Raw genomic sequence first — 63,379 nt, forward strand, 5'->3', positions numbered from 1 at the left:
CTCCCATTTTCCTCGCTCACGCCGTGGACGATGAAGTCATTGATATCAGCCTTGGTCGGCAGATGCGGATGACCCTTGATTCGTTTGCCAGTTCATGTACGGTGGAATGGCGTGAATACCAATCTGGGGGTCACTGGGTCAACGAGCCGCAGGGTGTGGATGACATGGTCAGCTTTCTGAGACTCCATATGCATTGAAACGGGCTTCACATCCCACACCATCATAACCAAACTGAGACTTTGTACCGGGTGCGAGCTGCTGTTCTGTTGCTTGTTAGATGCCGTGGCATGTATGAGCAAGTCTCGGTTCTCAGATGGACGTTACCTCTCAACGCAATGCTCACCCGCGTTCACAGCCCGAGAAAGCATTGGAGTACACGTATCATTACATGTATATTCCATCATGCCTCAGCACGAGATATGATGCCTATGCTAGACGCCATGCCATGCTATGCCATGCGCTCTATGCAATATTCTCCGTTCCCCCAGAACCTGATGAGCTTCTATCCCAAAGCTCGGAGCCATCCAAGGCAACGCCATATACCTCTAAGCGGAAACGTATGATACTACGCTCAAATCAACCACTATCCCCTTTCCACGAGGTGACCATATCGGGTTCCCTTAAGACTCAACCTCCATCTCCAAATCCGGATCCACCTCCGTCCCCAAATCCCTCTCCTCCAAAAACCGCCTCCCAACAAGCTCATCAGGCAGATACTCCTGCCTCACCCTGCCCTCCCGATAATTCGGCGGGTACTTATACTCAGCCCCGTAGCCCATCTCCCTCATCAACCTCGTCGGCGCGTTCCTCAAATGCAGCGGTACAGGCAACGCCGCCGCGCCAGGCTCCTTGAGCGCCGCGTAGGCATTATTCAGACCCCTATACGCCCGTGTGCTTTTCGGCGCGAGACTCAGCGCCACGGCGCAGTGTGCAAGAGGGATCCTAGCCTCGGGCATACCGATCTGCTGTGCGGCGGTGTACGCTGCCGTCGCGAGCGGAAGGAGAGTATTATCCGCCAGGCCGACGTCTTCAGAGGCGATGACGACCATCCGTCGTGCTACGAACAGGGGATCCTCGCCGGACTGGAGCATGCGTGCGAGGTAATACAGGGCCGCGTCGGCGTCTGATCCGCGAACGGCTTTGTGGAAGGCGGAGATAGTATCGTAGTGCTGGTCGCCTGCGCGGTCATACACGAGCGTCTTGGTTAGAGAAGCCTTGATGCTCTCCTTCGTCGTCCCGGCGCGCGTCGAGAGCGAGAGTGCCAGCTCGAGGAGGTTCAGCGCTGTGCGGGCGTCGCCGTCCGAGAAGGCAGCCAGATACGTCACGAGCTCCGCGTCGACGAGCGGGCTACCGGGGAAGTTATTCGTTCGCGCCTCTTCGTCGATAGCGCGGAGGAGGATCCTTACCACGTCTTCGCTGGAGAGCTTGGAGAGTGTAAACGTCCTGCACCGCGAGAGCAGCGCGCCCTGGACTCGAAAGGAAGGGTTCTCCGTCGTGGCTCCAATGAGTGTAATCGTGCCAGCCTCAACGGGTTTCAGGAAAACATCCTGCTGAGACTTGGAGAAGCGATGTATCTCGTCGCAGAAAATAATAGTCTTGCGGCCCGTAAGAGCACCCTCGTTGGCCGCCTCCGCAAAGAGCTTCTTGCACTCGGCCACGCCAGACGATGTAGCATTCATCTCGATGAAGCGCGAGCCGACGCTGTGCGCAATACACCGCGCAATCGTCGTCTTGCCCGTTCCCGAGCCACCCCAAAGAATCATGGAGGGAACCCGGTCTGACTCGATGAGGCTGCGCAGCACGCCGTGCGGGCCAACGAGGTCCTGGCCGCAAACTTCGTCTAGGGTTCTTGGACGCATGCGCTCTGCCAGTGGCGCCGCGCGGGCTGTCTTTGTGCGCTTTGCCGAGGGACCGGCTTCTGGTGGTGGTTGTGTTTGTTGGGTTGCCTCGCTGTCTGTTTCGGTGGCCGTCGCCATGGGAGAGGGGAGCTCGCCTGGCCCGTCGTCGAATCTTCGTTTCATGCCCGCCATGGGCCGAGTAGTCGTCGCCGCTGCTGTCGTCGTCGTCGTGCCGTTGGACGGGGTCGTGGAGACTTTGGCGGGAGGGGCATGGCGCTTCGGTGCGGGAGTCGAGAAGAAGGAGGAGGCGGGCCGTTTGGCTTGTGATGAGGTAAGTGTAGAGCCGGGGGTACCGTTGGCTTGTGTCGCTGTCGGCGGGGAGGATGTTCGTTCGGGGTTGAAGATGTGGTTTTGGCAGCCCGAGTCGATGTGGGAGTTGATCAGCGTCTCCTTGACGGGTTTGTTGCAGATGGGGCAGTCGACTGCTGCCATTTTAAATGGGTGATGGTGCTGTGACGCATGCAATGGGGTCTTCTTTGGCTCAGAACTGATTGCTATGTATGTGAGTTAGTCCGGATTCGTCAATTCGTGTCAAGTCGACGATATTGGGGCGACTATCGCGATTCCGTGTGAACTTGGAGGTTGAACTCTGACTGGAGGAGACGCGCCTCTGGGGGAATTTTTGAGTGCAATGACGCGCCTGGCAATGGAGCTCGAAATTCTAGTGGGGCACGGGACGCCTCGCTCCGCACTTCAGGTACCTGCCCCAAGTAAATAGGTGCCTCCACTGCCGTCTGGAGGCGACTGCCTGTGCCGGGGGTGTCGATTCACAGCCGTCGGGTAAGAAGCCGCGCTCTCTTCCACAAGTGGGGGTGCCCGGCACTCGGATTCGGTCGGAGATACACTGTGGTTTCCGTCCGCACGCCATGCTCGGCATACGGACAGGCGAATGATCTCATTGAAGGCGGAACAAGACAGCAAATTGATTCACTTCTGAGGTCCAATTGAGAATAAAACTAATAATCTCAGTGATTCGCGCCCGGTTGATGAGCCGGGTCTTCTCGTAGGTATCATTACATCTGTATAAAACGCCTCCCAATGCCTAGTCCTCCAGCCCGAAATTTCAGAAGTGCTCGGAATGGAGCCGTGATGTACAAAGACGCCGTAGCATGAGTTAATGCCGGTGCCGGTGCCGTTCACCGTCTCCCCTTCTCTATGATGCAGACGACGGCCATGTATGAAGTGTATCTCGAAGCCATTGACCCGCTTTCGAAAGCAGCGCATGCTCATGCTGTCTCTTCTCTCGCTGGCGACTCATTCAGTCTTTGCTGTATTAAAGAAGTCCACTCAAACCATGAAAGACTCGCCGCAACCACACTGCTCCTCTGTTCATATCGTTAGCATACCACATCTCAAGGCGGCAAAAAGCAACGTAGACTCACTGATGTTCGGGTTCTTAAACACAAACCGCTGGCTCAGCTTGTCCTCAACCCAATCCATCTCGCTGCCAATAATGCTGAACAGCGCCTTGCTGTCAATCAACACCTTGACACCATCCTGCACCACCTCCTCGTCGAAGCTCCCCGGCTTCTCGACGTACTCGAGGTGATACGCCAGGCCCGAGCACCCCCTGTTCCGCACGCCGACCTTGATCAGCTTCGGCTCCGGCTGGTCAAGCATCGCGCGCAGCTGCTCTACCGCCGCGGGGCTAAGCTTCATCGCCGCCTTTCGGGCGCGGAGCGTGCGCTTCGGACGGGCGGCTGGCTTGGGGGTTTGAGCCGCTTGTTCGGAAATCTTTGGCGCGGGGGCTGCGGCGGCGGCGGTTGCTGCTGATGACGTCGTCGTGACCTTGGCTGCTGCGGATGTGGTCGCTGCTGTTGTTGTCTTGGTCGTCGAGGACTGTGTGGCGGAGGAAGAAGAGGAAGGTGTGCTCGGTGTCGAGGATTGTTGGTGGGCTGTCGTCATTTGCGAGGGGATCTTGGGGGGTCTCGTCTCGTTGACCTTCGGTAGAGCATCCGGCGATGCGATGGAGCTCTCGGGGATGCCGTCGCCTCTCGCCGGAGGGAGTGTGTTGTTTGAGTAGAGAGGGTATGACTGGAAAGACGGGCTGCCGTAGGCGCGACGAGCAGAGGCGCACTGCAATGCCATGCAGGAGCGGCGGAACGCCACTCTGCTGAGTATCCTCGGTGCATTCATCTTTGTGCTGGAGGTTGTGTGTTTGTATTTGTGACGGACTCGAGTTTGCTAGAGAGAATCACAGCAAGGTGAGGTTGCTTCCGTTTGGTTTTGTTATATTTGTCGTCGCACGATCAGGTGTTGAGGTTGAGAGGGTTGGAAATCATTCGACGGTGACGAGAGAAACAGGCGGGAATTGTAGGTCGGAGGTTTTTGCGGTCGGGATGGATTGGCAATGGGAATGTGGCTGGCACTCAGAGCAAAGCAACAGAAGCTGGGGCCAAGGGGGGTCATTTGACAGGTTCTCTCCGTGGCGCGGCTATGACATGGTGAGCGGTCCCCAGTATACCGGGTTCTCTACAGCCAATCAGAGACCTACAATTTGTCAACGGCTGGGACAGATGACAAAGCAGCCACCTTTTCTTCAGTGCCTTTTAGGCCTTGGCTCTTGCTTTATTTCTCATGACCAACAAATACCTTGAGGGCCTCAAAGGTATTATTCATTCTTTACTTATCCAAGGTAGTCAGGTACTTTGTTTGTACAGCGTTACGAGTTTCCTGGACTCTCGGGGAATCGACGTGGTTCGAGATTAGGTTCGCCCGGGCTGACAAGGAAGAGCTCTACATCCAACCCCCAGCAGCCTGTGGAACCTTTCTTGATATGCCAAAGGACAACCTTGAAGGTTAAGAGCCCGAGGTTGGCAGCAACCAGTAACAGTCTACCTCGTGAGGCTGGCATCGTGGTCGACCAGTCTCAATTTAGCATGCCAACCACCGATCAATACCACTCCAACACCATAATTCATGAGAATCATCTCGGGTGTCATTGATATCATACAGTCTATCACCCATCCTTCCATGCCTCACAGCTCACCGCTCACAGCTCACCAACTCTCACCTTTCCACCAACCCTCTCACATCAGCAACAGCCGCCCTCGCCATCTTCTTCAACAACGTCCTCTCGTCCGCCTCCCGGTACCGATCCCACGTATCAAGCCCCTCTTTCGCCTGTATACTCAGCGTCTCATATCCTTGCTTGATCACCTCCGTCACCTGCATGCTCGTCAGGTTCCCCTTCTTCTTGCCGCCCTCCGCAAGCAGCTCCTTGTAGTGCGTGCTCACGCTAATAAGCGTGTCAATCGAGTTGCTCGGCCGCTTGCCGAGCTGATAGCTCTCCTTGAACTTGGTCAGCGTGTCGCCCGCCTCGACGACCTTGTAGAATAGATCATCGTATGCCGCCGGTGACGGCAAGAATCCTTCGCCAGCCGAGAGCGAAAGCGCGACCAGGTTGACGACATTGTCTAGCAGGAGGTCGATTTGCGAGAGGTCCTTCAGGTCCGCGACGTATTGTGTCAGGAACCGAATTAGGTTCAGCAACGCGCGGAACAGATCCGCCCAGTGATACGTCAGTCGCGTCCGTGACCTTGAGAGATAGGAAATCACCCGCAGCAGGATGCCGACGCAGAGCGTGTAGAGCCCGACGTCCAGCCTCCTCCGAAGATTGTGTGTGATACCGTCCACCATGGTATCCAGCACGGCTGTCGCCAGGATCCGGTCCCCTCTGACCAGCGGGAGGAACGGTTGCCTCTGGCGACACAGACGGACCTGCCCCTTGGACTCTTCGCTGCATATCCGCTTGCATAGCACGGGGTCCTCGATTAGGAGGCGGAAGACCATTAGGTTGAGATGCGAGTAGTGTGTCGTGCGTTCGGAGAGATGGGCATGCTGGAGTAGGTAGGACGTGAGTGATGTGAAGGCTGCCAATGGCTGTTCTTCGCCCTTTTCGGCAGGCAGGGTGGCGAGGTTGAAGCAGAACAGCTTGTTGGCGTGGGTAAAGTCATAGGTTGCTAGCAACACGGCTGCTTCCTCGCCGGGTCTGCTTCTTGTCAGTTGCTACATTTCCTCACACCAAGGTCAGCTAGAGGATACTCACAGCTTTGTAAACATCTGCTTCATGGTCTCGGCATCGTAGACGGGCTTCTTTTCCGGCTTAGGACCCCTCGCAACCGCGCCAAGGCCCATCATGCGTAGTGTACCGTTGAATGTCCACCCCTCGGGCAAGTCATCTTGCACATCCACGAATTGTGTAGTCAAGCTCTCGCACGTCTGACCTATGCACCGGATGATCTTCTTGATTGTCGCCTCGTTGACAAAGTCGTTTAATCGCATCTGGTAGGGGTTCTGGAACTCGAATTTGTTGTAGTTTGCCAAGAGGCCAAGGAGGGAAAAGGGGCTGAGGATGCGCTCCGTCGTGTCGGTGTCTTGTATGAACTGCGGGATCGTTAGTTGAGGCTCACACAAATTGCAAGGGTAGAATGATCCGACCTTCATTACTGAGGGGAAGAGGTCTCTCTGGATAAAGTATGTCAAGAGACTTGTCTGGTATGCGCCCGCCGTCACAGCCAGGACAACCTCGACCGCCTTTTGTCGCAATTCCACTGGAACGCGTTAGTCCGTCTCATAATTGACCGTAGTTGCTTTCCCTTGTGCCAAACTCACAGCTCTTCCCACTCCTAATGATCTGGTCCACAGCGCCCACAAAGTCCGTAAAGATCGTATCGACATAATCGATCCCAGCCAAGACGATGATGATATCCGAGCTAGGGTGCGCATACTTTTTCGAAAGAGCCGAGCACAGGAACACACTGAGTGTCTATCATCCCATTGAATCCAAGTCAGCAACTCTATCAGCAACTTCTAAACCTCGCCCCGGCGCAAAAGCCAAGGAACGAGGTTGTTCCGCTGGTTTACTCACGTCAAGCGCATGCAGATCTGCGACACCCTGTCCACTCTTCATGGCAGTAACAGCGCGGGCGAAAAGCTCCCTAGTATGCTCCTCCAACGCAAGCATGTCCGCCGGCCCCAGGCCATCGAGGATTCGTTTCAAGGCGGCGCGGTCGGGCCGCAGGAGAAAGAACTCGCGCCAGAAGCCCTCGGAGCGTTCTGCGTCATCTTCGGCATCCTACTCAATCATGGAGTTCGTATCAGCGGGTTGCCAGTGTACAGGGTCGTGCTTCTTTGCTTAGCAGTGATGTTTGGGAAGGTACGGCCATGCGGTCCGGAAGTTGAAGATCGTCAAGGGGGAATGCTCGGTCAGGCGCAATGGGGGGAGCTCGGGATTCGTGGGTATAAAGATCGAGGAGAACACACACCTAGGGAGAAAAGGTTAGCTACAAGGCCTACATGAAATCGGCGACAGAGTACCTTGGACACACAAAGACATGGTCGAGGGGTCACAAAGGCAGGGAGAAGCGGAGCTGTCGAACCTTGAACAGCGACTCGTACAGCTGTACGATCTTGGGTTTGAAGACCTCGGGCGGGGCCTGACGGGTCAGCGGTGACGCTTCCATTCCCGAGCTATGGCGATCTGTGGCGAGGAGGACGAGGAATTGACAGCCCAAGGTTTCGAGCCGGAGGCAGCGGGAGGAGGGTAGGATAATCTGTAAATGTTTGGTTTTGGGGGCTGACGACGTCGGTCCGGCAGCACGCGAGCTTACCGTTGCGATACGCGTTCCGATAAAAAAAAAAGATGGAGAGGTCCCCGTTACAGCTCAGGGTTTCTGCACCGTTTGCTACCTGTAATAGCACGGTTTTAAACGGGCATCTGCTAACAGATGATACAGTGCTTCTAGAAATGATGACTGTACTTGCACATGTGCATTCTCCCCCTGAACTCGGGCTGCCTCCAAAAAAAGATCGGGACACTTGTCCAGCGCCAGAAACATCCATGGCATGTTTCATGCACGGGCGCATCATAATCCAGGCTTTCTCCGTAGGGCTGATATTGAAATTTTAACTACAGGGCCCCTGATCCAACCATCTTCCCAATCCCCAAGGCCGACGCCTCTGTTCCATCACCTCCGCATCCTGCTCTTTACCTCTCCCAAGAAGCGACCGGGTCACCAAGGCAATAAAAGTTACAACCCAAGGTCTTTCCTATCTTGGCCGCATCGAGAGTCGAGTCAGCGAGAGAAGAACCGCAGCCTGCGCTCTTCGTGGTTGTTCGAAGCCTCGTCTTTCATTTCTTGCGCCGAGTAATTCTCAAACTTCCTGGGTTGCTGAGGCACCTGCTTGGGCAGAATTGATTTCTCTCTTGCCTTGAAGACTCGGCGCATCTCTTGTTCCTTTGCGGTAGCAGCATCTCTGTCGGGGCCCGGCGACATTTGAGAAATGTGTCGCCGAGCAGCAAACTGCCGCTTACGCTCCGCCAATCTTCTTGACCACCATGAGTATTCAGTCTCTTTTCCATCCGGGAGTTGAGAGGTATTCGAAACTCCTGGGCCTTGAAGGCTTTCCGAATTCTGACTCTGGGGCGGAATCTCCGAATGCTCTTTCGATGTCTGTTGGTCCAGCTGAGGGTTGGCGCCAGCATCCGTGGCTTGGTCCGTCTTTGGGTGCTTAACAGGTACCCATATGACCAAGTTGAAATCCGCCGGCTCTGGACCTTGGTCGGACTCCACGAACGATGCAATGTGGTCAGCGAAGGCTTCAATCTCTTCGAGCGCATCCTGACCCAAGATGACATCATGGATACAACTCTTAAGAATATGGAATTGGAAGGCCGCATCATCACAACTTAATGGAGAGCTCGACTGGCCCATGCAGGCCCAATGTGCCCATGCAGGACCCATTGTGTTTTCCATTTTGCCGTCAGGGAATAGCAAAAGACGTTGATCATTCCAATCAATGGTGCCATGCCAATTCGTATGGCGGCGCGCAAAGCTGGACGACAGGAGGTTTGACTCAGAACCTGAGTCGGCAAGTGCCAGGACTGCAACACCGCCGATTGTACCTTGAAGCCGTTGACTAACAGATTTAACATTGCTTGCGAAGAGAACCGATGTTGCCCAAGGAAGTCGGGGAGCTCTGCTCAGACAGGCACGGTGTTGGTTCATTGTGCCCGAAGTTGTGAGAAATTCGCTTCCTAGGACAACATCATGAGCGAGATCACTGATGACCTGGAACGCGATTTTCCAGGATTTATCTGGATCATATGCGAATTTCCATACAGCATTGACGGTACCGGCACTCATGATGGTCTTGCCGTTGGCCATGCGAAGACCTGTGTCTTGAGCCTCTGACAGGCCGGGTGGTGGCTCAAGACCGAGTCGCTTGGCAAGCGAAGAAGACACCAAGTTGCAGCCAGCGCCAGTATCGGGAATTGCATTGACCAGTTGTCCGTCTACTGCTCCTCGTGCCATAAGCATGCCGTCTGATGCGGACCCTGGCATCGTAAATGTGTTTGCTAAAGGCAATTTCATTCCTGTCAGCTGCATTGTCTGGGGCAAAGTGACTAGAAGGCTGTGTGGTGCGTCCTTACATGTACGGTCCCCAGACGCGATGAAATCGGCATATTGTCATCTCAATGTTGGGTTTGAAAGGACCCGATATACATTTCGTATGCGGCCGAGTTCGATCTCGCATACGGACCTCGTACAGGAAAAGTATGTATGGAGTTTCTGTCTATAAGCTGCTTTAACCTCAACTTGCTTGGTATTTTCTGGTATGTCCAGAAACTCGAATAACTCATCAGATTTCCGGAAGCGAACCATCTTGGACGCTTTTGACGTATATAAGGACCGTCAACCTAGGCAACGTCTGCGACGTTTAAGGCGGGAGAGAAACAGGTCAGCTCGCTGCTAGAGGTAAGACGACATCAGGCTTTGATATTCCTGACAATGGCTATTCAGGTTTAGCTACGCCCCTAACAAGACACCCTGGTAGGGGGGTGATTGGTCAATTCGTCTCCAAGGCATACTTGCACATTAATACCAGGCATCCAACCAAGAGCTCCCTTACTCATGGCAGGCAGCTGGGTTGCCTTGATACCCAAGTCCGTTTTTCACTTCCAGGTGCCCATCAATGCAGGTAGATCTTGGCGTGCACATGATGAAACAATCCTCGCCAGAAAAGGTCTGATCAAGATACACCTATGCCTTGCTCTTAAGAGTACAGACCGATTGCCCGCTCTTGACCCATTATCCTCCCATATTCTCAGAGAGTGGCAGCCGCGAGCACAAACGAATGTAGCAGTTCGACTGCACAGAGGTCACGTCCCAAATGGCAGCCGTACCTCCCGGTTCATCAAGCCACGCAGCTTTCGCGGATTTCATTGCCTCTGATCCCGAGCTGCCCGTATTCAGAAGCTTCCAAGCTCTAAGCGCTCGGAACCTCCTTCACCTGCAGTCGAAAATGCTGGAGATCGAAGCCGAGCTGCAAAATTTCGACGAGGATGATGCCGTAAGCGTCAGCGAGACTAGCCGTCTCGCCACAAGGTGCTGAGAAGTATTTGCAATAAGAGCTCAAGAAAAGGATTTAAGAGAGGCCAAGAAGATGGATCTTGTGCATCGACTACAAGGAACCATAAAAGAATACCGTACGTTCCTCGAAATCTGATCATGAGCGTAATCGTTGTGACGGGATATAGATGGGGCTTGGGTTTTGCGAAGCCAAGTAATGAAGTTCACAACCCCCAACGATCGAGTCTTTCACGTCTTTCAGGGCTGGTTCGACTCCGAACAGCCCTTCCTCGGCCAAGGCCACGATCTACCCAGCAAACGAGACGACTTCATCGCCCTCGCTCCATCATCAGGCGCAGATTTCCTCACCCGAAATCTCGAAGATCTCGCAGGGAGATACCTAGCGGTACGTCAGTCCTTCTCTATCACAACCTCGCCGGATAGTTCATGATAGTTCGAGCCAGGGGAAACGACACAAGGAAACAACAGAAGTAAAATACTACTCCGCCCGTCACGTCACCCGCCTCGTCACAATAATCACCGTCCTCGCCGCCTCCCTCGTAATCCAAGCCGCCGTCGTCACCCTCTACCTCGTCCACAACGAAGTCCTACGCCTCTGTATGATCGCCGTCTTCACCAGCGTCTTCGCGGCCAGCTTAGCCGTCATGACGGACGGGCGAAGGACGGATATCATCCTGGCGACGGCGGCCTGTGCGGCGGTGCCGGTGGCTTTTGTCGCGCAGGATTGAGGTTTATAGTAATTATAGGATTCGATTTCCCCAGTTGCAGTTGACTATTCAAGTCGAAAGCTGGGAATACTTACATACCTTAGTGACTGAGATTCTTGGGAGGTTAGACCTCATCTCAGCATGGAAACGGCCGACGCCGACCTCGTCGAAGGTGTGACGTTGTGGGTCCGGCTGGAAATGGGAGAACGGGCTCCGGCCGGCCCCGCACCAAGTACTAGGGCTCACCCTCGACGCTGGGAGCACTCCAAGAAGAACGTTTTGGTTTGGGTAGGTAATATGGACCATCTTGATTACGATGATGGCGGTGGTGGTAGTAGTGGTAGGTCTGGCTGGCAGTAGCATACAGCCTATCTTACGCAGACGTACAGTCAAATTAACTTGGCTCGAAGGTGGATGTCTTTGGTTACCACAAAGCCTCGTTTCCAGAAAGAAGACACCGACCAATTCACAGCGAGTTCACACACGTTCACATATGGAAGATTGCCAATGAGACCTGGTAGCAACATTTCTTTATCTCCCATTGAGAACGAAATCCTCTCCAGACTCAAGCGGAAGCACCAACCTGCAGCCATCCATCCTTCAAGCTTTCTCTTCATGCTCGCTCATTACTCGTCAATGGAAAAACATGGGAACTAGACTTGATTCACGGTTGTGATTATTAGAATTGATTTGTATACGTTGGATGTACTGTAATAATCCCCTAGTACCTGGTGTAGGTAAAACCGAGAAAACCATGTCCCCCAAACCCCCCTATTGTATCCTAATGCTTCGCATCGCTCTGTGCTTCGCAAACCACCCAAAGGTTGTTCAAACAAAAGAAAATCAATCCAACTCCCCTCGCAATGCCATGGTTGTGTGTGATTGTTATATACAACTCTCGCAGACTTGTGTCCGCCCAGAGATTAGTGTGTAGGTAGTTGGTCAGTCGAGGTATTGTAGATCTGGGATGGCCCTCGTCTAGTACATGACACTCTGCCGCCATCGTTCGATAGACTGCATCTGCCCATTGTGGCCAGGTTGCATAGGCATCTGCATTTGCTGCATCGGCATAGGTGCCATACCCTGCTGCATGCCCATGGGCTGCATCTGCATCGGTACACCCATGCCTCCGCCGTAGGGGTTCATGCCGTTCATGCCTCCCATGTGATTCATACCGCCCATACCGCCAGCAGTGTAGCCTCCGTATCCGCCTAGATTTGGCTGGCTCATCTGAGCCATACCAGGGTTTCCGTACACTTGATGCTGCTGCTGCATAGGCTGCTGGAAAGGCCCTCCGTAGTTGCTCAAAGCCATGCTGGAGCGGTTCCATCCGCCAGGTCCCATATTGACACCTAAGCCAGCACTGACAGGCGGCAGCCCAGGCTGCGCAAGGAGACCTCGAGCACCCGGCCCACCGCCGCTACCTCCGTTGGCGTCGTTGAAAGCGCCGTTCTTATAGCCGCCACTCCGCTGATTGTTCGGCCCGGTCAGGGTCTGCGGCATCTGAGCGCGGACTGCGGCCATCTTGGCCTCCTGTTCCCGAACCTTGCGCCGCTCCTGCTCGAGGCGGCGCTGCTCGTCCAGGGCTGGGTTGTAGGCAATCGGGTGGGAGTTGAGGACATCGGCTAGACTGTGCTTCTTGCGCAATTGAGGTGCTTCAGCCTCAGCCTGGACCGGCCCGCCGCTGAGCATCATCTCCTGCTCACGCGCCTCGCGCTCGGCCTGCAGTCTCTTCCTACGCTGGCCAAGCGTCTCCTCTCCCTCCTCTGGCTGGGCCTCCTTCTCCTTGCCCTTGTCTCCAGGTTTCTTCTCATCGTTATCGCCAAACTGGGCTAGGATCTCCGCAGAGAATGCTCGACTGACAGGGCGGGCGTTGGGAAGATTGTTGTGCTCGGCTTCGTCCTTGGCTCTGAGGCGTCGCATACGCTCTCCGAGAGTCTCTCCAGCGATAGCTTCGTCCTCTGACTCCTCCTCGGGCCTCAAGTGCTCGACAGAAGGCATCTGGTTGAGACGCATCTGGCTCAGACCGGCGTTCAGGGTGAAGTTGCTCCTCTGCTTAGCCAATGTCCTCGGGGGTTCTTGGCCGTGGAGACGTGCACGGCGAGCACTAAGAGGCTCATTCTCTTCCAGGTCGCGACGCTCCATCAGACCCATAGGTCGATTCTTCTCGGCCACATGTGGGTTGCCGGCGTACAAGACGCCAAGCGGAACCTCGTCTTCGTCGGAGCCGTGGTCCTCCTCCTTGGCGCCGTCAACTTCCCAAGCAAGGGCAATCTTCTTCTTCTCACGGTGCCTCTTCTGCGTCTCGGCAACCGCGTCCAGCTCGATGAGTGTCGCATGCATGCCGTTCTGCCCAACGTTACGGTTCGGGTTCTGAGTGCGCATCTTGGCGTGGTACTTGCGCAACTGCAGCTCAGCGAGGAGGGTCGTAGGAGGCCCATCGAGGATTCCAGCAAACTCATCGACTTCCTCTTCTTCCTCTTCCTCATCTGAACCCTCGCCCTCGGCCTTTTCCCTATCCTCACCGTCGACGTGATCAGAAAGAGCTTGGTTCTCTTCTCTGCTACCAGCCATGGAATTCTTCCTGGATCCATTGTCGGACTTCTTGCTGAACGGCATAAGGCCGCCCTTCTTCTTCTGCGACGCGGCCCGAACATGCTCTTCGGGGAGCAAGACGGTGGCGGTAGACTTGCGGTTCTTCTTTTTATCGGGGCCGTACGTCTCATTGCCCAGCTTTCCTGCAAAAGCGTGGTCCGTGAAGGCACTGACTGGGGCATTCGCAGATGCATCAAGAATGCTGTCGAGCGTCGCCATTGCGGAGCCTCCCTTGACCTCGATCTGCGGTGTTGTGGACGGTAAATCGAAAAAGGCGCTCGCGCGGAGTTGTGGCGGCAGGTTAGAAGCCCTTGGCATCTTGGACTTGCGGCGTTGCGTTGGCGGGGGATCCTCTGGCATGTGTTCGGGTTCTTCACCACCACCAACAGCAGCAGCACCATCACTCGACAGCAACGGGTCGCCCTGTTCGGACGGCACATGAGAATCGACCGCAGCAGGTTCTTTGAGCGATGCGTCACCCGAACGCTGTCCCTCAATATCGTCGCCAAAAGAGGACATGCCGTGGCCGGCCAGCGGGTCGGGCAGCCACATCTTGGATTCGCGAACCTGGGACGCCTCGGGGTCCTGAGGCAGGTACTTTGCCTGGCCGAAACCAGGATGGCCCATAGCCTGCAGCACCTTGGAGTGCCTCGCGTTCCGGACCTCGGTCTTTGGCTTCCTGGACAGCTTGGGCGGCAGGTTGAGCATGGCGGGCACGCGAGCGGGGTAGTAGAGCATCTCTTGGCCGGTGAGCTCGTCAAAATAGGACTGTGGCCGGATGGTGTTCCTGTTGTTTCGTGGCATACGTGGCGGCGGTGCTTCGTACTGAGGCTCTGGGATGTCTGGCATCGGCATAGTGTGCGGGACGGGCATGGGCGCGTCGCCGTATTCGCTCTGCTCACGCGAGTCGTACTCGCTCCGCTCGAGGTCTTCGGGCTGGCAATGCACGCCGTCAAAATCCCCAAAGGCATTGGTGTGGTCAAACGTCGATGTCGATCTCGGCGTGGGCGGTCTGTCGTCAGAGTCTCGCCTGCCGCTGTCTCCGCCAAAGTCCAGGCCAAGGCCTCCAGAATGCTGGTCCATCTCGCCAAGCAAGTTAAAGACACTGCCACGGTTCTCTTCGTTCGTATTGGGACGGCGGATAGTAGCGTCGTCGTCGGCTGTCACAGGGATAGGGGCGTGATCGGCTTCGTCAAGAACACGTCCAGTCAGAGCAACAGGTTCCGATTCGGCGATCTCAGCAAGGGAAGGCTTTCCAGAGCGGGCACTCCTGGTAGACCCCTTGCCAGAACCGTGTCGTGACATGATGGCATCGACGTCGATTTCGGGGCGGCCGCGTGAGTTGTTGGAGCCGGAGCGCAGGCGGCCGGTCAAAGAGTGATTGGGAGACATGACGTAGCCGCTGGGAGAGTAGCCGCCGAGGCGGGCGTTGTTGTTGAGCTCGACGATGGAGGCGACGGGAGGGATGACGCGAAGGGGACCGGGTTGGGCCGAGGATTCGTCGATGGGGGAGTGGGATGCGGCGAGATTGGCAGCAAGGATGGAGGAACGGCGGGAGTCGGAACGCTTCAACTCTCCATGCAAGTCGCGGATGGCGTCCTCGATGGAGCTGGTCATGGACAGGCGCTCGGCCGACTTCTCGAGAGCAGCGACGTTTGTGGTATAGGCGCCGGAGCGGCAGTTGAGGTCCGGAACGGGGTGTTTGAGGGTGAAGGTGCCCGAGTCGGATATTGTACGAACGATTGGTTGGGCGACGGGACGAACGAGTGTAGATGCCGAAGAGGCGTGGTGATGTTGCTGCTGCTGCTGCTGTTGCAAACTGTCCTGGATTTGGGAAATGAGGCTGCTGTTGGACCGAAGGGACGAGGTGGAGATGTGACGGGCGAGAGCAGCAGGGGCGGAGAGGACAGTCGAGGAGGGTGAACAGGCGGCAAAGGAATTGGAGGTGGTGGTAGAAGTCGAGGTTGCCGGGCTCGTGATGGTGCCAGTTGCAGCAGCAAAGGATCTCGTATTGTGGTCGCTCGTATTCAGGTTGTCTGCGGTGGTGGTATTGATATTTTTCGTACGAAGGGCCAACAAGGGGGCAGACGCAGACGCAGAGGCCATGACTCTGCCCGTGGGCATCGGCTGCTTCTCCTGGATGGCTGCTGTTGGCGCTGCCGCTGGCGCTGGCTGGGGGCCCTGTAGCTCGAGGGACGTGCTGGCGCCATCCCTGACGCTACCGGCAGCCGTGTCCTTATCGGATCCCGTATTCCTATCGTTACCGACCTTAGGTAAGATGTTCTTATCGGTGCCCGTATCGTTATCGCTGTTCCCTTTTGGGTTGTTGGTGTTGGTGGTGGTTCCTGAAGTGGTCGCTGTCGTGGAACCCGTAGCAGTGTCGGTAGACGCTGCAGCAGCAGCGGCAGCGGCAGCGGTACTGCACCTGTCCTCCAGCTCCATTTCCATCTCTTCGTCTTCGGGCGCCCTGCCTCCCCGTCCCCTCCCCCTGTTCACCTGCAGCGGATCTAGCGACAGCGGCGTCGACCCGGCACGGCGCTGGCGCGGGCTCCTAGACGAAATTGCGAATGGCGGCACCTCGTCATCTTCGTACTTTTCGCACTCTTCGTCTTGATCCACAGCATTCCTTGATCCTGCCTCTGTGCTGTGACCGTCACCGTCCTCCGTTTGACTTTTTCTCGAGTGCGACCCTGGCCGCCGTGGCCGACACTCTATTTCCGTCGTATCGCGTGCGCCCGAGACATTCCTCTCTTCGTCTACGTCTGCCGCTGCCACCATTCCTGTCGTTGCCAAAGCCGTTCCCTTCGCCGCATGCGATAGTGTTTCTCCATGTAAGCTTAATCCTGAATATGCTTCTCCCGACCTCGACCTCGTCCTAGTCTCCTGAGTATGCGCTGCCATCGTCGTCTCTGGCGGTGGTGACGTCGACCTTTGCTGGTCGCGGTCGCGGAATCTCGGGCTACCCGTCGTCTTGCGCTCTCCTACCGCACTACTGCTGCTACCGCCAAAGCTCAAGTCGAAATCGCGATCGGGGAATAGGTCGCTGTCCATGGATAGAGGCGTGAAGCTCTTGTCGGCAAGAGACAAAAAGTTGGCAGGACTGGGCGTTGCTGTGGCGGATACGGACGGCTGCGACGACGAGGAGGCCAGGTCCTTTGTGTAGTCTCGGTCTTGTGCTCTTGTTTTCGTTCTCGTTTCCATTCCCATGCCGCCAACTGCTGCTGCATCTGCGTCTGTGTAGTCTGAGCCCATGGACGACGTCGAGGACCTGCGCACCGAGGCATAGCCGGCGTGCGCCATTGCTGCGATGGAGATTCAAAACGAGGTTTGGGCGCAGCAGAAAATTATAAGCACGGTAAAATGTCGAGGTTATTTACTTGGTTTGCGACTTCCTCGGTTCGGTCGAGTCTGGGGTGCGTTCGTTTGGTGGGCGGTGATGATGGGATGGCGTTTCCGAGTCACGGTCCCTGCGTGGGCGGTGCACCTTTGTCCCAACACTGTTGCTCTCGTCTGGAGTGAGAAGTGGTTGATGCTGTTGCTGTTGCTGTTGCTGTTGCTGTTGCTCAACGGTGATCGAGAATTCACTTGGATGCGCCGACGATGGGACGAAGTCGTGGCGCTTGGGTTCTCGAACACTCTTGGTGTTTGCTCTCTGCTGTGTGTGTATGGTCTGTGATATGGCGCTGCTATTGGTGGTATTTGGTGATGCAACAATTTAACTCTTGCGTTTCGTTGTGCAGCAGTGAAATTGCTGCTGCTGTCGTTGTTGTCTTTTCTGCTGTTGTGGCTATTGCTGCTATTGCCTTTCTTCTTCTTGCTTCAATCTGCGAACCTGGTGACAGTGACGTAGCGCGCGAAACATGGAGGATCTGCTGCAAGTCTCGAGGGCTGCTTCGTCGTAGCATCCGGTACCAAAGAAGGCGGTTCGTCGGGAATGCGCCGGTGCAAGGGCCGCAAGTTTCCAACCCCGAGTGTTTCTTTCGTCGCAGAGTGCTGAGGTGCTGTGTCGATGGCGGGTTGAAGGTAAGGCAGGGTCCCGGTGGCTGCGCCGAGGGGGTATAAGCCGAATAAGAGACGAATCAACAGAAACCAAGAGGACTGTGAAGAAGAAGGATTGTAAGAGGCCCTACTCCATAGGCACAGACGGGGTATTGAAAGCCAAGATATCGTCCTGCTACAACCTGCGCCTCCTTCGCAAGAGAGAAAGAGGTAAACAGAGTATGTAAGAGAGCGAGGATGAGTGAGAGCAGAGTGAGAGCAGAGTGAGAGAAAGATGAGTAAGTTGCGTGTGAGCTGCAATGCAATGTCCGAGGACGAGTGACGACGATGGGGGACGGATGAGATGGGACGGATTCGGGAAGGGTGGGAGAGGGTGTGTAGATATTGGGCCATGCTATGGATGGATAATGGAAACACTGCTGTGTACTCCCACAAAGAGCGAGTGAGTGCTGGCCGGGTGTGGATGGAATGGACACCACACTTCTCGCTCTTCACTGGGCATATTCACCTGCTCACTCATTCACACCCACTGCGGTGGACTGGGGATGGGGATGGGGAACTCTGAACGGGGACGGATACAGCAAGGCAAAAGATAGCGCACGCGCGCGCTCGCCGGGCAGGTTCAAGGGTGGATGGACCACGGAGTACTGGGCAGCGAACAGGATGTTCCCAAGGTCTGGAACCACCCAATTCAAGGAACAAGGAACATGGCAGCACCAGTTCCAGGAGCAGCACCAGGAGACGGAGAGGTGTCAACCAGGTCTGGCAGATCACGGTTCCTCTCTCTATCTCTCTCCCGTCCCGTCTGTATTTCTCTCTCTATCTGGCTCTCATCTTCTTCACTTCACCTGAGATCCCAAGTAGGAAAGATGAACAAGATAGACGCACACGCCCCTCCGTTCAAACTTCAACCCCATGCATGGCCCCAAAAGATAAGGTCCAACTGCCTCTGACTTGGCTCTCTCATTTTTAAACAACGACCCCGGGCCACGCGGTGTGATATGGTGTACACGTGTAAAGTACTCCGTAAAAAGTGAGATAGTTTCCGGGGTTGCAAAAAAAAAAAAAAAAAAAAAAAAAAAAAAAAGAAGATGGTATCCGCAGAGAGACACGGACGGCTATCTCATCAAACGCACGCGCGCATGTCTGGGATCCAGCAAACAAATCGACCAGGGTGGTTGGCAGACAGCTACTGCGTAGACACACTTTGACAGCAAGCCCTTCGAGGTTGGAGATACGCACTGATGATTGACAGCTGATCAAGCTATGGAGTACTTTAGAACAACAAAGCAGCTCCGCCTTTAGTATTAAGGATCCCGCCTTTTTTTTTCTCTCTATTCATCGTTCTCAGCTGGTCCAGTTTGAACAAGTCCAAGTTCCAGACCATGTCGAATCCGGATTCAGAAACTGTTTGTGAACACTCTAGACTCTAGTGCGGTAGTGTATTACTGGATGCCGGTGTAGGGGGGTGTGAATGTGTCCCCATATGGAAATACGAGAAACTTTTGTACTGCGTAATGAGTGAACCCCAACTTACAGCACGTACGTTAGGACTGCTGCTGTATTTCCCCGTGTAATTTTTCCCACACGTTATTTGCTTTTGCTGGTCCGCGGGGCCTTGGTTTTTCTCTGGTCAAATAGCGACGGGCTAGTATGTAAGCGGCCTATTTTTCAATATGGAGGTCGCAGGATTGGATGGGAGTGGATGTGCCCGCCGCCCGCCGCCGTCAACTGCAGTAGCCGGCACTGGCTCTACGCTTGATTCCCCGGAGAAAGCCAATCTTCGAGATAGACGGCTGACGGACAGTATCAAACATGAGGAACAAAGATGAAGTCTGCGGGGAGGAACAAAGCAATGGCAAGATTCAACACCACACTGGACGACGGCACCTCGCCTGCTATACCTCTCCCGAATTCTTCCCCAGGTCCCCTTCCCCCCTTAAAAGTTTAAACAAAACGAAAAAGCTCAGGCTAAGAGACGTTTGACAGGTGAGCTTCCGACAAGGCCACTCCCTGAAGAGATTTCCCCCCGTGGGCAATGAGAAAAAGCTTCGCGGTCTGGAGGTAAAAGCCGACGAGGAGAGCATATTGAAGCTGACGCATTCTCGTCATCAAAGTGACAAAGTCTCCGTGTCTCTAAACTCTACGATCCTTCCGCCGGCATCTCACTCTTTAACATGCGCGGTTTTTTCTGCTGGATGTCGCTGCTGTGGTGACTCCCTTCCGTTCGCCGCCGCTTCAGACAATCCCATCCTCCGTGTCTCTCGGCGTTGCTTGGGAGCAATCCATTAAATTGGGTACTGCCCCTCGTCTCTCCCGGGTAACGAATAAAAATCACATCAGGGGAAAAAAACGCCCAAGTCGCAGAAGAAGAAACGACAAGAGGGTTCTTCCCCGTCAGGGGCGCGCAGCAGCAAGGCACACGACACGCAGCACAAGCAGGGATATTGTCTTGGGCAGAGTACGAAAAAGGGAAGGGAAAAAACCTTGGGTACGGAGGTACAGAGAAATTCGTACCTGTAAAACGTGGATCACTCTTGATCACCCCCACCACCAATGACTGGCCCCGTAAGGATGACGATGATGTCGTTCCTGGATCCTTCTTTTCTTTTTTTCCGCTCTTTTTCTGCGGTCCCGCTCGCGCTATTGAAGACGAAGGGTTCAGGGGTTGATGGACGGCCTTGACGGCTCATGTTCTGCCCCATCGCGTTGCCTGGGAAGAAGAAGAAGACGAAGAAGGGCGGTACCGGATGATCGGATTACCGAATGGGTTGCTAGACGCGCGGAAAATGAGGCGAAAACATACCACTGAGAAAAGGATTGTGAAAACAAACTTCGGGAGATGAGATGACAAGAGTCAAGTAAAAAAGGTTTTGAGCCAATTTCAGATTTGTCCAAGCAGAGCAATCTTTTACTCTATTGGCTTGTGGAAAGCCAAATGAGACGATAACCACACCAATCGACGTCGAAGGATGAGCGAGAGAAGAGTTGCTTCGCATTATCTGTACCCTCGATATCGTGGCTGATGATTGTGAATATGAGACATGAGCTAGCAGCAGCCGGTGATGTGATTGAGTGAGTGAGTCTTAATATTGTACTCGTACTCCGTAGTTCGCATGAGATGAGACGCAATGTGACGGACTTATCAGCAAGAAAGAAATACACCGAGACCGGCGTCAATCCAGGGAAATTAGCCCTCCCAGAGTTTGAAGCGATACAAAGCACTTCGAGCAAATCATCAATCTTGATCTCATCTTCCTTATCACAAGAGAATAGCCCCCAATAGGCAATGGTCGGTCAGTGTCGCAACGTAGCGGTAGCCCCCCGCGCTTGCGCTTACTTCCTTAGTCTCCGGCCTGCCATCTCATCCCAAGAGAGCCCGGCCGACGCCACATATTGCTGTCCGGAAACTCTGAGGTTCAGGTTTTCAGAGCACTCCCCTCCGTACATGAATGTACACTGCTAATGGCGGCCTGGGGCTGAGAAGCATGGGCTGAACAACGCATGCGGACCCAACGGAGTTCACATTGACGACCAGGCGGCCAGTCTTCCTTTTCGTCGCTGGTCACTCGAATGTCTCGGCTGTTCAGCCTGGCGTGCGTGCGTGCGTGCAGCATCTAGGCAAAGCAAAAAAGGTCGCAGAATCGCAAAGAAAAGCCGAGCCGGCTGGACGCTCCGGAGCATCATGTCTTCCAGGCCCCCGGAAACCTTGGCCTACATCACGGTAACGGGCATGAAGAGCAGAGACGGGACTCTAAGATGGGACTCGGAGGGCTCCAGACGAGTCTCCAAGCTTCCCAAGCCCCGGTAGCCAAGTAGTTCCCCAAGGAATAGCGGATATCATACGCGTGTAATTGGGTCTCACTTACTCACACCTCTTTACTCGCCCGTCAACACATCTCCATGATCCATCCAGTGCATCCGCATGATGCGTCTTTTCCTCCGCAGAATCCGAGAGAGGCCCCCAAACCCACATATCAACTTCCCGAAACCTCACAAGACACACCAAAGAGTGGGAAACCCCAGTGCCCCCGATTTCATGCCTGTGAGAATCCTTCGCTTCCCACTTTGCCAGCTCCCAAGTTCCCAGCAAGTGCAGACAATCCCCGACATGAGGGAAAATATCCTCCGGTGCCGAAGGCCGAAAAAAAAGGCATGGCAAGGGGTGAGAGGAGGAACTAAACATGCTAAACTAAGGCAACAGATGCTCAAGTGGGCAAAAGGCACGTCCGAACCGCATACCCGCCCCCCGTTCCGTCCGTCTGAGCGTTTTCTTAGTCCCATGCCCGTCTACGCTGGACAAATCGTCATCCTGCATTGAAGTCTCCAGATTATAGGGTAGCGTTTCTCGTTTCCCATCCTTTTGGAGACTTTGAGTTGACAGCGACGGTTAGTCCCACGAAACCATTTACAGTAGCGCCTATTCCGGCCTTGCGTCTTACAAGTTGCCCGACGTCTTTGCGCCAAACCGGGAGGCGATATCTCGGCCGTGCTCACCGCGGACAGCTCACCGCAACATCGCGAACCAAGATCTCGATCAATCTTCCCATTCTCGTAAAGACAACCAAGACTGCGAAAACCTAGGGGGAAATCCAAATCGTAGAAAGTTTCGAACGCTGACACTCGGATACTTTTTCTTCTGCAACCACCCATGTAAGCCGGACCTAAACGTAAGGTAACCATAATCGCAAAAAACTTGGTCTCGTCTAAACTACCACCCCTCGTGATCCAACCACAACCCCCCAATACCACCCCTCAGACTCGAGTCGAGAGAGTTAAGCCAGCCAGCCAACACACCTCCCGGGCGTACCCCATGCAGCCACGCAGCCACGCAGCCACGATCACGCTGGCACCAGCAGTTCGAAGCCCGTAGGTTCGCAGCGGGGATGGCGTCGTGGCGTCGTGGCGCGACCACAAACACCCCAGACGCACGCCGCGTGGCTTTGCGCCTCTCTCTCCACATGTTCCCATCTCTTTCTGTGTCTCTTCTCCACAAAGAACTCATTCCACAAGGTTAAGAACCCATTGAGGAATGCAAAGAGTGAAGAACGCCCCCGGATCTACGCGCCTATCTATCATTGTCTAAGCCCGCAGAGAAACAAATACAAGCCGTCAACTATAGTCTATCCAATTGGATGGACAGAGAGGCAACGCCCCAAGACTCTTTCGATGCTCGGCTGTAGCCATACACAAGCCCATCATACGGGCGAGTAAGTACACTCACACCACCCCGCGCCGCAAGTCGAGAACCACATCGATTTCGTCGGCCAAGGACACTATCATCCGCCGGTCCGCCTGCTTTCGGCAACGGCACGCTCCCAGCATTGGCAAACAGAAAAAACCGACGAACCGCAAAGAGACAGTGACCCATGAGCTTGTCTGAATGCCGTTTGATGTGTTAAATCCCATTCTTGTGTCTTCTGGGCCAGTAATCCCCACCCTGGGCCCCGGATCTTTTGACGAGACCGAATCCGTCCCTTTCAGAGTAAACACGCTCGGCACTTCGAGAGGCGAACAAGCAAAGCTGCCTTGCTTCCCCGCGAACACGTTGGAGAAACTTCAAGAACACATTTCGAAGCCTCCAGGCGACTGCCGAATGGGAAGCATTTCGGATGCAATCACTAGAGTCGGGAGTAAACGCAAGCTTTGCTTTACAGACAGATGTAACGACACCAACCTCTCACACCGCAAATTTTTTGACCTCGCTCCGTGCCAATCCAACACCGGACCCGACCAACCCGCTCCCACCAGTCCGTGTCCTCCGCCACGACGGCCCTCTCCTCGGAAGGGAAATTCCAATGCGGTTCCTCTCAGGCGCCTGACTTCTCTCAAACTCACTTTGTCCTTCTCTCACAAGCTGCGGCGGCCGTGAGCGGATCGGGATCGGTAGACATGTCATCGATTCAACTTCACTCATCCAAGTAGAAGCACACAGAATTACCCCTGCCATCGCGTCCGTCCAAGAATGTACCGATGTTGCTTTCAGCAGAACAGTTCGCAAGCAGGATGACAAGGCTCGTCGTCCAAACAATGTCCAATTTGATTACCTACACCTCTGAGGTAATTAACCCGCAAACTCTATTCCATCCAAATCAGGATGGGGGAGGGAACCTGGAGACCTGACTCGCAATAAAAACATGAAAGTCCAACCGACCCGGCGTCCTGGAAACCTTGAACCTAGAACCATACCCATTGCCCCGGATTCCCCCCAAGGCTGGACCATGTTTTTCCAACGGCCCAACCTCTTTCGGTGAACCCCATCTCGCGGCATGTAAAAACCCAGGAACAAAATTTTCCGTTTCTCTTTACAACAACCTAGGTAGCTTTATGATTCCTCCTAGATATCGCTATCAAATCACCTAATAAAATAACGAATGGATGGCGACTGAAGATAATGTCCAAGTCTGTGCGCGCAAGAGAAGGATTCAATAGCGCGCGATGTGATCCCGTAGCCCGCAGGCCACGGAAGGCCGCCGCAGAGATAAGCGACGGAATCGTGGCGGCGGCCCATCAAGACCGAGACCAAGGAACCGGGGCGAGTTACGCAATTTCGCACCCAGAGTCTTTGCAGATTTGCAGGTGTCCCGATTTCCAAAACGCGATGCCTCCGTTGTGGCATTGGTGGCTGTCTATCAGGAGCTCATGATAACGCCAGTGGTATGAGAGCCTTCCTACTTCCATTATCACGTTTCCTCATTTCTTTCTCTATCGCGACTCACGACTGGTCGAATAAGATGAGAAATCCACCCAGTCCTATGGAGTAGACGTGTGTCTAATCTCGCAATCCGATAACGTCCCTCTGATTGTCCTTGGAGAGAACCGAGAGGACGCAACCTCGCCATGTACTCCCCGTAAATGAGTCCGTACATCGCCATGCAGGTCCCGCCCATCTCATCACATTTGACAATCTCGGCAGGCAGTCATCCTGCGGCACAGGAACCGTAAACGACCAAACGTCACGTCCAATGCACGGCCGCGAAATTAGACACGGCCGTATCTAAATGTCAACTTCATCCGCGTTGAAGCCGCGTCAAGGGGGTGGACGTGTGTTGTTCTCTGTCTTGTATCGACTCGACTCGTTTCGGAGTACGGATACCAAGATCTATAATAGACCATGTCGTATTACTTCGCGCCCGTTTGAGGAACAGAATAAGAAAGAGCGCGTCTCCTGCTTATCTCTTCCTGCAGGCGTCGGGCCAAGATTTCCAACTTCGACTAGGCTTAGAGGCATGATACTTGAATACGCCGATGGCTGCAGACATGCAATTTCCCCAACGTCTCTGCATGATGCTTGTCTCATCTGCACTGCTGCATCGCGTAAAGCGTGAGTAATGATGCAGTCTGTGAAGACCGTAGGGTAACACCGGCCGGATATGTAGAAGCAAGGGCAGAAGCAGCAGCAGCATATGCGTCTCAGGTATCTTGCAGATGCTCACTTTCTCGTCCATCATTGTCCTTATCAAAACCTTACTTTGCCTTGTTCAAGTTGCCCATAATGCCTCTCATCAAACCAGGTCATCGCTGGGCCGGTCATTGCGAGACGCTCGCTCGCGGCGTCGCGTGTTACTCCCCAGGCTGTGATGACATTCTCATCGTGATGCTCCCATCTCCTTGCTATGACCCAATGATCCAAGCAGCGGCATTGTAGTGGTTATTCATTGGCTTGCCAAGTCGCTTCTGCTTTTGTCTCCCATCTTGTCTGTTCAGGGGTGTCAGAGTCTAGGTGACGTCTGATAAGCTTCCATTTTGATTCAGAGTGTTTTCGAGGTGAAAGAGATATGATAAGCCAAGTATAGAAGACGATCTACAGGAGCTTGAAGGCAAGGTTGAGAAGTTGTACATTGCAATCATTTGAGTTTCCCTTGCGGATTTCCTGATATAAGAAGACCAAGGAGTGAGCAACTAAGTAGGAGTGAATTTGAGGTTAAGAAAGGCGCTGACAACGTGCCAATGTCCATGCGAAGACGAAATCCCTGCAGCAAGCAATCTGCTCATCATGTTCCGCCTCGTACAGGCCGTCGAAGAGGTGGTTTGAAGTCCTTCCAAACGGGTGATTGACGAATATTAAGACGCCATATTGGAGTGCTCGAGACGACAGCTCTGGACCATTGGATACATCATGCTCCATCAACAAGAGCTGGTAGTCGTAGGGGACAACGCTATATGCCGAGTTCGCTCTTCTCAAGAATCCCCTTGGGTTCTGATATGGCCATGAGTGCCTGGGTACATACCATAGGGCTGACTTTCTGTGAACATGGCAGTAAGACTCCGGAACGGTCACTGTATCATGTACGAGGCGGTCAACAATCTTTCACTTTCGTAGTAGAGCGCCTGTGAGCGTTTTAGTCCCAGGTCTGTGACGTTTTGGGCTGTATACCTAGGGGAAGTCAGCTGATTGAAGTGGACTGCTCCTTCAAGACTCGTACTGGATATGTGGCATCGTGACGCTCGACGGCGCCAACTTCACGAATAGTGTTTCTTGAGACACTGCAAATCTTTCGTAAGTTTTCACATCTCGTACAAAGTAGGCATTGACTTGCTCTTTCACCCAGCATATGTGGGCGGCATGTAGGACTGCAGACTGTATAAAATAAGCATTGTTGGGGATGTCGCGCGCACAACATTTAAAAGCCTCGAGACTGCGTCCTGGGAAGCGCTATCAACGTATATGATGAGCTCGTTCTTTGTGAATTTGACGCTGAAATTAAGAAGCCCCTAGAATTGGCAGCTTGATGTGACCGCCGCTCAAGATGTAGTAGATGCCGGGCCAAGACTACCATATCTGAATGGCGACTGGGATATGCGTGCACGGTACCAGAGTAGGATGGTGCATGCTTGAGGGATACAAAGGCCACAAGAGACATTCTTCCTCAACTATCTGCTTGTATTATTCCAAAGGTTTTCCATCTTGCAAGCCTTTATGTAAAGTTTATGGTTCAGAGCCCTCGGAACTTTTGGCGAAGTCAGTCGCCTGGATCTTCCTAAGACAACGGTCGAATTCAGGACACCCAGGAAATTTCCTCGCGATATCGTGATCCATGCAATGCTCTGGCCTGTCACGGCCCCCTGAACGACGTTGCTCGAGTTTTCAGATGATGATTCTGAAGATAGGATGGCTCGATACCTGAATTTGATGGAGCATCTACGGCGCTATTTCCTCCGCTCCCCGCCCCTTCGCATCTTGAAAATTTCCAACTCAAGTCCGAAAACTTTCATCCCAGATAATGGCACTTGCAATATGATCCGAACTAACGGGTCACTGAAACACCTGAAGTTGTGTCGGATAAGAAGCCCAAGTGCCGCTTCTTCGGCGAGTCAGCACGGCATATACCCGGCGGCGGGCGGACCTGGTGGAGTCGTAAACGCGGAGACAAAGTCTATCCTAGCCGACCGGCCGGTCCCGGGTGCAGCCGGCAGCGCATCCTATTGAGCCGTTCCGGGGTCACATGTTGGGTTTCCGGGGCTGGAAAGAGGGGAGACAGGTCAAACCCCCCGGACGGGAAGCCAGGTCCCAGAGTAGGAATGCCCAGGTCCGCGACTCAGCGAGGAGCGGGCACCAAGCCGGTTGGCTGCACCACCCTTTCCGGATGGACACCGATCCTGACTAGTCTCAGCAGAAAGGTCTCTGAGCGGTGTGTGTCAGATGCATCAGAGCCTTTTAGCGGCCGCATCGAAGCAGCAAGTCGGCCAATAATGTCGGATTTGAGTCCCTGATTATCACGAGAACTGACTTCTCTGCATGTGGCTTGCAGCTGGAGGGTGGTATCATGGCGAGCGCGCGTGGCAGGAAAAAGCAGCAATCGGGCACGTGTGCCATTGCACCGCTCTAGGTGCTCGGGGATGAAGCTGAAAGTGCGGGCAATAATGAAGTCGTCGTGAATTCTCACCGATCAAGACGGCCGGGGTTAATGCCTTGGCTCAGGTGAGGTTGGACTTGAGTGGAATTCCTGCGGCTCCCGTTTCCATAGCTTCATGCATCGCAACGGGGTTCCTGTGGACGAACTCAGCTAACGGTGCGTTGTCTGTTGATGGGTTCATCCATTGCCCAGGTAGCGTTCTTTAGCGGCAAGATAGCCTCATGCCGGTATCGGTGGACTTTGGGAATTCTTGTCATTATTGGAAAGACCAGGCTGTCGTTTGCGTGACGGCGGTAACACCAAAAAGTTTCACATATGGAGGAGCAGAGATAACGAAACAAGGGCGTTGCAAGTAGGTTGCCGTGGGGAGACTCCAAAGTCGGGACAGCGGTGTGGGGGTTCAGCCATTCATGGGGGCCGGCGATCGTCGGTGAGCATGCTTGCTTGCCCCGGATACTGGTACGGAGTACGGATAGGTAGTGGTGGACTGTTGGTTGTGATTCAGATCATCAGATGAGGCGTACGACGAGTGCCGGCTGAGATAGGTAGGTGAAAAGAAGCGACCCCCGCGGGCCGTGCGGAAACAAACAAGAAATGACTGTTAGGAACGTGATGTGACGCTGACCGACGTTGACGGTTGTCGTTGCCCAGTTCCTCGCTCAACGTCTTGGGCTCGCCTTCGTGGGTGGAATGTGGGATGCTTTCAGTCTTGGATCGATGAGCTGTCACAGCTGGCAAGCTTTGGACAATGCGTATCTCTGGACAATGGACGGGTCGATTGCGAACTTCTGTGGCTCAATAGGCCCAACTTTTTGCTCCCGAAGCGGCAGTCGTCCGATGTTTCCAAGTTCCCAAGAAAACATGGCGTCAGTTGAGGTGCCGGGTAGTGCCTGGTAGTGCAGCGCGACGACGGCGAGTGACGCTCAGCGGAAGGCTTCCCCGAAAGGAGCCATCCTTGGTGAGGTCCATACATATTGAAATGGCATGCCCGGAAGCATCGTGAGTTGGCTGCGGGCATTGCAAAATGCTTCGGTCAGGGTTCATAGCTAATCTCGGGGCTTGACTCGCAAATAGAACCTCAGCCACGTCAGCGCCTCATTACCTCATCTTAGCAATACGGTATCCCCGGGCTGCGAGATTACCCCAGGTCTTCGGAGAAACGCCGTCCCCTACAGAAGGCAGAGTGAGCATTCCTGGGGAGCTGCCCTGTACGCTGGCGATGAGGGCGTCGTGAGTGTGACAAGAGACAACATAGGCCTGGCCCTTATGCTGTCTTTCCAAGGCGGGAGGCGGAAGACAGAGCGACGGTATGATTGCTGAATGGAACGTTGAGATGTGCTAGCGCCGGTGCAGGGGTATTTGATCGGTGAGAAGCTTCCGAGAGAACCAAGCCAGGAGGTACCTCACCCAACGCGATGCGATGCAAAGGTAAACAGAAGGGGCAGCTAGACGCTGCTGAGCAGCCTGAGCCAGTGGTGAGTGGCCTTGTGACAGAGGTCTCGAATCCATCGTGTGCTATCGAGGGCTGGTAATGAGTCGCAGAGTCGCAGAAAAGAGGGCACGAAAGTCTAAGTTTCTTGAAAGTTCGGCTGGCAGAAGCTTTAGCGGGCTGTGAAGCGGCCTAGTTTGATAGGCACGACCGCATTGGGGACAGATCCGGGGGCGAACAGACGCCATTTCCGTCAAGTCTGACAGGCTGTTATCTCTAGGGGCTCCTCTTCTCTCCATGTTATTGCATTGGCGTTGATTGTGGTGAAGGTCGAGATCGAGGTCGAGGTCGAGGCCGTGAGACAGAAGGCGGCGAAAGTTTGAGGGTGCTGGCGCTAATGACCAACGTCTTTTGTCGTTGGCGGGCTCTCACTGCGCAAGCCAAGCATTCCTCATGGCTCTGGTGTGGTCTGTGATGGTCTGGTGCCAGAGACTCGTCTGCTGTGCTCAGCGGTGCCCACTACCCGCCCCTATTAGTGCTCACCTGGTTCTGCATGGTGCCGCTGTGTTTTTGCTGTCTGGTGCTCGATAGTCTACAGTCGATGCTCGACACTTGAGTGCTCGTGGGCCCCCAAGGGGAGAGCGAGGCTGGCCTGGGTTCCAGGCCAGGATGGCATGCACAATAACGGGTCATGGGCATGGCTGTAATTCTCGGGTCGAGCTCGTAGTTCCTAGCGGGACGTCTATGGATACATGTGTCCGTACGGAGTAGAGTCAGGCTCTAAGAGTCCGAATTGGTCAAGAGAGACAATGATGTCAGGGACCTTGGTAGGCCGGTAGGTATAGATACGGATATCTTGTGGCGTAAGTACTGGATTGCGACATTCTGAACTGTACGAATATCCGTATTGACGATGGGGGATAGGCAGGAAGACGTAAAAACTGTGCGGTAAGTCAGCTGGAGCGTGGCTCGGGTCGGTTCCCTGCCCTGCCCTGGAGCGATCGCCTCCCAAGTCAGATCAGGTGGTCTTGGTGCCCACCTTATTATGTTAAGGGTACGAGAGGAAATGCGGGCAAAGGGGGGGAAACGAGAGAAATGGGTGCTCTGGAGGTGGTCTCTGGAATCTGGAGACTGGAGACTGGAGATTTCGGGGAGTAGAAAACACAATTGCGTACTGTGGCAAGTGGTCAAACACGCGACCAAAAGGGACCCTTGTGGGCATCCATCCGAGTGTGTTTAGTTGAGCCGCCGATACGGTCAAGGTACAAAGTGAGGTAGGCAATCGAGAGAATAATGGTGAGATATCGTGGATATTCAGGGCGCAATTGTTCAATGAGCGGAGGGAGCGGCGGGATCAGCATGTACCTGCAAGGTGTGGCTGGCTCCGGCTGCGACTGTGTTTGTCTCCGGTTGCTCACCTTTCTCCAGATTTGAGAGCAGAAGTTGGAGAGACCGAGAGAGACGCTGGAGGTTGTGCGTGTACGCTGCAACAGCGGGGAGAGCGGGCGGGGCCATTGTGCGACATCGGGCGTGTTTCTGACAAAGTCGAGTCTGGACTTTTTTGAATGTTTTATTTATTATTTACGCGGTTGAAAGTATTAGGTAAGAAAGTCTGACTCTTCCCTTCTTGTCTGAGGTGTTTCTTGCCCTCTTCCTTCCTCCAATTTTGTCATTTCGAGAGAGGAAGGCATGTCCCAGCATGTCAAGACTCCCAAAGCAGGTGCGAAATAAGGTAGAGGAAAGAGCGAAAGGTGAGGGAAGGAACGACACCGACATCATTCATTCCACGGCATCGGTGACTGCCCTCGTTCCTGCCCCGCGAGAACACCCACAAATACCCTGGGCACTTCGTACAAACCTAAGGTAAGTACATCGCTCAGGTACCTGGCACAGTGTCTGGGGCTATGGGTACGTAGCTGTCATCCCACTCTGTAACCTGTCCCAACCCCACTACACCCTCGCATCCGCCCTGTCCGCGCCGTGGTCGTCAGTCTGCTGGCGGCGCTGGCCCTGCTTTAATCGCCATAAAAAGTACCTGCCTGGGTTCCGAATGAGGTACCTCGGCCATCTGCTCAATGGAAGTAAAGTACTCGATACGTGTCAGTACTTGTCAGACTCAATCTCTGGCAGCCAAATATGCCCACAGAAATACACGGCTTCACACATGTTCGCATGACTACATGGTATTCAGCAAGTATCGGAGACATGTCTATTCTCACTGTATTCTACCCAAACTTACCCCAGTAGTCACTTTATCCTGCTTTTGCGGCTTGCCCTCTTCCCCATTCCCTGTCGTTGTTGCCGCTCCCGACTATCGCTGCCATCCACTGCGTAGGTACGAAGGTATTGCATTCGCTGCTTCCAGCCAAATACGCCCTGTGACCGGTCACCGCCGCATGCCCCTTTGCATTCTCTCCGTCTTTTCCCACGATTGACACACAAGGGCTCGCTCAACCGAGCAAGACGTGCCCGTACCTTACCTCGTCATCTCCAACTCGTGTCCTCTGACAAAACTCACGATCTACCCTTCTTACTACCTCCTTCCTCCTTTTCCCTTCCCTTCCCTCCCCTCTCTTCCCCTCCTCAACACCTACGCGCCGCACGGGCAGCGACAGCAACATCTCATCGCGGCATCGCCCAACCACAGGCCAGCCTCTCCCACCACATCTACGGTCTACTGCGCTCAACCAACACCGGGGCCACCTCTGCGTCACTCTTTCGTCCCATCACACTCTCTCTGCCCCTCGTCTCACTGAAAAAGGGTTCTCCAACACAACCTCCCCAACCAATTTTTTCCATCCGGCCTTTTGTTCTCTGCCTTATCCAACTCCTCTCGTTCGGATCGACGCCTCGAAATTATCCTTTCGCCAATCCTTCCCCAACTCTCCATCTACCGCCCTCCGCCATGGCTCAATCCACCGAGCCGCGGAGGCGGTTCGCTCCCGTTCCCATCGAGACCACCTTCGAGTCTGTACGCAAGACTTCTGAGCAACAGCCGCAATCTCAGCAACAACAGCATCAAACAGGCCCAGCACCTGAGTTGACCCCCGAACATACCCCGCGAACGCCCTCTCCCAATCCTTTCGAGCAGCGGATGCAGCAGCCGCCGCCACAATTGCATTCTCTACAAAGCAAGCCGGCACCGAGACGCCGCTTCGCTCCCCAACTTATCGAGACTTCTCGGCGCGCCCGTAGGGAGGGCGACGCCGGTCCTGCCACACGCCCGACCGATAAGACCGACATCACACCCTACACGAATCACATCTATCTTCAGCGGAACAAGTCGAGACGCAAGTTGAACGATGGCGCGGCTTCGCCCGCTTCCCAGACTCAACAGATTCAGAGGCAACCTAAAGGCGCACGAAGAGAGTCGGAAGACGAGAATGCAGGCACCTACATGTTGGAATGGGCTGCCATGGAGGCTGAGCGCCAGATGCAAGAAGCTGCTTTGGCAGCGTTCCCCAACAGTCGCCCGCGTGAAGGAGGTGCCGCTCATTTCTATTTCAGAGAGAGTTCGGGAGACGACAGCACACCGGAGAGCGTCTCACCACAGCAGTCCGGCACTCAGGCCAAGCCAAGGGGCCGCCATGGCCATGCTCCCCGCCGCAAGTCTTCAGAAGTTGGATATTGGCAAAAGGAGATGCAGAAGCATGCTCAGGACTTGGCTGTTGCCAGAGGCGAGCACGCGCCTGTCTTTGATGACGATGACGATGAGAGCACCAAGAACGATTCTGAACTCGACAGGATGGAACTCGACACCCCGCCGGATCCCATGTGGTTGACTAACAAGAGAAACCACACAACCGACACCAGCTCCAAGGGACCATTGGAACCGATTGGCGAGAGTTTCATGCCGCTAATCGCGCCTGATCCAATCGCTACTCAAGATACACGCCGTCCGGAGCTTCCTCCCCCAGAGCCGGTGAGTAAGCCAATTGGTGACACTGGCATGCCATTCATTCCGCCAGATGCGGCCGGCAAGCCTGCCCAAGTGCCTATCGCCGCACCTGCGCAGATCGTTCCTGAAACTGGCTTCCGAAAGCCCCAAGGCGGATTCGGCCGCCCGTTCGGCAACTTCGGACTCCCTGCGGAGACAAGCGAGTTTCGCAAGATGCGTAAGGCGGCGTCCCCGCCGATGCTGGGCAAGGACCTGGTTTTCCGAAAATGCCCCTCGCCGAAGCAGACCAAACTTGAGCCGGACCACCCCTTCACCGAAGGCCCGACTGTCGAGGAGAGAAACAGGGATGCCACGGGCGAAGCCGGCTTGTGGAGGGGCTACTGCTTCCGGGGCAGCGAAAGCGATCAGGCCATTGTACCACCGCATCTTCAAGGCCCCAGAATGCTGCATACACCGCTTCCAGCCGCCACCCCTGCGGACCCATTCGCTGCAGCCTTTAGCAAGAGCTCATTGACGGATGAGCCTGGATCGGACTATGCGTCTGCGACTCTGACACCAAACACAGCTGAGCACCGCGTTCGATCGGGCGAGGCCAAGGGTCTTCACATGCTCGCTGGCCTGGAAGACCGCCTCAAGCGCGAAAAAGCATTGGAGGAGAAGATTGCGTCGGAATTCGACGACATCTTTATCACGCAGGTCTACAACTACTTGTCACTGGGATACCCCGCTATGGCAAGGTCCTTTGACGAGGAACTTGCCAAGATTGCTCAAGTCAGTGTTGAAGAGCTTGAAGCTGATGACGCAAAGCAGATGGCAAGCGGTCATTTGATGGAGCCGGCTGAGGCTGAGTTGGCAGAGGAGAAGAGATGCCCGAGATGGAAGGCGCTAAAGTCCTACATCTACGAGTGGGCTAGACAACACCCGGACCTGGACAGCCTGGATTCCCTCGCATGGGGTGTACGAGAGAGACGAGGCAGTTGGGCCATTTAGACGGGCGACACAACAGTATGAGAAAAAAAAGCAAATGTGCAGTTTTTGACATTTCGCCACTGGAGACAAGGAGTCAATGGGCAACACAGCATGGTCGAACCGAGCAGAAGAGCAGCATACTGGGCGATTTGATAGAGGCAGTGCGATTTTAACGAGGCGTTACACATTGTCCCCCACCTTTCTCAACAGGGAGACTTTTTTGGTAGCAACCGGCATGATTTGGTGGTTTGGCACAGGACAAAACACGAGGTGTTGAGGGCCTAGAACGATAAGACAGCTGCAAGCTCACATTCTAGATACCGTCTGTGGGGTCAAAGCAGGTGGAGAGGAACAGCAGTCGGACACAAACGGGAATAGGCCGCAGCAAGGCTGTGGGTCACGTCAAGAAGAGGATGCAGAGTGCAGATGCTCCCAACGCGGAGAATTTGAGGAGGCATCAGTGAGGATGACAGGATGTACACGAACCCTGCTCTCAGTGGTGCTCATACCGCAGCGGGCAATGGGGTTTCGATAGATACATTTGAATGTGAATTCGACGGTAACAGCCGTTTGACTTGACCCAGTATGCTACCACAACTCCTCGCTATGGTGGTTCTCACTACGATGGTAAGTGCAAATCTGTGTGACTTCTTCGTGAATACGATGTGCAGTGCTCGCAACAATGATTCATGGAGTGACAAGCCTGATAACTAGTGTTGCAGAATCAAGAGGTCGAAAACAGTAAGTAGATATGGAAGAGAGGTGTCAAGGCAAGGACCAAGAAGGGCACATTTCCAACAAAGTAGCCTTCTGCATCAGCCTCTTAGTCCCTGGATGGCCAAGTTGCAACAGTGTATTTCTAGCCAAGGAGCTTTCCCAAAGTCTCGTATGTTGCTTAACACCTTGCATAGCCCTAAGCAATATAGAAAATTCTGCTGCTGAGGTTAGCAGATTGGGGCTAGGTAAGATAACTTTATGAAAGCTCGGCGGCAGGCATGATATACCTGAGGTATTATGAGATGTATCGAGCCAACGTTTAGGAACCTGCCTGAACCCGGAACCGATGTCGTAAACGGGTTTGTCATCGGTATCCGGGGCAGCCGTCGTTTTGGTGCGGGGCCGGCGGCCGGAGCCCGTCTTTATTCTTCTACATTCTTGTTGGGGTTTGGTGCTTCTTGGGCTCTGCATTAGGACGATACCATACTCGACCTCTGTGATCCCAGCCACAAAGCGGCATTTATAGTGCTTTTCTTTAATCTCTTCTTCTCCTTCAACTTATGCAGCCTTACTCCCCTCCATACTGACTCGGCTTTGGTACAGAATTCGCCTCAGTAGGAACATCGCCATGGTATCAAGGCCAGAATCAAGATCAAATGCTCACAAGCTCGCTCAAAAGCAACTCGATTTGACAGGTTATGCCATGACATGAAAGCCTCTCTTCCAAGACCTGGAAGACATCTTCAAACTTTACACAAAAAACTCGTCAATCGCCTTGACAACCTCATCAGGCGCCTGCTCCGGAATATAATGCCCACTCTCCACACTCCTCCCCCGGACCTCAACCTCCTCCCCAGCAACCTTCCTCCACTCGCCCACCGCATCAAAGCACTTCTCAATCACCCCGTGCTTCCCCCACAGCACAACAAGCGGCGTCTGCAACACCCTCCCCTCCCTCACATCCGCCTCCGCCTCTTCGAGATCCAGCGTCGCGCTCGCGCGGTAGTCGTTGCACATGGCGCTCACGGCCTCGGGCTGGCCCATGACCTGGGCGTAAAACTCAAAGTCCTCCTCTCTGAAGATTTGCAGGCCTTTGAGCTGTCGTCCGCCCATGAAGAGTTCGAGGAACTTGCGCGGCGCGGCGTTGATGAGTGTTTCCGGTAGCGGGGCGGGTTGGACGAGGAAGAACCAGTGGAAATACGCCTTTGCGAAGTCGAGGTTCGTGGTCTTGTACATGACGAGCGTGGGGCAGATGTCTAGAAAGATTGCTTTGCGGATGCGGGAGGGGAAGTCTACGCACAACTTGTGCGCGACCCTCGCGCCGCGGTCGTGGGCGCATACGTAGAAGGACTTATCGGCGTAGCCGAGGGAGTCCATGACGGCGATGCAGTCCCGTGCCATGGCGGATTTGGCGTAGGAAGGGACGCCATCTGGTTTTGAACTGTTGCCGTAGCCGCGGATGTCGATTGCGATGACGGTGTAGCGGTCTTTGACGGCGGTTGCGACGCTGTGCCAGATGTGGTGGCTTTGGGGGAAGCCGTGGAGGAGGAGGAGGGGAGGCAGGGAGGAGGTGGTGGCCTCGCCGCTTTTGATGCCGTGGATTACGACGTCTGGAGAGGTTTGGGTTGTCACTGTGAAGGGGGAGAAGCCTTCAAAGGTCGTCATTGTTTCTTGTTTTACGATTTCTTAGTTTGTAGCGTTAGATATGGTTGAGATTGGATAGAGGAGATTGGATAGAGGAGATTGGTGTTATTCACGTCTTGGCTTTCTGTCGACGTCTGCGATGCAATGTCCTAGGATTTATAATATCGAGATGGAGGTTGACGCCCTTTGCGACTACATGCGGCTAATGTTTGACGCGGAGTAAGGTAATGCGATGTGACGCCACGACTTGCCCGCCCACGTTTACTCATCTTGCACGGCCAAATGTCGATTTTCCCCGCTCGCGCGCTAAGATCGCTGATAATACCATTCAAGATGACTGCTTTACGCCGTCACAACGCTATCGAGACTAAGGTTTGAATTCATCGGGGTGGTGCGTGTTTTCCCCGTTTAGATTATTTGAGTACAGAACAATCGGCTAAACTAAACAACCGCGGGTTCTAGGAAGCCGATCACATGTTTGGGAGAGCATGAGTTGCAAACTGGTATCACCAACTCTCCTGCCCTACAATACACTTCTCAACCACAACACAGGGAAGCCATTTCAAAGAGAATCACAAGGGCTAGCCACGTCAAAGAGAGTCTTGACCATTTTATTGCTTCGCTTCCCATGGGCCCAGCAACCCACAAGAAGACCCATCCCTGTCCGACCCTAATCCTCGTCGTGATCCACCATTCTACTGCACACAATCATGAACGTCTAGGGCTCCCCATATCGTCATCCCCGCTTCAAGGCGGATTTATTTCACGGCGTTGTGGCAGAGTGGTCTAATGCGCAAGACTAGAAATCTTGTTCCTTCGGGAGCGTCTGTTCGAATCAGGCCAACGTCGAGGTAATCTTTTGCTGGATCTCAGTTCTTGAGTTTTATCAGTTTTGTTAAGACGGTTACTTGCTAGTCAATGCTCATGAACTCGCCGCTATCCATGGCGTAGAACACCCTCGGACACAGCTCATAGAATTAGCCAAGAAATGAATGGTCATGGTCGCACAGTTGGTTAAGATCACGGCCTTCACCCTTCAAATCCCCGAAAAGAAAAACCCCTCCCAATATCATCACCCTCCTCCATCACAAACGTACTCGAGCCCGTATAATGAGCCTGCCCACTCACCTCAACCCTCCAGGCCCTCCTCCCACCAACCTCGACCTCCTCCACGGGCGTTCCAACAAACGCTCCGCGATACCCGCCAACACCCCTCGACACAAGACTGTGATACGTCCACGACTGGCCCAGCTTCCTCTCGCCCCGCGCAGCAGCTACCGCAACACGCGCCTGAACGACCGACCCCGTCGGACTCCGATCGATCTGCTGATCGCCGAAGAAGTATAATCCCGTCTCCGCGCCCACGCAGCCTAGTGCCATTGGGAGAACGTCGTTGCTGCCTGTGTCTGTAACCATGATGCCGTAAAGATACTGTGAGCCCGTGTCCATCTTGTTGTCTCCCGGATCTTCGAGGCGGGCGCGGAGGTTCGTCGAGGTGTTGAAGGCTTGCTTGAGCTTCTTCGTTGCGCTGCTGAGAGCGCTGACGTCCGGCTTCGTGAGAGATGCCGGAAACCCCAGAGCCACCGCTGATACGACTGCGTAGAACGCGCCGCCGAATGCAACGTCCATCGTCACGGCTACGGCATCACCTAGCTCCGGCCATCCCAGACCACGTGGGATAGGAACAGAGAGATCAACGGCCGTAGCAAAAGTCGGCACAGAAAGAAACGTAATCCGCCTCTCCACATCCGTCCTCCATCCCCCGATGGCCCCGGAGCTGCCCCCGGCGACCCCCGTGCCGCCATCTATATCCACCTTGACAACAGGAACCGTAAGCCTCACCACCCCAACAGGCGCATGCAACCGCACCTCCACCGTCCGCCTCTCCTCATCAACAATCAGCTCCCGCCGCCGCGGAAACACGGTCTCGGCCGCGCAGTCGACGAGGAACCTGCCGAGCGCGAGCGTGGCGTGTCCGCACATTGCGCCATACCCCTCGTGCGTGAGGAATAAGGCGCCCATGTGCGCCTCGCCCGCGTCGACGAGTTCTGTGTGGGGCCGGAGGATAGCGCCGTACATGTCTGCGTGACCGCGGGGTTCGTAGATTATGCTGCGGCGGATGTGGTCGTGGTAGGTTTGGGCGAGGGAGCGCTGTTCGAGGAGGGTGCCGCTGGAGGATGGGGCAATGCCCGGTTAGGGGAATGGGTTTCTTGTCAAGGATGGAGGAGAGGCGGAGGAGGAGCTTCTCGTAATGTGAGGGATGTTGGTGGAGTGAGACTTACGGGATGTCTGGGTAGCCGGCGTACACGATGCGCGCCGGCTCTCCGGCTGTGTGCATCTCCACGGTCCGGATCTCGGTGCCCGCGAAGGGCGGTAGGAAGGATGGCAGGCTCATTATGGTGAGTCGACCTGAACCTCATAAGTTTGAAGCTTTCGCAGAGTTCCCAACTTCACTTGCTGTCAAGGTTTCTGGAAAACCTACACAGGGGAGAATGATGTAGCTGCGAGAAAGGGCGCAGCGTCAGCCGCTGACATCCGCTTCGCAATCCTCCGAGTCGGGTCCCACCTTTTCCGGCCGCGGGTTGCCGATGTCGGGGGTGTGTCCACGGCGATGGCGGCGCCGGAGCGAAGTACACGCCGGCAGTATGTCAACCAAGGGATGTCTTGAAATGCACAAACCAATTCCCAGAAGTGCATGGTGAATGGAAGCTGATCAACAGACAGGCTATTCAAGACTCAAGATGATCAATATTTACAACTCTTCCCAGTAGCAACCACGAAAAAGATCGAGCTCAAATTAGCAACAATCAGCTCACTCACAATTAAGCCAAATATGTAACACATGGGCAGGATGATATAGGCAAATTTCAAGCGATTGTATCTATTCCTTTGAGATATCTTCCTTTCTTGCAATCAATCAGCACGCCGTTTCCCAGGCACCAGGCTTCCTAAAGACCAGCGTGTCTCGTTGCCACTCCCTTTCCAACCAGGCGATTCCTGAGCGTCTCTCAGTGGAGTGGTTGACCATGTTTCGGGATTGCTTCTCTGCAGCAGCTATTCAGATGCTGGGATGAATACTCGGTTTCAACTTCTTTGCCTGTGCCTTGACCTGTCGTTTGTCTCATGTCTCGATCGCTGGTGGCCTTTCGTGGGCGGGGTTCTGTCTGCAGTTTACGCTCACGAGCATGTACTGCGTGTTGGGATAGAGGAGGAATTCGTCACAATATGCTCAGCATCAAGAGGTGTTTTGCGATGGTCAACTCTAGTAGTAAGTGGCCTATGACTGAGAGCCAACACAGGACATTGTGAGCGCATCATGTGGACTGGAGGTAGAGTACTCTTGTTCTCATCAGCTTGAAGCCCCTGCAGCATTTTCACTTGGTTTTGTACTCGCAAGGAACACGAGAGAAGAGATCTGCTCCACGGTCAACACAAAAGGGAGAGGGTCGCTCAATCCAGACTCCCTTGGTAAACGAGCGCATGAGCTGGTAAGCAAAAGAGATCCTTCTGGTCTAGTGGTCCCCTCTCCGCAACCAAAGAATCACGGCCTCAGGGGCCGGGAAGACCCTGACTCAAATAGGCCGCGCGAGCCATACGGCTACGAACTGATCCGACGTTCAAAACCACCCAACTATGGTTCCGAGCTTCCGCCCTCGACTTCGGACGACCCCCTTGATCCTTCCAAGGCTGGAAGTGTTTTGTTCACGGGGGCCTTGAGACTCGCCGAATCGGCAGCGGTAGCGATAGCGATGACTTTCACTGACTTACAGTCGCTTCAATTGGGAAGAAGTCGTAGATGGCTTAATCGCCTCGAATTCTCCACCCTTGCTTTTGAATAAACGCTGTTTATCCGATGTTTCCGAGGGGATGTGAGTGGCGATTTGACAACGGATCGAGGCCTCCGGTTCTAGAAGCTGGTCTTGGAGAGATAGGGAAAGACGATGGAGCTGATAAGGGGACAACTAGTCACCTGCAAGTGGGTTAAGCACTTTAACTCGGGTGATGAATATTGTCACCCTCAAAAGTAACTCGTCTCGAATGGAGATACACCGGTGCAACCATCGTGAACTGATAAGAAGTGACAGCCTCCCACCTCCCAACATGAAAAGAGCACATTGAAGCAGGATCCAAGTTCTAGTCTATTTCCGTCAGAGGATCTTATCCTGCCCCGAAGAAGGCTGCACCCTCAAAGCCAATCGCAGCCCTACCAGCTTACGCTTACACCAACCATTGTCCTCACCGGTCAACTACTCAGATCTCACGCACACCACAAATCTATTCACGGCCACAATCCTCCTTCCCCTCATCTCACGTCTCCTTCAGATCAAGTGAAGATACCCCGTAAGACTAGCCGTAATAATCCTAGTACGAACCGGATCGCGTCCCGCCGTATTAGGTTCACGGCCACATTTCTGACAAGGCTCACGGCCTTCTGCAAGATACATCTGCGGTTGAAGCCTGGAGCTGAACACACATACCTTCCCTCTGATGCATCGCCGGCCCGTCAGCCAACCCTGTATCCCGGTCTTCTCCAGCATCATCTCACTCTACCTGTCCGCTCTCCCCCAAACACCCGGAAATCTCGTACTCTAAACTCAAAACATCGCAGTACTGACAAACGAGATACGATTCAACCACCATTCTGAACTTCTGGTCCAGGCCTACACGCGTGGCCTTGCATGGTCAGATTGAGAGATCCGGTTCATAATTCTCAAGTCCAAACTGGAAGTGGGGGGGGGGGTGGTGCGTGGGTGTATCACCGCACGACCTCATGTGCAGAACCACTCCACAAAACAATCCGAAAAACTCACACCAAGGCTGTCAAGATGTAAAAAAGGTCATCTCCCTCTCCTCCTGCCCGTCTCGGGCGTCGAGAAACGTTGCTAGAATGTAACCCTTCTTCTCTTCCACATCGCTTTTCTCTTCTCTATTGTACATTTTCCTCCTGCGACTCTAATAACCAACTCGTCTCCCAAACGCCTCAGCTTAGACCTATTACCCTCAGATCGCAAAGTTTCATCAACAGAGCTGCAGAGAACAGAGAAAGAAGAAAACTCCATGAAGCTGCAGGAGCGCCCCCACCGCGCGCTCTCGAGATGCACATCTCACCCCCAGTGTCCGGGTCCCCTCTCTCGACACTATCCCTCCCCCGCCTCCTCTTACTCCTCCTGCTCAGCAGCATCGTCCTCGGCAGCACAATAACCGACCTGACCCCGACCACAACCACCACACTAAATCAAAGAAATGAACCGGCGGCACCCCCGAACCGCGCCTACGAGGTCCCGCTCCTAACCATCACCCCGGCCCCCGACCCGGCCTTCGCATCGCACCGTCTCCTCCGCGCTCGCCAAGGCGACCCGCGGTCCTCGGACGGCCGCACGAACTTCATCGCGTGGTACTCCCAGTCCGGCGCCTGGGTCTCGGCGACATGTCCGGCAGACAACTACTTTGCTGCGGATAGCAGGTTTGGAGTATGTTGCCCGCGGAATAATCCCTACTGCGAGATGGCGACGTCGTGTGGTGGGCCGTTTGGGAACTATGCTGTTGGGCCGACTGGGCAGGCAGACTGGTAATGATCCCCCCCTTTTCTTTCCTTCCTTTGATACGCTCTGAAGGATCTCGGGGCTATGGAAGAATGGGTCAAAAACGACGTGTTCTAACCAGAGGAGGCAGTGGACCGAGTAACACCTGCGACACTATCACCATGCTCCAAACGCAAGGCAGCACCGACGCGAGGAGAATCATCTTCTGCATCGCCATGTCGGAGCTCTACGTTCTCCCCATGACTTGGTACCGTGTCACACACCCACGTAAGTGCCCTAGTCCTTTCCCCCTTGAACCTTTATCCTACGAAATCTCATCCCGGGCTGCCTTCACCCCAAGTGTCATCCTAACAACGATTTCCGCATGCCTCTAGTCCCCGAAGCCTCCGTCGCAACGGTAACGGTAACCCAAAGCACAACGGTGACGGCGACTCCCCGTCCCGGAGGGAATCGCATGAGTGGACAGCCCGGTAGTCCCTCCCGTTCGCCGCCTGCCATGGTGGCTCTGGCCGTGGCTGCGATGCTCTCATTCTTGGCTCTTGTTGTTCCATGAACAAGCCTTCAGAGGTGGGCGCATGGATTCAGGCCGGCCACCGCGTTTGCCATACTTTGGATTTAATCAGCTACACCCGTGACAGGGCAAGCTGGGAGACATTTCCATCTTGAGAACAGTTATAATCAGCCAAGTCTTGAAGGCCTGGGACACTTTCATTTAGCAGATGAGAGAACACAGCCACAGAGCCTGGTCTCCGCCAAAGGAATACGGCCATGTATTCCACTCAAGGACAGCAGTTGGACTAGATCTGAGGGGTATTCGGAGGCCAAGCGGCAGGATATTGGACAGTATATAAGAAACCACAACCATATCAAAGATCCGGCTGCGGTGGACTTTATCATGGCGGGCGGCATCACTAGACAGGGACGGGACAGAGACCATCTGCCTAGTTAAACTCCCACACGTACATGATTAGCATCTTTCAGTTGTACATCGTAATAAGCAAGCAGAAGAAAGCATAGATCATCTTTTGTTGTAATCAAAATCAATAGAAATCTCTTCACTATTACAATAAATAATGGGAGAGATACTTCTTACCAAAGGTCTAGGTCTTCGTAAGCCCGGGGGTACTTTTCTCATCGGCCGGGTATGGACTCCACACTCGGTACACACGCTGGGGCCCACACCCCGAGCAATTGGGTGCCAATCCACCTTTCCCATCTTCACATCCCCAACATCCCTAGCCCATCATCACCGCAACGCCTCAGTCTCGCCCATATAAGACATTCCAGTTCGAGCAACCCAAATCTACACTCATCGAACCCTCAAACACGAAACACTCCAGTCAAATGCACACTCCCAGCCATATCCCGATATCGTATCCACGCCTAGGTAGTCTGCACATCAATCAATCCGATATCCATCCAGCGCGCTGATTCATCAACACGAGCAGGTCATTGGCCTTGACCCTCAGCCGAGCCTCAACCCTCACGACGCACCTGACGCAGTCTCAATCGCAGCGAAAAAGACATGGGAGATGAGGGCCCAGGGTACCGAGTGACCGTCCACGACGTATGATGCCGCTGTCAAACAGATCAAATTGACTACAAGCGGCCTCCCCACTGTAGACTCACAACGCATGGCCACACACGATGTACCCTTCTTTTTCATATATAGCACGGGTTGAATAGTTTTGTACATCATATTCTACAGCTCAAGTGTTGGCTAGCCTCTTTTGAAGTCCGCTAGCTGGCAATAAAAGATGCTATGTAGTGGGCATACAGTCACAACGCCCGCAAATCAACGCTCTTCTCAATCCTGCTGTCAGGCAGATACATCGCCTGCGCGCTCAATGCGCAGGAGTCCTCCGCGACGTCCACGGTCATCGCTATCCCCGCGGTTCGCCCCCGAACCCAAGCCGTGAGGCGATAGGTCTGGAAAGCGTCCGCTCGAGATGCTGCTGGGCGTCACGCGAGGGAAGCCCTTCGCTAGCATTTCGGAATGAGCCAAGTAGTACAGCGCCAAACTCCCCTGTCTTAGGGTACCAGGCGCATTCAATCGTCCTCCCCACGCCACATAGCGACTTTTGGACCCAAAAAGTTGCTGCTGCTGCTCATTATGCCTCTCTACTCTTCTTCCGAATCCGAAGATTCACTGTCATTGTCGTGGACAGGAGCTTCGTGCGCACGACCGGAGCTACCGGGTCGCTCTTGATCACCCGGTTCCTTGCCGTCGTACATATTACGAAGCCGCTCCAGCTCAGCAATGCGAGCCTCTTGCTCTTGAGCATTCATGGGCTTGTTCTTCTTCGACTTCGACGGCTTGTTGGCCGACGACTTTGCCGGCGCATTGTTCACTGGCGATGCTTCACGTGCTGGCCCATTCGAGCCCAAGCCCTGCCCAAAGCTCGGCAAAGTCTTTTTGCACAGATCCCACAACTTGTGAAGCGCCTCGTTGGTGAGTTGGTCGATCTCCAGTTCGAGTTCGCCACTGCTATTTTCCTGCAAAGATGGTCAGCATAGATCTAATGAAGAAAACAAATGGGTTTGTCTTACCGATTGGCCAGTATCTTTCTTGATGATGTCGATGGCACGTTCTATGTGTGGACTCTCAAGTTCGTTAATAGCGTTCGCGATAGCATCCTTCTCAGTTTGGTTCATGTTTCGTTGCTTGGGTTTCTTGGCTACGCCGCCACCGCTCTTCTTCGAGACGGGAGCCGCGGCTGCCTTCTTCGCGGGGACATTAGCCGCCTTCGACTTAGCAGGCTTTGGCGGCTTGGCCTTAGCGGCGCTCTTGGCAGGCTTCGTGGTGGTGAGCTTGGCCTTTTCGTCTATGAGACGCTGCCGAATAGTGGTGAGCAAAGACTGCTGAAGGTCGATAACAGCGTCACTAGCGATGTCCGCCGTCTTGTAGAGCTCGGTCAACTGCTTCGTCTCCTGCTCGAGACGCTTCTCCAGGAATGCAATCGTCGCAGCCACCGAGGGATCAACTGCAGGGGCTGGCGCCTCTTCCTCTTCCTCGGCTTCGTCTTCGCTATCGCGACTTGAGCCGTCATGAACTGGCTTGGCCGGGGTGTGCTTGTTTATCCACTGCTCCTTCTTTGACCACAGACCCCTGAAGATTTGCTCGAGCTGTTGACCTTGCTCGTAGACGGGCTGGCCAGGTTGGTTGAACTTGTAACAGTTCTTGAAAACCTGCTTGACATCTGTTTGGAACTCCTTGATGCCAGGATAGTCGTAGCTCTTGAGCTTGGCCATAATCGTACCAAAGTCCATCGGCCGCTTGATGATGGTAAAATAGGTGGGGATGGCTAGAGCCACGGGATCGACCGGGGACAGGAATGCGAGGTTGCACGAGGCGTTCTTGGGATCCATCAGTTCACTGACAACCTCGTAGCAGAATTGAAGCTCGATGGGCAACTTCTTCCGGTTGAAGGTCTTGGAGGAGTAGTCGGGGTCGCGATTCTTGGTGGGCTGGATGGCGCGCTTGGGACGGTCCAAGTCATTCTGTGTCGAGGCACGGCGGACTTGCGGCACACCGCCAGGAGGAACGGCGTATGCTTCGGCCTCGGCCTTTGCCGGCGGGCTCGCAGCAGCAATGCTAGGCTGTCTCCGGACAGGAGGCGGAGGGGCTGACGTCCGTGACTCGGAGTATCGGGAGGGCTTCGGCACTGGTTTCGACTTCGCGGGCTCGTCGGAAGGAATCTCGAAAACGCGGGTCCATGCCAACTTCACCACACTAAGAGCCGCGAACGTGATTTCATTGTTGATGCCGTTGAAAGTGACCGAATTCTTGTAGATCAATCCAAGATCATCCTTGAACTGACGCAGGCTGCTGTACTTGTTGTCGCGCAGGCCTCGCTCAAGCTCGCCGATATCCATGGGTCTGTTAACCCGCATGAGATAGCTCTCAGCAAGGCTAGGCCACATCCTGACAACCGCGTCCTTGAAGTGAGCACCGTGTTTGGTCTTCTTCACACCCGCCAACACCTTGCGGAATTCTCGCGTTTGGTGAGATGTGAGGGGTTTGGGGTCGCGTGCAGCATCAATCCATGAAGGGAGGTCTTCGAGGGCCGCTTCGCCCTTAGCCAAATCGTCCTGCGCGCCTTGGGGCTTAACCTCGACGGTGGACTCGATGGCTCCATCATTCGAATCGGTCTTCGCGCGCTTGGGAGCGGGCTCAGCATCGGCGTCATCTTCTCTCTCGCGAGAAACCTTGCTAACGGTTGATGGCGCCTCCGCCATGGGCACGTCTTCGTCTGCAAGCTTCGAGGGCTTGTCCTTTTCCTTGTCATTGTCAATGGCCAGTTGGGACAAGCTTGCTGGTTGGAGATCTACCTCTTGACCAGCGGCAGTCGTAGGAGCCGCCGGCGACCCGTCCTTTGCTCCGTTGACCTTGTCATCGCTCTCCTTCATTTCGACGTCCTTGTCTTTGGTTTCTGTCGCAGCCTTCGCAGGCTCAGAAGCCTCGGCCTTCTCCGTTGCCTTCTCCTCTGGCTTTTCGTCGGTCTTCTTCTCCGCCTTTTCGACCTCTGGCGCGTCGGTCATGTCGACGTCGTTGGGAAGCTCAGCAGGCGGGGGACTCAAAGATTTGCTAGGTTCCTTGCTTTCCTTCGACTGCTCAGGCTCTACGGCCTTGGGCTTGGTAGAAGATTCGTCGGCCGGTGTAGGTGATTTTTTGGCTGGTTCCTCTTTTTCCGTTTCCTTCTCATTGGCGGGAGTGACTTTCGCATCGGAAGACGCCTTCACCTCCTCATTGTGCTTGCTGTCGCCATTGGTTCTGGGTGACTTTGCGGACTCATCTGCCTTGTCGGAGCTCTTCTCAGCAGGAGAGGCGTGACTGTGGAAGGAGGAGCAATTGTTAGCAATTGTGCTTTGAAGGAAGCCGAACGTGATGGGCAAATGAAGTCCATCGCGCAACAAATGCAACTACTACTCACCCATTGGTTTCGGGCTTGCTATCATCCTTCGCTAGTGTGGATTCGGTCGGCTTCTGATCCGGGACGGCGCGTTCTGATTGAGGCGACGCCATGACTGCCATATGATGATTGAGGCTAGGGCAGATTTACTGTGCGCGGCGCAACATCAAGGTAGCGACGCGCGCAGGTGTTTTTCAGGTTGCGGCGATGGTGGGATGCAGCACGAGGATTTGGTTCGCAACGTCGGGGACAGCGCCTCGGGTTTTTGCTGAATCGTCGAGGAGTGGTGTACGCGCAGACGAAATCCTGTGACTCTGGAGTTATCGTGTGCAAAGCAGTAACGATCGCGCCGATGATTCGAGATGCGAGAGGACGTGGCGAAACAGCTGGGAAGGAAGATCCGGCGCGGTTTGGCTGTAATTAGGGAAGGTGCGTCGCGATGTTTTGGAATGCACGCGCGAGGCAAGCAGGGTCGACAGAGGCTATTGCGGGAGATGGAGGTACCGAAACTATCGCGAAATATCCGAGAAAAGATTCGATAATGCGCCGACGATGAGTGACGATGCGCAATTGATTATATGGAGGTGTCGCAAGTTGAGGTGATCGTCGGTTGCGGCGACGATGAGATGGGCGGAATGGTTAATCCGGCCGTGTCGCGTCGCGAATGGCAGGTGCGAGGTACTTTTTTGGCGAGACGGGAAGGTGGAGGACCTGGGCGGAGGAAATCGCGTGCACGTCAGTGGTTTTTGGCCGAGATGGCGGCGCGTCCTATTTATGAGAAAGAACGAGCTTGGGAAGGGTGGCCCCCGGACAGCCGGTTATCTGGCCTTATCGGAGGAAGGCGCGCACTGGCGACTGGGCGACGGGTCCTGCTTCAGAAGGGGGTGCAGCCTGAAAACAGCAGCAAAAAAAAAATAAGTAGTGGCGTAGTGTTGGGCAGGAAGCCACGGGCCAGCGACGACGAGACGACGAGACGACGAGAAAGAGGCGGGAAGGAGGACCGGGGGGGGGGGAGGTCAAAGAGGGAAAGAGTGAGGTGAGAGACTCAGAGGGGGAAGGTGGTCAGTGCGTCTGGGTGATCGACGACTGGGGGTGTGTGTGGTTGAAGCCAGAAGAGTCAGGCAGGAAAGAGGTCCGAGTGGGAGAAGGCACGGAAGACGGGGAGGACTTGAGAAAAAAAGAGGGAAGAGATCGTGAATTTGCGAGGAAATGGTTGGAAGAGCAAGTTGAAGGAAGACGAGGGTGGACCGGGGGGAGGGGGGTCCACAAGGTGACATAAAATGCATATTTATGCAAGTCGTGGAGGCACTAGCCAATGAGGTGCTTGATCAGCTCCCGGATCTGGCCTAAACGCGCGAGGCTGGGAAGTGTGACTGGGGGCTCGGGATGCCATGTGGACCGTGTCTGCTTGGGACGTGGGAAATATTGAATGTGAGATGCAAGACGGGAAGACGTCTTTTTCTTGTTGTGTTGACCGATAATTGAGGATTTGGCGGTCGAGGACGGGGACATTTTGAGATTCGGTTACGGAGTACGTATGCATTACAAACTCACCTAAAGAAAGTTCGAGGCGCGTTTGTGATGCTTTGCTCTTGCTTTGTATCGTTTTGTTTCCTAGTGTCTAGACATCCATCCGTGGTTAGCATCGGTATCGTAGTACAAGTACAAGTAATGCAAGCTGATGTGTGGCTGAGCTCGTCGATCGTGTAAGAGATGCGTGAGGCTGGTGGAGTTGCGATGAGTGAGCCAAGTCAAGGAGCGCGACGCAGGCAACGCAACAAATGCCAGTCATCGCGACACCTTAGATTCCAAGCAGGAGGACCCAGGTGGAGCGCGCGACATCAATTCGTAAGTTGTGCAAGAGCAAACAGGGTTTCTCATTTCTGAATGTACAATCATGGTTCATAGGTAAAGGTAGGTAGAGTGGTGGCAGATGAAGCCAACGCGGTCCGTCCGTCGCATCGGTAGGAAGAAAACGACAGGAGGGGGAGATGCAAACACCGGAGGAATAGCTCAACACGTCGTGTATGCGATACGATCATGCAACTGGTGATACAGAGTAGTGAGAGTATCCGTAGTGAGGTAAGGGCGCGTTTGGTGGCAGTTGAGAAGAGCAGAAAATGAATTGGCTTTGTTGGATGCGACGGGAAACAAAATCGGTACGTACCGGAATGGGTCCCAATCGAACAAGAGAAAGCTATGAGCCACCACTGTTCGCACCGAGGTATCTGTGTCTTTGAGAGGTCTCGTGACAGATCAGATGACCAGTGTCAGGCTTCTTTGGACTTTCCAGGACTTTTCTGCATCAGAAGCGCGAAATTCAGAATTTGGGGCCACTTCTTATTTGTAGGAACCCGCCAAGTCGCGCTGACCCCAGTCGGAGCTCGACAGACTACCCTTGCCAGGGCATACGACAGGGATAGCTGCAGTCTCATAAACCAATCATACAGTGATGGTGGATAGCGATGAGACAAATATGGCATAGCACAGAGAGACGGGACCAAGCCTTCCAGAGAACCATGTCAGCCAATCAATAGCCAGCGCTCGTTGCGGCGCAAAAGCTCTCGATCGAGGGTAGCTGGACAACAGCGTCCATGCCCCCAATCACCTTCTTGTTTGCTTGTGAGCTTCTCAAGTTCTGATGGTCCGGCCAGACTCTGTTTCTCTAGCCTGAGGCTTTCCACACATTTGCGAATAGCTTCCCTCAGATCCTAGCTTGCGCACTGTCGCGTCGCCGCTTGCTTGACTCAACCTGGAACTTGCGTCGATTTACTAGGTGTTCGAGTTTAGGCAAACTGCGTATGGCCCAGGTGCAGACAAATATTTGAGTCCAGATGCTGTAAACGGACGGTCCTTCAGAATCAACAGTGATCCCATCGCTTCTATTAGTGTTTGTGATTTATGCAGGTGCACCTGTCGACCTCAACCTCAACCACGATGAATAGGAAAGATCCTCCACTTACATAAGCAAGCAGCTGGCTTTGGAGGTATCGCGGCGAAAGGTCTTTCCGAATGCCGAGAATCTCAAGACGGGACCCGACATCAACCTACAATGGGGGCAGCCCCACCTCACCTCATTATGTCAGCGAGACCCCCCGCGGGCGGTCATGTACATCCAGCCAGAAAAAAAAATTGGTTGGCGGCAGAAAAAAAAGTTCAAGCAGGTCTGTCGCTGCTGGAGGAGAGGAACTCGATCACGACTTTTCCCACCTTTTTTTCTTCCACCACCCGATTCCCTCGAGATACTCCCCCCAAAACCCGTCACCATGTCATCAAGGCGGAGATCTTCCGGCAAATTCACGGCACCGGTCGTCAAGTCGACCCCAAAGGCTTCCAAGACCACAATTGACGAGAGCAGAGCCGCCGTCTCTGCGACAGACTCTCTGCAGGCCGCACTCAAGAGCAACGCCAACGAAGCGATTGAGATTTCTTCCGGCGAGGAGAGCGATGAGGATGTTTCAGACGAGGAAATGGAAGGTGCCGAGGTCGAGACCGGCAACGCAAAGGAAGCCTTGAATGGCACCGCCACAGAAGAAACCACCACGACACAAACCAAGGCCGATGCGGAGGCCGGCGGCGCAGAGGAGGAAGAAGAGGCAGGATCGCCCACCTTTGGCGAGCTGATCCGCGGCACGATCGATGTCCCCGCCATGCTCGCGCAACAAGACGACGCCAGCAGCAAGGCCCTCGTTTCGCAGTCATCAAGAAAGGGCCTCGAGCCCGTGTCGCTATCCTCTCTGAGCACCGTCCTCACCCAGGCGCTCAAGACCGACGACACAGACCTCCTCGAGAACTGCCTGCAGACCAGCCAGCCCGAAGGCATCAAGCAGACGATTGAGCGCCTCGACAGCAGCCTCGCCGGCGTCCTCCTCACCAAGCTCTCTGCCCGCTTCCACAGACGGCCCGGTCGCGCGGGCAGCCTCATGGACTGGGTCAAGTGGACGCTCATCGTACACGGCGGCGCGTTGGCGGTCCAGCCCAAGGCCTTGGAGCGGTTAGTCGCGCTACAAAAGGTCCTCAGCGAGCGCTCGCGCGGTCTGCCGAGCCTGCTCGCCCTCAAGGGCAAGCTGGACATGCTGCACGCGCAAATGGAGCTCAGGAACGGACGGCCACGTAGGGGTGACGCCGCGAGACAGCTCGAAGATGCGGATGACGAGGACGACGATGAGGAGGAGGGCGCCATCTACGTCGAGGGCGAGGAGGATGCTGAGGCGGTGTTGAACGGCGCAAGGAATGCGCTCCTGGGAATTGACGACGATGACGACGAGGTCCCTGCTGCCAACGGCTTCGTCGGCGACTCGGACGACGAAGATGACGAGGAGGAGGTTGCTGCGGCGGAGGACGAGAGTTCGGGCGAGGAGGTTGTTGACGAGGACGAGGTCGACCACGATGATGTCGAAGATTCGGATGAGGACGATGACAGCGACGCGGAGGCGGCACCGCCGACAAAGGTTCAGAAAACTGCTTCTTCGTTCGCCAAGAGAAAATAAGGGCAAGAGTCGGTCTTCACGGGGCGTAGAGAATGGTGGGGTAGAAACGGCACATAGACTTGGCTTGGCCGACAATTGACATGATATTGTGCAATAGGGCAGAGATTGCGTCGTCCGGAGTTCTTGGTCAATCAAAATCGATGGGTATTTGGCATACAGTAGCTCGTTATGGTGAATCCGGTGATGTCTCCTAAACTGGTCGAGTGAGAGAGTCCTTGAGATGTGAGATTCAAACGTGCCATTGAGCCTCCCGTATCATTCGTATTCTAATCCTCAAAAGATGAGAGCTGCCAACTATTTAGACTGTTAGGATTGTAAGGATCGCCATTGAGTGAGAGTCAGAAGACATCGCGAGCAGAAGCCGTATTCTCGGACTTCTCGCACCGACGAGACCCGGCTCACCGGCTCACTACGGCTCCACATTCCCGCTTTGGGAAACGGAGCCACGAACCTCCATGGTCCATCTCCACCGACGATCTCCTCTACAACACCATCCCCGCCAACCACGCGCAAGAGATGCAACCTCAATCAATCTCCAAGTCAATTGAACCAGTGAAAATGCAGCACCACGAAGGGACATCATATGCTACCTCTTCCTCTACCCGTATGCCCGGTATCGCGGGGGTGGCCCGGTAGCTCCTCTAAAAAGCACATAAGAAGCAGCTCTGATCCCACTTCAGGAACAATACCTGCTCGTTCTCTTGGCATCTTTCCCCAAATCGCATTCGTTCAAGACAACCTCTCCCCAAGCCACGACCTCGACAATGCGCCCCAATCTAGCCTGGGCAACAGCCCTCCTCCCAACCCTCACAACCGCCGCCTCCCTCCAACACATCACAACCGACTTCGGCCCCAACCCCACGAACGTCTCCTTCTACCTCTACGTTCCCGACTCCCTCATCCCCAACGCGCCACTCCTCGTCTTCCCCCACTGGTGCCACGGTAACGCGACAGACGCCTTCAACTACAAGCCCTGGCGCCCCTTGGCAGACACCCTCGGCTTCGTCACGATATACCCCTCCACGCCCCACACCGCAGACTACTGCTGGGACGTCTCCTCGCCGCAGACGCTCTCCCACGACGCCGGCGGCGATTCTCTAGGTATCGTAAACATGGTCCGCTGGACCCTCCAAAACTACGATGTTGATCCAGACCGCGTCTTCGTTACGGGCGTGAGTTCCGGCGCCATGATGACAAACGTCCTCGTCGGGGCGTACCCCGACGTCTTTGCGGCGGGTTCGGCGTTCGCGGGCGTGCCGTTTGGGTGTTATGCTGCGGATGGGTTCGCTGTGTGGTCTGACGACTGCGCGAGCGGACGGATCACGCACACCGGGGAGGAGTGGGCTGCTATTGTCGAGGCTGCGTATCCGGGGTACGTCGGGCCGAGGCCGAAGCTGCAGGTTCTGCATGGGGACGTGGATAATGTGCTGAATGTGACGAATTTCTACGAGGAGATCAAGATGTGGACTACGGTACTGGGGACGGGGGCCACGCCGACGGAGGTTGTGGAAGATGATCCCGTTGCAGGGTGGACGAAGAGTGTATATGGGACGAAGGGGCTATTTGAGGCGTTTTTGGCTCATGGGATTGATCATAATATTCCGGATCAGGCGGATGAGGTTATCAGGTTCTTTGATTTGGATTGTGTTGGGGAGAGTTGCTTTTCGCGCAAGTCGTTGCCTGTACCCGGGGCTTGCGCCAAGAGACGGCGCTCATCAAAGGCTTACTAGGCCTACCTTGGATATCTTGGAAATGGATGGGCGAGTAATTACCATCCAAGAAGTATTGAGCTTGAAACCTTAAAGTGCTGTTTGAATACATACTATGTGTACTTCATTGATGGTTTATGCAAACAGTTGCCTTAAATAATTAGCATTGGCAACTGAAGTCTACCCTACACGGCTGCGGCCTTCCCAGAGACGAAGTCAGCTTGATACTAGAGGCTACTGGTCTATCCATACCTAAAGTACGATGCACAGATAAAGCATGGGGCTTATCTAAGTCAATAAGCAAAAAGAGTTCACCCCCCCCCCCCCCCCGGTGCTGAATTGGGGGCTACATCTCTTGGTGCTCATACTGGGATTCGAACTCGGGCACTCGTTAAGCCTGTCGTCGAGTAGGCTGGTTGGTGTATAATTGATTGTTGACCATGAACCACTCCACCATCCAGCCAGTTTGACCTGACCCATCGACCTAGAAGGGCGCCTGCTGGCTGGTGACGGGAATGGGATTGAAGGGACCTATATGGCCTTCTCAAGGCAAGTTCAGGAAGGTATGCACTCGCCTCTTCACCCAGCCTGACCGTATTTCATGGAAGATGAGAATATTCTCGAGCATCTATCACATTGACTACCTGCCTACCTTAGGTAAGATATTCACCAACAGACACCAGACTGTGTATGCCCGAAACTCTTAACATCATTCCAAGCCGGCGCCTTCTTCGTCTCATTCAGCACAACCATGGCACAATGCTTCGCATGTTCCCACGCATGTACAACCATATCCGCCTTTGTCCCCAAATTCAGCGCCGCAGCAGCCTGCAGCAAGAGATACATGCAATGCGTCATGTGGTGCCCAACCGTCGTCCAAGCCGGCGTCAAGATCTCAAACTCATTCAGCTCGTCGTCGGAAATCTCCGCCCCCGGCTTCCCGTCATCGTCCCTGTAGAAATGAAAGGTCGGCTCCTCATCGTTGCCACCCAGGGCTTCAAAGACGGCCTGCCTGGCGTGCTCGAAATCTTGCGTGCAGGCTGGCGGCATCCATCTGTTGTGCAGCTTGTTGAAGGCGCAGCCTCTGCGTTTGGCTTCGAGTGTCGAGTTGCCGCACCAGAAGTGCCCTTGGGCGACTTCGGCTTCTTTCATCCATTGCAGGACGTTGTCTTCGCCTTCTTCTGGTTGGGGGTAGTCTTGTCGACTTGGGTTTGGGGCTGAGAGCGGGAGCCAGGACAGGAGCAAGGCTAGTAGGAGCAGTGCTGTGGTACAACGCCATCTCCAAAGGGAGACTTTGCTTCTTCTTGACTCTTGCGCCCATGCATCTCCTGTATCCCCTTTTTCGTCTGAGTCATCTAGTGGTATATACTGTAGGTTTCCAGACGACCACCATCGGCGTTTCTTAGTCGTGGTTTGGATGCTCTTCGGCCGCCCCTGCCCTTCGGGGGATCTTCGTCGATGCGCCTCTCCACGTGAAGGTGATTCATCCATCATAACACAACCCAACGGGTTATTGCTTCTGTTGGGTGGGTTCCGCTTTAGCTGCCTCACATACGACAACTGTGTGGTCTAAGATTTGAGACTTGGTTCGTATTTCTCTGGAGAAAGCTCTCAGTTATCACAATTCTCTGAGGTAAGGTCGTCTGAAAGTTGACAATCTCTACATATGATAAGTATCTTAATACCTAGGTGGGCTATTATCACGTTGAACTGTTATTGTTCGTTCGATTAACTCTCGGTCCGAAGATTCTTAGTGGCCAATTCGGACCGCAGCTCTCCACTCAGGCTAAGTTGGTACCCACGCGGTTGTCAGAATAAATGGCACACTTCGGTAACTATCTACTTTTTCTAGCCAAATTCATAAATTCTCTTCTAATTTAACTTTAGCTTATATACTCTATAATGATGACTAAAGGGTCTTTGTTAACTCTTGATATATGAAATATTTTTAAAACATTTTAATTTACTATTTTAAACCTGATTTTGCTGTGCTAATGCTCCGAGGTGCTTGTATATGTGCCGCTTTTTCTGACAACCGGGTGATACCCCAGAGTTGAGATAGTCTTATGCACGGTTCAGGGATCAGGCGCGTCAGCGACAGCAAGTCGTTAACTCCGGGATGATGCAATACTTCTGGATCTCTTATCAATAACTTCTGCCAACAATCGTGCTCTACTGCTCTTCGTCCAATATAGGCCGCTCTTTCGCCAGTGATCACCATGTCACCCCTCACAGTGTTCCATTTGAATTCCCATTCTCCATGGTTTCGCGCCGACAGCTGCGCAACCGTTTGAGCAACGTGCTTCACAGGCATCATCGCCGGCCATGCTTGACAAAACGACAATGGAATCCCGCCGGCGAAGTCGATCGACAAGGGGATGCGTTACCTGCGCGCGATCGAAGGTCAAGTGCTCAGAGGATCGGCCTACATGCCAGCGATGTAGTCGCCTACAGCGACACTGTCAGTGGCGCGGAGACCATGTTCCCCTTCAAGAGCGAAGGCGTGGGTTTGGCCCTGTCAAATCTCGCCTTCAGTACGTGCTTCCTCCAATCTTACCGTCGAAGGGCATTTCCAAAAACACTGTTCAGGATATGGTAGTTAGGGGCGAAAGTCCCCTTGATTGGGGAGGGAGTCCCTCAACGATGCCAGTGAAAGAAAACAATTCGACGACTACGACTGATCCGGTCTTAAACCACACAGCGCACTTTGACGAACGCATGGCCTTGGATGTCATATTTAATCAGAACACAGCGGCGTCACCTCAAGCACTACTGAGCACTCGACACATACCATCCCGGTGCTCGATTCTTTTTGGCCCCTTGGAGCAGGACGCTCTCTATTTCTTCGAGAACGTCTTCTCAAAGTGTAGTCCCAAGACCTTCTTGTGGTCAAAGCTGGCCATCCTGCTTCATCATGCCTACGATGACGCCACGGTCATGCACTTGCTGCTGGCTTCATGCCTTAGTACCGTTGCCCGGAATCACCCGGACCGTACGGTGTTGACCACGGCCAAGTCTCATTTCACAATGGGAACCAACAGATTTGTCGACGGAATGCAAGAGCCGATATGTGATCATGCAAAGACTTTGATGGCCTTTTGGCTGTTGCAACTCACGTACCGTGCGATCTGGGACGATAAATGTCGTCGGGCTATGAAGAAGCTGAGCTCTGCCGTAGCAGACTACGTCCGCAAGCATCATTTTCTGAACCTCTTGGATTCCGGGGAGAGAACCCCTTGGGATCTTTCTGGCGGTACGTCTCCTGGAACGGAGTCCAGCGTCGACTTGCTGTCTTTTCATTTGCCAATACTCCCGAACAAAAGTCTCGTCGCGAGTCTGCTGCTCTTCATAGCGTACGAGGACCTGGACTCTGAATCTTGCGGCATTGGAGGCGATATTTCTCGTCTGATACTTTCCGGCGATGACACATCGCGCTCCCTGTTTGCCTGTTCTCGGAATGTCCATGCTGATTACTTCGGGTCGTTGTATCCCTGCGAAGAGTTGACGGATGATGTAGAGCGATCGAAGCCCCTGGAGCTTCACTTTTTCGCAAACATTTGTCTCGATCGATTGCATCGAGTGCAAGCATCTGGTACTGACGAAGACCAGCTGAATGGCATAGTGACCATGCTACATCGTCTACGAGAGGTAAGAAAATAGTCTTTCCTATATCACTTTACATCTTGCAGACCCCATGTTGGCCTGGCCAATAACAACAGCTGACTTCCGGGGGGTTGAAAAGGAATATTCGGCCATATTCCGCTTGGCAGAAGCCCCCAATCCAGCCGATGCAAAGTTGATCACAGGATCCTACAGCATCGTGTCCCATTTCCATGCTGTCCTCGTTAGTGTCCTAGTTGCTATGGCTTCTGCTTCGTCATCCGAATCGATTCAACGAGATCTTGCCGCCGCCAAAGACGATCTCCTCCGGGTGATTTTCCGGATGGTTACACAGAAGGCAGATAGACCGTTCATGTGGCGGAACCAATGGGCAGTCTTCATCATGGCGAGACAAACAGACGACGCAATTCATCGGGATTGGTTGCTACAAAAGCTTGGTAATAGCAGCTATGCTATGTTAATCAAGGAAGGCAGAGAACGGAGTCTCGATTTGCTGGCCTAGCCATCAAACAACTATGGCTCAAACTCCGTTGCCACAAGAGCATAGTTTCTTGACAGGTGTGCTGATTTGAGAGGAGTCCTTCGTGATAAGAGATATCTCCTCCTCGAGGGAAATCTTCAGCCTCCTCTTCGTCACACTCTCTTGGAACTCGCGTTGAACCTTGAATGCAATCTCATCGTCGGTCAAGACAGCCCATGCGGACCTTGCTAAAGCCTTGGCAATGATAAGAGTTCGTTCGTGTGCTGATTCGGCTCCGGCAGCTTCCGTGAAGCCGGCAGTGTGATTACTCTGGCCTTCCTTAGCCTCAATCCCGTAAATGGGATGGATGACAGGAACAACACAGCCAACATTCCCTTGGTCGGTGGCCCCAGAGATGACCTCCTTCGTGTCCACGTCGCACCACATGGGGATGCCCAAATCTGCCGCAGCCTCGGCAAACACCAGAGAAAGCTGCTTGTTCGGGCGCAAGGGCGCATAGAATACATCATAGTCGACCTGCATCTCGCAGCCTGTGGCAATGGCGCCAGCGCGGTAATTTGCAACGACGCGGTCTCGCAGCTCCTTGGTTTTCTCAATGGTCGGCGCACGCACGGTGTAGTCAACAGCTGCAAAGTCGGGAATGATGTTGCTCTTGACGCCGGCATCAGTGAAAATGCCGTGGACGGTGGAGTCCTTTGTCATCTGCTGCCTCATCATGCTGACGCCGTTGTAGCCGAGGACAGCAGCGTCGAGGGCATTCACGCCCTCCCAAGGCGAGGCAGCAGCGTGTGCAGCCTTGCCCTTGAACTTAATTCTGAAGCTGGTGGCGGAAACATGATTGACAAACACGTCACCGTGTCTCCCCTCGTTGCCGTAGGTGAACAATGGAGCTGGGTGGGCCATCACGCAGGCCGCGACACCGTCATATGCTCCTTTGCCGACTAACATTCCCTTTCCGCAACCACCTTCCTCGGCCGGAGTACCTAGAAGTTTCACACGTCCAGGTTGGCCGGACGCCTTCAGAGCGGCGACTGTAGCGATGAAACCCGCCAGAGATGCGGTTGCGATGAGATTGTGGCCGCAGGCGTGGCCGATCTCAGGGAGTGCGTCGTACTCGGCGTTGAAGACGACGAGACGGCCGCCTTCCCCGTATTCTGCCTCCAGAGATGTAGGAATGCCGTATGCGCGAGGGGTGACTTTGAAGCCAAGCTTCTTCAGCACTTCGACGAGAGCATCGTGCGCGTAGAATTCCTCGTAATTGAGTTCAGGATGGTGAAAGATCTACAATGCCAAAGCTAGAGTCAGCTAGGATGTAAACATTTACGATCAACTTTGTGCTGACGTCCCTTGGCGGGACACAAACGGCGGTCATTGTGACTACCCACATCTAAGTCGACGTCTCTCAACAAAGTTTTGGCATTGCTGATGGCCTTCTCCATCGCATCAGCAATCTCTGGGGCAAGGGTGACCATGTTAGGGACGAATTGAGATATAAAAGGATTGATGCGAATGTTCATATTGGCTTGGTAGAAAGGAGATAAAATGATGCTCTCAGCCGTTTGTTGAACAGGTCAGGGCTCACAACTTGGAAATGCAGAGGAAAGGCCATCTTTAAATAGAAGCTCAGATCTCCCCAGCACAGAAATGCTCTGTGCCTTGGTGGCCTTGGTTCCTTCTCATACGTATGGATGATGGAACATGATTGCGACATGTTGCGCCCAGATTGTCGTCGGATTTCAATCTAAACTCCAAACAAGAGGTTGTTAATGACTGGTCAGAATTGCCGACGAAGATAATCGTTGACTCCACATCGCTCCCCGGGGGGATTGTGGTATGATAGCCCAGTAGCATTCCTTTGTCTCCAACAACCCCGAAGATTCGCGCCCGCGCGGCTTCAAGCGGATATTCTGAGTAAAGGAGTTATCTGATTTCTGCTGCTGAGCAGAAAATGATGCAATGACAAAGAAGCAAAGGGACACAGTGTAAGTCATTACATACATAGAGTTCGCACGCGCAGAGACAGTGCATAGGATCTTGCATATTAGGCTTCAAATACAATGTAAAGCTTCTCGCTGAGTATGTTTACTTGATTGATTTGCGTTAACGTAAAAATTGAGACTTTGTTTCCATAGATAAGAGAGAATCTCGAAAACGCCAATGCCATGCAGAAAATGAAGGCTACGCCAACCGGTTCTTCGTGGTAATGTCTTGAACCCATCAGTTTCATGACTGCTGTTGGGATCCGCCAACTTTGCCGGGGACCGGTGGGAGCGGCTTCGTCAGGCGTCGAGGACGCCGACTGCCGTCATCTTCGCCTGCGCTATATTGTGGCCCTGGAAAATAACCTCGACCATAGGCATAGCCTCCAGCTCTGATGTCTCTCTGCTGGTCCTCGAGAGCCACGACATTGCTAACATAATCGTTGTACCTATACATAGTGGCTTCCTCTCTAGCCCTGGCTCTCTGCCTGCCCCAGAGGACAAGTATGAGGAAGACGAATACTATGGCTACTAGAGAGATTCCGGCTATTGGACCTGGGTGTATGTGGGTCTTGTAATCATCGCCGATTTCTCGTTTGACACGGTATCTCGATGTGTTTGAGGCGACATAAGCTACTCGAATTGCAAATGCCTCTAGGTATTAAGAGTCTAGCCTACGTAAGTCTACGTTAAGGGGATTTTAATATATAGAATCTAAGCTAAAGAGTAGAGGTTTTTAGAGCGGAGGTTCTATAGAGGTTCTATAAAAGAAAAGCGTTTAAATAAAACCTCTATAAAAATAGCGTAATAAGCCGCAGTAATATCTAGGCTAAGGCTTAGATTTATTAATTAAATCTAGTTTATAATATGTACCCTTTTACTTTATTTTTAAAATAAATCTATTATTAATCCGTTTTTTAATTATAAATACCCCGGGTAATTAACTACTTTATTTTAATTTATTAATTAACTACTTATAGTCCTTTTTATTAATTTTTATTAAGCCCCCCCCTTTTATAAAAAGCTTCCTCTTTTTAACCTTTATATAACGATTTATAAATACTCTAATCTATTTATTTCTACGCTTCTATTATTTAAATTTTATTAATTTATTATAAAAATTTAATTTTTAATAAGCCCGCCGTCCCCGCTATCGTTTTTTATATATATAATCTTTTTTTTATACTCGCGCGCTTATATATATTTAAAAACCCTTTTTTAATTTAAAAAATAATTAAATAAATATTTTATATACTATTACTACTATATTTTTTATATGTTATTATTCTATAACTTTTTAGCTTTTTATCCGTTATTAATATTTTAATAGTTCGTTTTTATTAACTAGCCCGCTACTACTATTACGCTTATTAAGCCTATTACTTTATTTAATAATAAAGGTAGTATAAATAATAAAGAGTTAAAGTTTAGTTTTAACTCCGGACTATTATCTAATTATTTTTTTAAAAACGAGTTAAACGTTTAAATAATATATTAAACCTACGTAGTATATCCGTTTTTTATTTATAAAATCCGTTAACTTTATATTTAGTTAATATTTAATAAAAAAGGTAAAAGAAAAAAGAAAAAAAAGGAAAAAAAAAAAGAGTATAAATTTAAAAAGGCTCCTATACCGGGCACCCTATATAAGGTCCCCTATTTCTTTTATATATAGGTACTAATTAAAAATAGCGATACCCTAGCTAGCGTTAGTTATTATAATTACTTTTATATACTAAGCTGCTATTATTTACCTGTTTATAAATTATTAATTTATTATAAAGCTAAAGGTATTATTCGCTATACTACTTATATTAATAATAAAGCTAACTACTATTATAACTTTATATATTTACCGCTATTATTTTTTATTTACTTTATAATTACTAACTTATTATTTTTAGCTTAACGATATTATTAAAGCTATTTAAATAAAGTTCTTTTAAGTAGTCGAAGAGTATTACTAGTTATTAACCCCTATTACGGGCGACCCCGCTTTTAAGGCCGTTATATATTTATTTAATATTCGTTATTTATATATTATTAACCGTTTTTTTTTTATTATTAATATAAGGACTTTATAAATACCTTTAGCTATTTATATATTGCCGCTATTACCTAGACTAAAGTTAAAAATAAAAAGGCCCGCGCCCGCTATAATACCCGCGCTATAACCACTTCCCTCGTTATTAAAACGCCCGCCCCCTATATAACCCCCGCTACCGCCCTTATTACTACCCTTATCGCTAAGGGTATAGCCTTTTTTATTATAAAAGAGGCCCGTATTATTAACGAGTATTATTAAGCCCTTATTTCTTTTTATATTATTATAAATACTTTTTTTATACTCTCTTTTTTTATAATTAATCCGTTTTTAAGCCGCGGCTCGTTATTAACCTCCTTTTATTTAAATTAAAAAAGATAGCCGGCCCTCGGTTTTTAAACTTTAAACGGCCCCTTTTTACGTTTATAATATTATTATTAATTTTATATTATACTTTGCGGGACTAAATAATCTTTTAACTTACGGGCCTTAATTTAATTACTTTTTTATTTTTTATTTAATACCCGTTTTTTTATTATTATTATAATTTATATAATTATTATAGGCTTTTAATATTTTTTAATTTTATTTTAGTAATTCGGGTTATTATTAAACTTTTTAACGGGCCTATAATATAGTTCGAACTTTTTTAGGGCGTCTATTAAACGGAGTAAAAATAGGGGTTTTTATATTAGCTCTTAATAGCTTTTTTATTTAATAAAGACTTCTTTTTACTATTTATAACTTATACGCTTTTATTATATTATAAATACTTTTTTAATTAATTAATAGTCCCCGTTATTTTTTTTAATTAGAGGGGGCCTTTTATTTATTTACTATTAGCCTAGTAAAAGGTCGTTCGTTATATACCGTAATATATTAATATAGAAATAAAAGTAAATATTACTAAATACGTTAAGCTATATAACGGTAGGTTTCGTAACTTCGACTATTTTATATTTATAATATAATTAATTTAACTTTTTATTAAATCTAGGGGACTTATAATTATTTATATATAACTATACTTTATTATTAATTTCGAAGCGCTCTATTAATACTCTTTATTTATTAACTAAGCGCTCTATCCGTTCTTATAAAGCGGCTATAATAGCCTAGGCGAACTTCGTTATTTTTATAAATTTTTATATTATAAAATCGGCTTTTATTTTTTATTTATTTACTATTTTTAATACGCTTTTTTAAATCCTTAGGGGCTCGACGTTATATTTATATTTTATAAAAAAAAGTAAGAGCTCTATTATTAAAGCTATTTAGTTATTAAAGTTTAATTAAGTAGTTAATAGCTAGTCCTTTTAGTTATTTTAAATATATACGATTATATATTATAAAATTATTTTAATCTTTTAATTAAATTATTTAGTTAACCCGTCGGTTTATAAATAAAAAGCGGTATTTAAGTACTACTTTATTTTTACTTTTATATAAAATCGGTACTAGAACTTATTAATTTAATTACTATTACGATTATTTATAATAAACCGAGGTATTTTATAAAATTAAAAGTAATAGTTAATAAAGCGGTCTACGTAGGCCTTTATTTCTATAGATATTATTAGTTTAAAAGTAATAGACTTTACGAGGTAGTTAATTATTATTTATAAAAACCGGGCGCCGCTTTTTAATAATAAAGGGAAGTTAATAATAAAGTCTATTACTAGGTCGCTTTTTATTTATTTTAATACTACGAGAGGCTATAAAAGGCTACGTTTAGCTTATTATTATATAGTACTCTTTTATAAATATTATAGTTTTAAATAAACCTTTTTATTACGCTAAACTAGCCTAATTAATAGAACTATTTAAATAGGATAGCTACGGTAGCGTTTCTATTAAGGTAGTTCGTTATTAAAATCTATAATAGTACTAAATTATTTTTATTTAGAGTGTATTATCTTATAATCTAAGTCTTTATATTTAGGACCTATAATTCTTTTATTAAATTAGTTTTAAAAGTATATTAATATTATATTTTATAATTTATAATTAAAGCTAATTTAAAGGGGAGCGCCCTAGCTCTATTTAATACTACTTTATATATTTTAAAATATTATTTATCCTTTATTTTATTTTATTTTATTATTATTAAAGCTCTATTTTTTATAAAAATATCTTTTAAATAGCTCGGGTACTTTTATAATTTTAATTTAATAAATTACTAATTATTAACTAAGTAAAGTTAGGAATTATTTAAATAATCTTTCCTTTTTTTTTTTTTTTTAACCGGTTAAGCGTTTTATTTACGTTTAAAAAGCGTATTTAGGATAGTTAATAAACGGCCTAAGTAGTACTTAATTTTAAAATAATATTATAAAAGTTATTTTACTTAACGGCTCTAATACTTAGTTAGCTTTTATTTTTATATAAAATACTTTAACTCTTTATAATCTATAATAACTTTAAATTTATAAAAGCTCTATAGCTCCGCATTCTATATATTTAAATAGGAATATATAAAAGCTTTTATTATAAATTAAGTAAGTTTTTATT

The 63,379-nt window shown here is 52.2% G+C and overlaps 17 protein-coding genes and 1 non-coding gene across 18 annotated transcripts; 8 read left to right on the forward strand and 10 right to left on the reverse strand.

Annotated features, from left to right (window-relative positions):
* Positions 1-591: 591 nt before the first annotated feature.
* BDZ83DRAFT_145232 (ATPase) lies at positions 592-2,577 on the reverse strand. Its single transcript, XM_060501300.1, has one exon. It carries the CDS (start codon positions 2,328-2,330, stop codon positions 621-623), a length of 1,710 nt encoding a protein of 569 aa, XP_060358502.1. The 5' UTR covers positions 2,331-2,577; the 3' UTR covers positions 592-620.
* A 608-nt stretch (positions 2,578-3,185) lies between these two features.
* BDZ83DRAFT_592114 (uncharacterized protein) lies at positions 3,186-4,034 on the reverse strand (the record flags this gene model as incomplete). The annotated part of the gene is made up of 3 exons (XM_060506502.1): positions 3,186-3,223; positions 3,281-3,632; positions 3,687-4,034. The coding sequence occupies 3 exons, from the start codon at positions 4,032-4,034 to the stop codon at positions 3,186-3,188; spliced, it is 738 nt and encodes a 245-aa protein (XP_060358503.1).
* An 873-nt stretch (positions 4,035-4,907) lies between these two features.
* On the reverse strand, positions 4,908-7,517 carry BDZ83DRAFT_745234 (uncharacterized protein; the record flags this gene model as incomplete). The annotated part of the gene is made up of 6 exons (XM_060513182.1): positions 7,280-7,517; positions 6,769-6,975; positions 6,513-6,666; positions 6,339-6,451; positions 5,947-6,284; positions 4,908-5,889 (listed from the first exon to the last, which is right to left on the reverse strand). The coding sequence occupies exons 1-6, from the start codon at positions 7,361-7,363 to the stop codon at positions 4,908-4,910; spliced, it is 1,878 nt and encodes a 625-aa protein (XP_060358504.1). The 5' UTR covers positions 7,364-7,517.
* A 355-nt stretch (positions 7,518-7,872) lies between these two features.
* On the reverse strand, positions 7,873-9,566 carry BDZ83DRAFT_145281 (uncharacterized protein). The gene is made up of 2 exons (XM_060501302.1): positions 9,334-9,566; positions 7,873-9,258 (listed from the first exon to the last, which is right to left on the reverse strand). Exon 2 carries the CDS (start codon positions 9,242-9,244, stop codon positions 7,976-7,978), a length of 1,269 nt encoding a protein of 422 aa, XP_060358505.1. The 5' UTR covers positions 9,245-9,258; positions 9,334-9,566; the 3' UTR covers positions 7,873-7,975.
* Positions 9,567-10,073: 507 nt separating this feature from the next.
* BDZ83DRAFT_724254 (uncharacterized protein) lies at positions 10,074-11,001 on the forward strand (the record flags this gene model as incomplete). Its single annotated transcript, XM_060512638.1, has 4 exons — positions 10,074-10,288; positions 10,313-10,389; positions 10,441-10,658; positions 10,717-11,001. The coding sequence occupies 4 exons, from the start codon at positions 10,074-10,076 to the stop codon at positions 10,999-11,001; spliced, it is 795 nt and encodes a 264-aa protein (XP_060358506.1).
* Positions 11,002-11,651: 650 nt separating this feature from the next.
* On the reverse strand, positions 11,652-17,135 carry BDZ83DRAFT_145271 (uncharacterized protein). Its single transcript, XM_060501301.1, has one exon. The coding sequence runs from the start codon at positions 16,873-16,875 to the stop codon at positions 11,959-11,961; it is 4,917 nt and encodes a 1,638-aa protein (XP_060358507.1). The 5' UTR covers positions 16,876-17,135; the 3' UTR covers positions 11,652-11,958.
* On the forward strand, positions 17,057-17,893 carry BDZ83DRAFT_641526 (uncharacterized protein). The gene has a single exon (XM_060509564.1). It carries the CDS (start codon positions 17,176-17,178, stop codon positions 17,635-17,637), a length of 462 nt encoding a protein of 153 aa, XP_060358508.1. The 5' UTR covers positions 17,057-17,175; the 3' UTR covers positions 17,638-17,893.
* A 13,872-nt stretch (positions 17,894-31,765) lies between these two features.
* BDZ83DRAFT_562884 (uncharacterized protein) lies at positions 31,766-31,972 on the forward strand (the record flags this gene model as incomplete). Its single annotated transcript, XM_060503581.1, has 1 exon — positions 31,766-31,972. A coding segment is annotated over one exon (207 nt), but the record flags the coding sequence as incomplete, so codon positions are not given.
* A 303-nt stretch (positions 31,973-32,275) lies between these two features.
* BDZ83DRAFT_592124 (uncharacterized protein) lies at positions 32,276-33,748 on the forward strand (the record flags this gene model as incomplete). Its single annotated transcript, XM_060506504.1, has 1 exon — positions 32,276-33,748. One exon carries the CDS (start codon positions 32,276-32,278, stop codon positions 33,746-33,748), a length of 1,473 nt encoding a protein of 490 aa, XP_060358510.1.
* Positions 33,749-35,194: 1,446 nt separating this feature from the next.
* On the reverse strand, positions 35,195-36,109 carry BDZ83DRAFT_757821 (Alpha/Beta hydrolase protein; the record flags this gene model as incomplete). The annotated part of the gene is made up of 1 exon (XM_060514947.1): positions 35,195-36,109. One exon carries the CDS (start codon positions 36,107-36,109, stop codon positions 35,195-35,197), a length of 915 nt encoding a protein of 304 aa, XP_060358511.1.
* A 746-nt stretch (positions 36,110-36,855) lies between these two features.
* On the forward strand, positions 36,856-36,937 carry BDZ83DRAFT_t301. The gene has a single exon. It is a non-coding gene; the product is annotated as a tRNA-Ser (tRNA).
* A 180-nt stretch (positions 36,938-37,117) lies between these two features.
* Positions 37,118-38,483, reverse strand: BDZ83DRAFT_592116 (proline racemase; the record flags this gene model as incomplete). Its single annotated transcript, XM_060506503.1, has 2 exons — positions 37,118-38,258; positions 38,371-38,483. The coding sequence occupies 2 exons, from the start codon at positions 38,481-38,483 to the stop codon at positions 37,118-37,120; spliced, it is 1,254 nt and encodes a 417-aa protein (XP_060358512.1).
* Positions 38,484-41,343: 2,860 nt separating this feature from the next.
* Positions 41,344-41,655, forward strand: BDZ83DRAFT_561113 (uncharacterized protein; the record flags this gene model as incomplete). The annotated part of the gene is made up of 1 exon (XM_060503561.1): positions 41,344-41,655. A coding segment is annotated over one exon (312 nt), but the record flags the coding sequence as incomplete, so codon positions are not given.
* A 2,097-nt stretch (positions 41,656-43,752) lies between these two features.
* Positions 43,753-46,666, reverse strand: BDZ83DRAFT_592101 (uncharacterized protein; the record flags this gene model as incomplete). Its single annotated transcript, XM_060506501.1, has 3 exons — positions 43,753-44,127; positions 44,182-46,465; positions 46,566-46,666. The coding sequence occupies 3 exons, from the start codon at positions 46,664-46,666 to the stop codon at positions 43,753-43,755; spliced, it is 2,760 nt and encodes a 919-aa protein (XP_060358514.1).
* Positions 46,667-49,644: 2,978 nt separating this feature from the next.
* BDZ83DRAFT_641574 (Dip2/Utp12 family-domain-containing protein) lies at positions 49,645-51,218 on the forward strand. Its single transcript, XM_060509565.1, has one exon. It carries the CDS (start codon positions 49,811-49,813, stop codon positions 51,032-51,034), a length of 1,224 nt encoding a protein of 407 aa, XP_060358515.1. The 5' UTR covers positions 49,645-49,810; the 3' UTR covers positions 51,035-51,218.
* A 490-nt stretch (positions 51,219-51,708) lies between these two features.
* Positions 51,709-52,844, forward strand: BDZ83DRAFT_145767 (feruloyl esterase B). Its single transcript, XM_060501303.1, has one exon. The coding sequence runs from the start codon at positions 51,799-51,801 to the stop codon at positions 52,762-52,764; it is 966 nt and encodes a 321-aa protein (XP_060358516.1). The 5' UTR covers positions 51,709-51,798; the 3' UTR covers positions 52,765-52,844.
* A 565-nt stretch (positions 52,845-53,409) lies between these two features.
* On the reverse strand, positions 53,410-56,212 carry BDZ83DRAFT_797356 (uncharacterized protein; the record flags this gene model as incomplete). Its single annotated transcript, XM_060515888.1, has 2 exons — positions 55,860-56,212; positions 53,410-53,924 (listed from the first exon to the last, which is right to left on the reverse strand). The coding sequence occupies exons 1-2, from the start codon at positions 56,206-56,208 to the stop codon at positions 53,410-53,412; spliced, it is 864 nt and encodes a 287-aa protein (XP_060358517.1). The 5' UTR covers positions 56,209-56,212.
* Positions 56,213-56,744: 532 nt separating this feature from the next.
* On the reverse strand, positions 56,745-58,395 carry BDZ83DRAFT_745243 (uncharacterized protein; the record flags this gene model as incomplete). Its single annotated transcript, XM_060513183.1, has 3 exons — positions 58,177-58,395; positions 57,004-58,126; positions 56,745-56,788 (listed from the first exon to the last, which is right to left on the reverse strand). The coding sequence occupies exons 1-3, from the start codon at positions 58,360-58,362 to the stop codon at positions 56,745-56,747; spliced, it is 1,353 nt and encodes a 450-aa protein (XP_060358518.1). The 5' UTR covers positions 58,363-58,395.
* Between the last annotated feature and the right edge of the window lie 4,984 nt (positions 58,396-63,379).

This window comes from Colletotrichum acutatum (genome assembly GCF_030867785.1).
Source record: "Colletotrichum acutatum strain CBS 112980 chromosome Unknown BDZ83scaffold_185, whole genome shotgun sequence".
Taxonomy (NCBI): Eukaryota; Fungi; Ascomycota; class Sordariomycetes; order Glomerellales; family Glomerellaceae; genus Colletotrichum; species Colletotrichum acutatum.

What these genes read in the sequence shown, in the direction of transcription:
- BDZ83DRAFT_145767 (XM_060501303.1), top strand. Translation starts at nt 51,799, where the DNA reads ATGCGCCCCAATCTAGCCTGGGCAACAGCCCTCCTCCCAACCCTCACA.
- BDZ83DRAFT_641526 (XM_060509564.1), top strand. Translation starts at nt 17,176, where the DNA reads ATGGGACGAAGTCGTGGCGCTTGGGTTCTCGAACACTCTTGGTGTTTG.
- BDZ83DRAFT_145271 (XM_060501301.1), bottom strand. Translation starts at nt 16,875, where the DNA reads ATGGCGCACGCCGGCTATGCCTCGGTGCGCAGGTCCTCGACGTCGTCC.
- BDZ83DRAFT_641574 (XM_060509565.1), top strand. Translation starts at nt 49,811, where the DNA reads ATGTCATCAAGGCGGAGATCTTCCGGCAAATTCACGGCACCGGTCGTC.
- BDZ83DRAFT_145232 (XM_060501300.1), bottom strand. Translation starts at nt 2,330, where the DNA reads ATGGCAGCAGTCGACTGCCCCATCTGCAACAAACCCGTCAAGGAGACG.
- BDZ83DRAFT_145281 (XM_060501302.1), bottom strand. Translation starts at nt 9,244, where the DNA reads ATGCCAGGGTCCGCATCAGACGGCATGCTTATGGCACGAGGAGCAGTA.